Genomic DNA, 72,089 nt, shown 5'->3' with positions numbered 1-72,089 from the left:
AGGAGAGCCATATCAAGCCTTTAGTGAGCTAACAAAGAAAGGACAGATCACATTTCAAATAGAATATTAAGTGGATGTGAGGTCTTCAGGGCAAGTACCTTTCATTTTGTGTGTCTGTAAAGTATCAGAAGCACGGTCCTGTCAAGAATTCAAGGCTCCAGCAGAGCTAGTCTCCAGGCAGCCGCATCAGTACAGCTGCCCTGCAGCAGGCTGCTTTATTGGCCACACCACCTGATTGGCTGGAGTGATCAGCAGGCTGGCTCTTAAGCCAGCAGCAGCAGCAGCAGCTTTCTGGCTGGTCAATGCTTATGCCTATGAAGTCTCCTGTGTTACCTTCCTTCTGCTTCTCCTATTCTGTTTTGCACCCAGCCTTCCCTCTGCCTTGAACGCCTGCTATTCTGCTTGCTCCAGGTCCCGATCTCTGGCTTGACCTGTGGCTCTGGCCTCTGGCTTGATGCCTGGCACTGGAATCCAGTTCCTACCCTCAGGTTTTACCTTTGGCTCTGACTCTGGCTGGACCCTTGGCTTGGGTATCCTCTTACTGACCTCTAGTTTTATCCTTGGCTCCAGCTGACTCTGTCTCTGATCCTAGTTCTTTATTCCTGATGGCTGCTCTGACCACTGGGCCTCACACGTCCTACATATGTGGCTCTGTATAGATCATGAGTAGCAGTTCATTCCCTTTTTAAGAAGTATTTTTGAATTGTTCTAAAAATACTTTGAAAAGGTTAAAAAGCAAAAGATGTTTTACATGTCCTTTCATGACACAAGGCAGAAACAGTGAAGATACTGGGGACTCCTGAGGTCTAATCCTGGTTCTGCCACAGCCTCACTGCATGGCCTTGAGCAAGTCACTTCATTTCTCTATCTCAGTCTTCCTATCTTCCCATATGTGGGGAGAGTACATACTCGCTGAACTGCCTCACTGTGGTGTTCTGAGGCTTAATTAGTTACTATCTTTCTATAAAGAGATACAGATTATAATCATTAAAAGAAGATGGCAATACCCAGTAGTAAGATTTCGGGGGATGAGGGGGTTGGAATTGGTAGTACTTATTTCAGGTCTATCCAGGGACCAAAATAGATGAATATTGCTGAGAAAACAATCAGCACTGAAATAGTTAATGCTATTTTAATTTGTCATAATTAGGTTTGGTAGTTAATATGTCACTGAGGTGAATAGGGTCAGTTGATCTCTCTCAGAACTATTATTTCAAGTAGTTTTTCTGTAGACATAGTGTATTGGCTCTAGTATAGAACTTGATTTGCATAGCCATAAGGACTTTGGTGGAGTTGTACCAGTTTCACACCAGCTCTGGATCAGGCCCTAAGAATCAACATGATATGCAAACACATGCTTATAATGGTAAAAATGTATATATGCTGGTCACAGTAGAGTGCCTTTCTGTTTACCTGTAACCACAATAGGTTAGCACTTTCCTGTGCTCTGACTGCTGCACTTCACTGCAGGGTTGACAAAATGAAGCAGCTCAGACTAAGGATTCATGCCAGAATTTTTACAAGGGATTAGTACTGTTCAAGTGCTAGGGATTGTCAGCCAGTTTGAGGTCACTTGTCTCATTGGGGAAGTTAAGAATTATATGGTATGCTAACATTTGACAGTAATACACGACCAGTTGGTCACTTTAGCCCAGCCATACCAGATCAAATTAATTAAGCAATCCTGTTTGTTCCCTGTTTTGGAGAAGAGCAGCATGTACAAAATCTGATTCAAAGTGCAGAAAACCAAGAGGTGGGAGTTAATGCAGCTGAAGCAGAATATAAATCAGTTCAGTAGTTCAAGACTTTCTTCTCCGGCTACGTTAACACTTGAATCATCAGGGGTTCTCCTATTAAGTAAGTGTACTATTCAATTCTATGGAATTTTCACACAGCTACAAATCCCATCTGACTATTCTAGCTCTTTTAAATTATCTGGGAATATTTAGAGTTCTTTTGGTGTATCATTTAGAGACCCTAATAGTTTTCAGTTGGGTGTAAAATACATAATTTTAAAAGTGTGTGTGTGTGCGCTCGTGGAAAATCTAGTAATAGCAATATTCTAAATACATATTTGCAGTAGATTACCTTCTTCACAATACATATGATATTCTTTCTCTGGCTCAATTGGGGGAAAAAGTTGACTGGCAGATTTATTAGCTGTTAAAAGTCATGTTTATTAGTTTGCTAGATTCTGGGGAGGAGGGAGATTTGTAAAATAAATAAGTACCCTATTTGGTTTCCAGTGCTTTGGAAAAAACCTGTTTCTCTTACATTTGCCCCACATTCAGGTAAATACATTAGCCACACAAATTAGTAGATGAGAACACAGCTGCACATTCTCTTTTCTGCCAAGCAGTATAATGATGTTGGGCCACAATTATCCCTGCTTTAACCTCACTAATGTCAGCACAGTTACAGATGGGGTTAATTTGCCCCCTGTTTCCTATAGAGTCATGGAGTTCTTTGCCAGAAGGGACTACAAACTCATTTAATCTGATCTTCTGTATATTACAGACCACTAACACCACCTTCCCACCTAGCCCAATAACCAGAATTTGACCAAAGTTTTAACAGCCTTCAGGACATTAAACTATTGTGTGCCACAGACAGTGAACAGGAGCAACCAAGGTGCACGAGTACCTGTGGCCACTGCAAAGGCAAGGAACTGATTACATGAAATATAACCAGATGATCCTGAAAAGTGACCCCCTGTCCCAGGCTGCAGAGAAAGGTAAAAAATCCCCAGGGTCACTGCCAATCTGACCTGGGGGAAACCTGCTTCCGGATCCCACATATGGTGTTCTGCCAGACCCTGATCATGTGAACAAGACCCACCTTCCAAGCACCTGAGAGAAAGAATTCTCAGTACCACCTCCGAACAATAACCCACCATATCCAGTGCCCCATATCTGGCCATGGGCATCTGTGATGCTTCAGAGAAAGAAAATAAAAAACCAGAATACATGCAGGGGAGGAATTCCCTTCCTGACCCCGGCAGGTAACTGACTGGATTCCTGAAACATGAGATTTTTAATGTGAACTCAATCACAAAAGTTAGAGGTGGGAAAGGTCTGTTAAGCCCATCATTTAAAGTAGGTTGAAACAGGAAGGGATGCTCTCACCTCAGCAGCCAAGGAAGAGGGGTATATGTGGGGTAGCACTGCTTTGCCGAGCCAAGGAGACAAATGAAGCTTCACCTCTTCTTTCAGCAGAGGACAGGGAGTTGCTCTTCCAATAATCCCCTCTACTTTAACCCCTGGTTAGGTCAGACAGTCCATCTCCCAGTCAGTGAAGTGTTGTCCTCTGTTGTTCTGTTGAAAGGTCAACATCTTGTCATCAGGTTACAGAAAGCACTTCTGGCTACTGCTGTTACCTAACCATTTCATAGCAGCTGGGGATCCAAGACTGTGTGAACTTTATTCATCAAAGGCAAGCCCCTAAGGTTAAGCAGGCTGGTACCAACCTTTCTATTGTCCCTGGATGATTCCTCCTGCCAACCGCCATCACTTCCATCTTATAAGGCTGGAGCGTCAGACAACTAGCCCTTACCCAAGCCCCAATCTTGGCTAGAAACAGAGAAAGGTGAGAGATCATGCCATGCACATCTAACAAAGATACAGAGACCTGAATATCTTGCAAAAATGGTGGCATCATGACCCAGACCACCTCTCCAACTTTCCTTGCAGTCTCCTAGAGAGGTTGATCAGCCCAGCTAAGAAAAATGCTGCAATGTCTCATGTGAAAGAATGTGTGTGAGGTTGCAATTATCCAGCACTAAGCTCTGGATCATTATAGAGAGAACAGAATGAAGCTTCTCTAGTCTTTCCACATATTGCGCCCTCATCAACCATACTTAGTAGTAAACACAAGAAACAACGGGCAAATGGTGGACAAATATATAACTTGGCAGGTTGGTGTGCATAGGTACAGGCTATGAAACCAGGGAGAAAATGGAAAGTTCAGTGCAGTGTTGAAGGTTTTGGTCCCAAGTTTTACTCCTTCTAAAATCTGCAAAAAAATGCTACATGTTACTGGGCTCTAAATTTACAATAACGACTGGGGGAAAGACCCGAGTGTCACAGTGGACAGCTCAATGAAAACATCTACTCAGGTGTTCAAAAGATCAATCACAATGTTCAGATGCATAAGGAACAGGATGGAAAATAACACTGGCAATATGGTAACTCCAGGCTATAAATCGGAGATTAGCACTCACATTGAATGTGGGTTTCAACTTTGGTCACCATATTTCAAGGAGAATGTAGCAGAAGAGAGGATGTATGTGTTTGTGGTGTAGGGAGGTTCAGATAAAGAAAGTGATTAGAGGCAGGGGAAGACTTCCACATGAAGAGACTGAAGGTTTATCAGCATGGGGCAGCTTTCACCAATTATATCAGTATAGTTAAATCCCTATAGTTATATCAGTATAACTCCCTGTGTAGACACTCTTATTCTGGAATGAGTGGCTTTTTTCATTTTAGCTTAAACTGTTTCCAAAGGAACATAACTGAAACTGGAAAAAGGCTACTCTTATTTTGGAATAAGAATGTCCAGATAGGAAGTTATACTGGTATAACTATAGTGGTTTAAATTCACACCGTAGCTTACACTGGAATAACTTTCCTGACACTGTTTAGCTGAGAGAGGAGACAAGTAAAAGCATACATGCAAGGGCTGAAGAATGCTCCAATATTAAAATCTAGGACTGGGGAGACCTGGGTTCAGTTTATTGCCACTGACTGCCTGTGTGACCTTGGACAAGTCACTTAGTCTCTCTAGGCCTGTGTTCTCCATCTGCAAAATGGGGATAATAGCATTTCCTTACCTTACAGGGTGTTGTGAGGAAAAATATGTTAGAGTGTGAGACATTCAGAAACTATAATGATAGGGGCCATATAAGCAGAGCCCATGTTTTTTGGCAAACATGTAATAAAATGAAAAGCACATCGAAAATGAAATAAAACAAAAAACTCACCCTCTCAGTAGCAGCTCCTGCAGCGTCTGTCCCTCAGGGCTGGGCCTGGCTGCCCACTCTGGGTGTTGTGAGCTGGTGCATGGAGTCGCAGTGCCCTGACCTGTCTATAGGGAAAGAGCCAGCTCTGGCCAGCCTCATTCACATGAATTATAAAGTTGCTTACCCATAGTTCCATACACTGTGTTTTGTTGTGTTAGCTGGAATTTGTCTTTGTTTTGATTGTAGAAAGGTAATAGATTGTGAGTGTAAGATGTACTCATGAAAGAACATAGGAATTGTGCTAAGAAGAAACTTCCTCTATGATCAGGTGTTCTCCACTGTGAGGTTTCTTGCACTTCCCTCCAAGCATCTTGTATTTTTCACTGTAGGAAACAGGATACTTGAGTGGAGGAACCACTGGACTGATCCAATAGGGTAATCCCTTGTTTACAGACCTACATCCCACCAATCTGTGACAGGCTGTGCAGAAGGATAGTCCAGGGTGGAGCCTGAGGATCAAAAGGGCGTGGTCTACATATCTGTGCTCATAGGTTGCTGGTCTGGCAGTGGGGACTTTCACTCCTATTGCTTAGGAGAGGGAGTAAAGGTGGAGATTCACCTTCTCGCAAAGTGTGCATGCGTTCTTGTTTGCTCTTCCTTGTTTCTAAACTGTACAGCAAGCTAATCTTATCTCTCTCTCTTCTTTTGCTTCCAGTGGGCATCCAAAAACAATGTTGCCACTGTTGTGATCATTGTTTTATCTCTGATATTTACATGTCAAGGATTTGTGAACCTGTTTTAACTTCCTAAATACCTAAATAGTTTAAAAAATAGTGTTGTCAACTCTGATGGGTTATTTGTGAATTTTGTAATATTTAGGGGTTAGGCATCATGGTTGTGGGAAAAAAATGGAAAATGTGAGCTGAGTCCCACAGGTTCAAAAATCAAAAGGCAAACGCAAAGAACCAAAAAAGAATTTTAAAAAATTATTTGTAAGCCAATCCCATGATATTTTGGGGGCTAACTCATGATTTTTGAACACTTGAGCTTGGTAATACTGGTTAAATGTGGATTCCTCAGTTCTGGTGTTTAGGAGGGGAAAGAAAGGAACAGGTGTTTTCTTCATTTGGGAAGGAGTTTTTGCAAGATGCAGTCCTAAGGAAAGGAACTAGAACACAAGGAAATCCTTACTTGCTATATAAACATTCAGCAATTCTAGTGACAGGCTATCATTTTGGTTATCGTACAATCTTTTAATGAGTATCTGCATGGATACTGTGGCCAGTTAGTGAAAAGACAGCATGTGAAGGTTTGCAATATTGTTTTATACTGCTACTGCAGTTACAACTTGAACCCACCAGGTGGCAGATAGAAATTAATAGCAACGCAATCAAGCTTCAGCCCGCCCACCCCCAGATTTTTTTAATGTATCTGTAATGAATTAAGACACCATTTTCAAATGTTGTCCCAATTCCAGCTAACTCAGGAACCACATTACCACACTGTAGGATTTGACTATGTGTTACCACTGCTCCAAACCACAGTTACAGTACAAAACTCAGTGTAGGATGTGCACACTTTACAAAGCTTGCCACGTGTCAAGGAGTTCAGATAGTGGAAACAGGACACATGTATTGTCTCCTTGGGGGTGGAGAGGATTTATAATTGGGTTGTGTATTATCACAATCAGCATCTGCCATTATGCAAGCACTGGTGTTTTAATGAATGAAGAACTGCTTTCAAATGTTATTCCCATTGTAGGATACAACCCCTCAGCATTCTTATTCTAGGAATTTCATTTTCCTATTTGAAAAATGGTCTTTTTTAGCAACACATCATCTGCTCAGTTCCTGGAGAAGGATTGTTCTGTTCCCCGTTTGGTCTCTAGGAATGGTTCAGAAGCTGGGAGTTATGTGCTGGTAGTTATGCTGTGAAGAGGGAAGATAGGGGTGAAGAGAAGCAGAGAGCATAGTAATTAACATTAACTGCAGGCACATATGATTAATGTTATTTGTATAATAGCATTTAGCCAACAGCAGAACCCATAACAATAGGTGGTTTGGGCGAATGTTGTGGCAAATGTAAGGAGCTGCTGTTAGTAGATAATAGTGTGTTTCTCAAAACAGACACAGTCCATGATTCATACATTAGAGTAGCAAAAAAACAGAGGAGGAAAATATTAGCTGTTGGGTACAAGTACGAGGCTGGAGTGAACACAGCCCATGCCACCATGGATTTCACAGGAACCAGAAATTATAACCAATGTGTTTTATATAAGACAATCTTCAAAATATTTAATAGGGCTAAATCGATCTATGTGCAAGCCTTACACATCTTTTTTCCCTCTGTAATAATGTATACTTGACACAAATCCTCCCAATACTGTGTTTGTAAGAGTTATTCCTCAGAGTTACTTGCTTTAATAAAAATTCTTAAAAGAATGACATTGTCCCTAGGCCTTTTCACAGTACTTAACTATGGCTGGAGAGACAGCCAGCCTCTTTTCATAGAATCATAGAATATCAGGGTTGGAAGGGACCTCAGGAGGTCATCTAGTCCAACCCCCTGCTCAAAAGCAGGACCAATCCCCAATTAAATCATCCCAGCCAGGGCTTTGTCAAGCCTGACCTTAAAAACTTATAAGGAAGGAGATTCCACCACCTCCCTAGGTAATGCATTCCGGTGTTTCACCACCCTCCTAGTGAAAAAGTTTTTCCTAATATCCAACCTAAACCTCCCCCACTGCAACTTGAGACCATTACTCCTTGTCCTGTCCTCTTCTACCACTGAGAATAGTCTAGAACCATCCTCTCTGGAACCACCTCTCAGGAAGTTGAAAGCAGCTACCAAATCCCCCCTCATTCTTCTCTTCTGCAGACTAAACAATCCCAGTTCCCTCAGCCACTCCTCATAAGTCATGTGTTCCAGACCCCTAATCATTTTTGTTGCCCTTCGCTGGACTCTTTCCAGTTTATCCACATCCTTCTTGTAGTGTGGGGCCCAAAACTGGACACAGTACTCCAGATGAGGCCTCACCAATGTCGAATAGAGGGGGACAATCACGTCCCTCGATCTGCTCGCTATGCACCTACTTATACATCCCAAAATGCCATTGGCCTTTTTGGCAACAAGGGCACACTGCTGACTCATATCCAGCTTCTCGTCCACTGTAACCCCTAGGTCCTTTTCCGCAGAACTGCTGCCTAGCCATTCAGTCCCTAGTCTGTAGCTGTGCATTGGGTTCTTCCGTCCTAAGTGCAGGACGCTGCACTTATCCTTATTGAACCTCATCAGATTTCTTTTGGCCCAATCCTCCAATTTGTCTAGATCCCTCTGTATCCTATCCCTGCCCTCCAGCGTATCTACCACTCCTCCTAGTTTAGTATCATCCGCAAATTTGCTGAGAGGGCAATCCACACCATCCTCCAGATCATTTATGAAGATATTGAACAAAACCGGCCCCAGGACCGACCCCTGGGGCACTCCACTTGACACCGGCTGCCAACTAGACATGGAGCCATTGATCACTACCCATTGAGCCTGACAATCTAGCCAACTTTCTACCCACCTTATAGTGCATTCATCCAGCCTATACTTCTTTAACTTGCTGACAAGAATACTGTGGGAGACCGTGTCAAAAGCTTTGCTAAAGTCAAGAAACAATACATCCACTGCTTTCCCTTCATCCACAGAACCAGTAATCTCATCATAGAAGGCGATTAGATTTTCTGAGGAGCTAAACTGCTGCTTTTCTCCAGTACACAAGAAGTCATGTCTATGAAGTCACTCTTGTGTACTTTTCTATGGCATGACTTGCTAAAGCCACTTTTCCCTGCTGGTCTTATGGAATATTAGGAACATTCTGCAGACACTCACCATGTGCTGAATTTGATGCACTCTAAAATGTCTGGTTTCAGAGTAGCAGCTGTGTTAGTCTGTATCCGCAAAAAGAACAGGAGTACTTGTGGCATCTTAGGGACTAACAAATTTATTAGAGCATAAGCTTTTGTGGGCTAAAGCCCACTTCATCGGATGCATAGAATGGAACATATAGTAAGAAGATCTATATATACATACAGAGAAGGTGGAAGTTGCCATACAAACTGTAAGAGGCTAATTATTAAGATGACCTATTATCAGCAGGAGAAAAAAACTTTTGTAAAAAAAAACAACAACAAATGGGCCATCTTCATTATCACTACAAAAGTTTTTTTCTCCTGCTGATAATAGCTCATCTTAATTTATAATGATAGCTATTGAATATAGTATTTATTTATTTATTAAGTATTAGTAGGATACTCTGTGCTATACAAGCCACAAGTAGATTCAAAGTCCCTGCCCCACTGAAGTCAATGGCAAAACTCCCATTGGCTTCAGTGGGGCTAGTATTTCACCCTGAGTCTAAAGGATAGATAAAGATGAGAAAATAAAATAAAATGTACTAGAAAAGAATGGCTTAACTACACATGGTGGAATATTAGAAAATGATTGTGATTAAATGTATTTGTTGGTTGATGGAAACAATCCACAATTAATTGATTTGGGACCAAATTTTAATTACGACACTTATGTTAACAGATTTGTAGATTCCAAAGCCATTTTGATCATGTAGTCTGACTTCCTGTATAACACGGGCCACAGAACTATCCCAAAATTATTCCTAGTGCATCTTTTAGAAAGGCATTCAGTCTTAATTTTAAAATTGTCAGTGATGGAGAATCCACTATGACCTTTGGTAAATTGTTCCAATGGTTAATTACCCTCACCTTTCCAACCGTACACGTTATTTCCTGTCTGAATTTGTCTAGCTTCCACTTCCAGCCATTGGATCATGTTAAACCTTTGCAGTCAAGTCACTATTAACATTCTTTGTGTTAAGCTAAATAGATTGAGCTCTTGGAGTCTCTCATTCTGGAATGTATTAGCAGGAGTGTTATAAGCAAGACACAAGAAGTAATTCTTACATTCTACGCTGCACTGATTATGTCTCCAGTGGAGTATTGTGTCCAGTTCTGAATGTCACATTTCAGGGAAGATGTGGAGAAATTGGAGAAAGTCCAGAGAAGAGCAACCAAAATGATTAAAGGTTTAGAAAACATGACCTATGAGGTAAGATTGAAAAAATGGGGTTTGTTTATTCTGGAAAAGAGAAGACTGAGAGGGGACATGATAACGGTTTTCAAATACATAAAAGACTGTTACAAGGAAGAGGGAGAAAAATTGTTCTCCTTAACCTCTGAGGATAGGACAAGAAGCAATGGGCTTAAATTGCTGCAAGGGAAGTTAGGTTGGATATAAGGAAAAACTTTCTAACTGTCAGAGTTCTTAAGCACTGAAATAAATTGCTAGGGAGGTTGTGGAATCTCCATCATTGGAGATTTTTAAGAACAGGTTAGACAGACACCTGTCAGGAATAGTCTAGATCACTGGTTCTCAAACTTTTTGTATTGGTGACCCCTTTCAGATGACAAGCCTCCGAGTATGACCCCCTTTACACATTAAAAACACAGTTATTATATTTAATACTGTTATAAAGGCTAAATTAATAATACTACTGTTTAAAATGAACATAATTTAAAGGCATTGAGAAAAGGTAAAACAAACACATTTTAATTCAATTATTGTTATAAGCAGAAAAATTATTTTTTAAGTAGTTACTGTTTAATACTGGGGGGACGAAGAAACTTTGTCAATATCACTTTTTACAGCAGACTTGCTAAGGCCCCATTGCCACCCTTACTTCTGCGCTGCTAATCAGGGCAGGCACTACCTTCAGAGCTGGGCGGCTGGACAGTGGTGGCTGCTGGCCAGGAACAGAGCTCTGAAGGCAGTTCCATTGCCAGCAGCGCAGAACTGCAGAAGTGAGGGTGGCAATGCCATACCATGCCACCCTTACTTCTGCATAACATTTGACCTTTGTGCTGGGAGAGCTAAGGCAAATTTTTGGGGTGGCTGTAACCCCCACGAGTCTCCCTTAGCAACTCCCCTGCCTGTGTGTGTGTATGTCAGTTAAATTATAAACTACTTTTTTTGGCGGATCTCAGTGCTCTGGTTGCTCTGCAGTTTAACGCCGCTCTTCAGCTGCTGAACAATCAAGCCCTCTAATTTGTCTCAGTTCCACCCTCTTAGTCTCAAGACAACAAACCTGCATGCATGATACTACAATCCCCAGAGTCCAATTTCCTTAAAGTGGTGATAATAAAAATATATATTTTGTTTAGGAACAATGATTGCTGCATTATACATTTACAATACTTTTTGCAGTAAATACACTACATTGTGACAGAAAAGGGAGTGTAGATTTTCTAAAACACTAGATTTAAATTATATATTTTATAGCAGTTGTTCGCTGTTTTGTGCTGTATTCGCAACCCCACGTAATAACCTTGTGGCCCCCTGTGAGTCACGAACCCCAGTTTGAGAACACCTGAGATAATACTTAGTCCTGCCAAGAGTGTAAAGGACTGGACTAGATGACCTCTCGAGGTCCCTTCCAGTCCTACGAGTCTATCATTCTCATGGCTCCTCTGGGAACCCTCTCTAATTTAGCAACATCCTTCTTGAATTGTGGACACTAGAACAGGACACATTACTCCAGCAGTGGTCAGACCAGTGACAAATACAGAGGTAAAATAACCTCTCTACTCTGACTCCTACTCAAGATTCCCCTGTTTATGCGTCAAGGAGTGCATTAGCCCTTTTGGCACTGGAGGCTCATTTTCAGCTGATTATCCATCACCACCGCCACATTTTTTCAGAGTCACTGCTTCCCAGGATTGTGTCTGCCATCCTGTAAGTATGGCCTACACTCTTTGTTCCTAGATGTATACATTTGCATTTAACTATATTAGAGTACATAGTGTTTGTTTGCCCACAGATTACCAAGCGATGCAGATTGCTATGTATCAGTGATCTCTCCTCTTCATTATTTACCACTCCCCCAATTTTTGTGTCATCTGCAAACTTTGTCAGTGATTTTATTTTGTCTTCGTGATCATTCATAAAAATTTTAAATAGCATAGGGTCAAAAACTGATCCTTATGGGTCTCCACTAGAAACACACCTATTCAATGATGATTCCCTATTTACAATCACATTTGGAGGCCTACCAGTTAGCCAGCTTTTAATCATTTAATGTGTGCCATGTTAATTTTATATCTTTTTGGTTTTGTAATCAAAATGTCATACAGTACCAAGTCAAATGCCTTTCAGAAGTCTAAGGGCTGTTCTACGCTGCCACTTAAGTCAATATAAGTTACGTCGCTCAGGAGGGTGAAAAAATCTTATCTTATATCGACCTAAAGCGATGTCTACACTGCGCTATGTTGGCGGGAGATGCTCTCTGCAACAATAATAATAATATTATAGTGTATCATCTGACCTTAGTTTAATATCATACCTCTGAGTTCATGTACAGTGTAAGATGTTTAATTGTGAGCATACTGAGGTAGAAGCCGGTGCTGTCAATGTTTCCCCTCCCCTTCCAATTCATTGCCCTATGGCTGGCTTCCTCTCACACACCCATTTACAATAAACGGATGAAACTCATTCTCTTCCATCCTGGATCTGTTGCCAGCTTCTGTCAGTCCACTACTCACACTGCACTGAACTTCATAAATAGCGCCTCTGGCATCAGCTAAAAAAATGATGTGAAAGAAAAGAGGGTAGGTGGAAGTAGTGTGAAGTGGGTGGTATTTATATTATGCAGTTCCTCAGGTATGTCCTTGTGTTTAAAGAGGAGCACTTGGTACGTGCAAGTACGCAATCACCTCAACTCATCTCATTACTTGGGTTTACAGCTAATACTTAAATCTGTGGTTCTTGATGTCTGAGGAGAGAATGCTTTTCCCTTCTACTAAAATACCAGGGTGGAGAACTATCTCTTTGTGTAAGGATTTTGAGACTGCTTCATATCTATATTTGCATAGACTAACAAAGTGGTTTTGTGTAGTAAGGTGTGAAATGTATTTGATTCAGATATTTGTGTCAATCTGTGCAGAAAGGTGAAACTCAGGTCATGACAAAAAATTAATACAATATAATGAGGAGCTAGAGCTATTTTTAGTTATCTTTAAACTTTTTATTTTCAGAAAAATATTTTAGTGATAGTGAGTAAAGCTACAGAGTAGCAGCCGTGTTAGTCTGTATTCGCAAAAAGAAAAGGAGTACTTGTGGCATCTTAGAGACTAACACATTTATTTGAGCATAAGCTTTCGTGAGCTTTCATGTAAAATTTGCAAATAGTTTCAGGTTGACCGAAAAAACATTTTTCAGTGAATAACTATTCATCCAAAAAATTCACCCAGCTCTAAAAGTGAGTCTATCAGTAGCAATTCAAAGCCAATGGAGAAAAAGAGCCCTACAGCTGTTTATTATGTACAACCACAATTTTGATGAGGAATCATAAAAGTTACTATTATTTTTATTCAAATGGCCACAGTGCATACAGCAGTGTTCCTATCAGGGACTGTGGGTCTTGAGCCCCAGTCTACAGGGCTTGTGGGAGCTAACAAGTGCCAATCAGATACCTGTTGTAAGAACAGACTCTGCACTGTGATAGAGGACTACAGTCCTGGGATCTGACTGGCAGAACGCTGGCCTTCCTGATCAGTTTCCAGCTTCTATTTAAACCAAGCACAAGAACAGAAAGTTGTCTATGCAAGTGGCTTCTCCCTTTTTAGGATTGCTTCCCCTGTAATCTGCTTCTACTGCTTGCTGCTGATTTCCTGGTATCTTGATCCTACCTCACAGTAGATTTATCCTCTGGCCTCCCTTGGACTCTGACCTCCTGGTAACCTGACCCTTCCTGACTCCTGCTCTGACCACTAGGTTAGCCCACCTATGTCCAGGTCATGACAGTTCCAAATGCACAGGAAGACATAGATTCATAGATCTTAAGGACAGAAGAGACCATTTTGATCATCTATTCTGACCTCCTGTGTAACACAGGCCATATATTTCACTCGGTAATTCCTGCTTCAAGCCCATAACTAGTGGTGGAGCTAGAAGCTATTCTCACAGGAGGGAAGGAGGGAGCAGGAACAGCGCAGCATCCCCAAGCAGTTCCACTCCCTGCAGCACCTGGCCTAGGAAGGAGGGGTGAAGAGCCCCTGGAGTTGCTCCCCCCAAGCCTGGAAGGGGGAGGGGGACCGCACTGCATCTACCCCAGGCCTAGGAGAGAAGGTGAAGAACCCAGGAGGATTAAAGATGAGGTTGTTGTGGGAGGCTGAACAGATGGGGGCAGGGTTGAGTGGGGGCTTAACTTATATGGGTACTGGGCGGACAGGATTGATTTGGAGGCTGGGGTTGTGACAGATAGTGCAACCCCATGCAGTATCTGCCTTGCTGGATCTATCACAGTGTATGGCAGGGGCCTGTGCCACCTTAACACCCGCAGTCAGAAGGGAGTGGAGCCTGTGTCCCTGCCAGGAGCCAGGTGACAGCTGGAGGCCTGAGACCTGACTGGACTCTCCTGAAATGGACCATGGAGTGGGGGATCCAGGTGCAGTTACTATGAAATTATAACAGTGGGAAACAGTAATTGTTTTTCACATACACTGGGAAAGGGTCGGAGGAATTGAAAAATCAAAGAGACCAAAAAAACCCACCCACAATGTAAACTTTTTTTAAAAAAATTTCATGGCTTTTGGAGCCAATCTGATGATTTATTGGGTTCTGGATCAGGATATTTGATCTCTTGAGGCTGGTAATGCAGTACTCAGAGCATATCTTTTGAAAAGACATGTCCAGTCTTGATTAGAAAACTTCAAGTGATGGAAAATGTTTAGATTCCAGAGGCTTAAAGTGCATGGGACCCAGTGAAGTCCCTTCACAGCAGTAGCTTAACTGGATTTGTGACAGTAGGTATTTATAAACTGTGATTGAGTCACCTCTTTGCCTTCTTGTGGATAAACTAAATAGATTGAGCTTCTTTATTTAGTCTCTCGCTATAAAGCAGGTTTTCCAGATCTTGAATCATTCTTGTAGTTCTTTTCTGAACTCTTTCTAAATGATCAATATCATTTTTAAAGTGTGGGCAGTAGAACTGACACAGTGTTCCAGTAGTGGTCTCTCTAATGTTTTACAACAGTACATTATCACTGCATTATGATATTTCAGTTGCTCATCCGCCATTACCTTTCAGAAATATAGTCCCCCATCCTATAAGTATGATCTACATATTTTTACCTAGAGGTATGGTGTTGTATTTAGCTCTGTTAAAACACATGTTGTTCAAGTAACTCCAGCTTAACAAGTCCTATTTCACGTTAAAACCATGATGATTGGCATCAATTATCTATCTTATGTCCTTATCTGGCCCTTAATATTGTAGTATCTCAGTACTTCACAATCTTTAATGCTGTCCTCAAAACAGGCCCTTATTTTACAGATAGGGAACTGAGGCAAAGAGAAGTTAAATGACTTGTCCAAGGTCACACAGGAATTCTGTGGCAGAGCAAGGCCCTGAGCCCAGGTCCCCCATGTCCTAGGCTACTGTTCTACACCCTGGATCATCCGTCTTTTCATGTATTATACTCCTGTCCTTTCATTATTTACTCATAACATCTCATGTTAGCCTATCCATGATTTGTTTGGGATAGATGTCAGGCTAACCAGACTAGTTACCTGTTACATCTTATTCATTTTTTTTAAATATTGTCCCTTGCCCCACAGAGAACAGACCTCTTTCATCACCTGGTCTATCCCACTGCCATTGGTAGATCGATAGATAGATAATTCCCTACAATTCTATCTAAAATACACTCAGTGTCTTGTTCAGGCTAGTTCCAGTATCCTAAATTACAGAGCATATGTACTTTCCTTGGAGACTATTCCTTAGTCTGACAGCTCTCACCATTAGGAAGTTTTTTTCTGACTACTCAACCTAAATTTTCCCTTTTTCATTTCATTCATTACACCTATTTATATTCCCATGTGTAGTCTTAGATAATTCTTCTGTCTTTTTGGGAAGCCATGCAACCCTGCTGTGTGGTGCTACACACAAATGTCAAAGGATAATACTTTCCAATCTCATTCTTATTGAAGTTAATGGAAAATCTCCCACTTTCCTGTCTCTGCAACTGAGTTGGCTGGATGTAGAGAAGGTCTACAGCAGCGGCGGGCAACCTGTGGCCCGCAGGCCGCACACAGCCCGTCAGGATAATCCGTCGGTGGGCTGCCAGACAGTTTGTTTACATTTGCATGGCCACCCACAGCTCCCAGTGGCCGCGATTCGCCGTTTCCGGCCTTAAACCTCTATTAATGTACCCCTGAAATTCTTTTAGGTATCTCTGTGGTTCTTTCCTTGCATTGTCAATCCAGTCACTAGAGCAAAGAAAGTCCTTCCCTGCCAAAGGAAAACATCCCAAAGAAAATGCAGGGAAACTGTCAGTCACCAGGTAGGAAGTGGGAGCCTCCAGTTGGGATTCACGAGGTCAGAGGGAGAGACCAGAACAGCCTTGAAGGGGGAAGTAAACTTTTTCCAAAGAAGGAATGGAGTTACCTCCAGGGAACCTGGAGGAGGTGTGGAGAAGACAGCTAATTATAAGCAACCTTTGAAAGTTACAGAGAAGTAGTAGGGGACATCTCTTGAGGTCACTCCTTTCCCCTTAGTCTTGAAACGGCTCCTGCTGTTTTTTCCCTTTCTGAGGTAGTTTCTGGAGCAGGACCTCTCCTGCCTCCTCCATCCTCCAGTGGTTCCTATTGGTCTTTTCTTTTTTTGTTTATCACTAACAAAGCCATCTGGCCAAACTTTCACAAAGCTGCTCAGTACCTCAATGAATAGGACCCCAGGTTCACTTGTTCATGTCCAAACTTTTAGTTACACAGCATTTATAGTTCTTTCTTGTAAAACCAGGAACTTGGAAACAATAACTGGATTCTTTTGTGCTGTAGTAATAAAAACAGCAGGCCACTACAATAAAACAAGCATGTTACATTAATTAAGCCACACAAAAAAGGTTATACTAATGCTCTGATTTAAACATGCAAAGTAGGGGAAATCAGAGTTAATGTCATCCTTAATACACACTGGCTGAGCCTGTGTATTGCAGAACATATGTATAGAAAATCACACTTTGTTTTGGCATTCCTATGAATTTAAACCATAATCCTCTCTGACTTTTCTAAGGGTGTTGGATTTCAAAGTTGTGCCCAGTATGCTAACCATAGGCTATACATTGACTTCAGTTACATTGGGTTTTACACATATCCAACTGCGGGAGTTAAGGGCATTTAAGTGATATTTTATGCATTGAAATTCTTTTAAGACCAGATCCTCCAGCCTATATTCAGGCAAAACTTGCACTGAGTTCAGTGGGATACTTGCCTGAGTAAGGACTGCAAGATTTGCTGTTATAGCTTTTGTCTTGTTTTGTTTTTAATCATATAGATCAGTGGTTCCCAAACTTGTTACACTGCTTGTGCAGGGAAGGCTCCTGGCGGGCCAGGCCGATTTGTTTACCTACTGTGTCCGTAGGTTTGGCCGATCGCGGCTGCTGCCTGTTGGCCTGGAGCAGCGAACCATGGCCACTGGGAGCTGCGATCGGCCAAACCTGCTGATGCGGCAGGTAAACAAACCGGCCCAGCCCACCAGGGGCTTTCCCTGCACAAGTGGCATAACAAGTTTGGGAACCACTGATATAGATATATAACTAAAATGTACACAAACAAAGCATGTTTAAAATAGAATAAAATTTATATATATATATATATAAACAAGGTGGAAATGGCTGAAAAGGAGAAACTGACCACTGAAAAAGACTTTCCTGAAAAAGTAGGAAATAGACAATAGAGAAACAAGGAGGAATTTACAGCTTTTAAAACCTATTTAATGAATTAAAATAACTATTTTCAGTCACATTAACAATCAATTCTGAACTTGTATATCAGGGTGGATTGATTTAAACCAAAGTGATTTAAATCACCAATTTTAATCGGCAAACAAGAAAACTTGTTTTAAATAATTTATTTTAAACATGTTTTGTTTCTGTACTTCTTAGTTATTTTCCCAAAGAAAGGTTGATTCTAATTAGCTGGTAACCATTAAGACATGTTATTTGCAACTAAATACAACCTTTACATTTATTCAAGCAATTATATATCTTAACTTACATTTATTCAGGTTCTTTAATGTTTACATATTTCTTATGTTAAAAATGGTGAATGATGTACTTCTTATTCACTAAATGATTCATTTTTTACATGTGCTTTGTAGCAAGCTCTAGTTAGATGGAAATTTAAATTCAATTAAAATGCACAAAAATTCCATTTTTAAAATTAAATAAAACTACCTTAAGTGCTGAATACTTAAAAAAAATTATATCAAAAAGTTAATCAAAATGTGTTACATTTAAAACTAACTGATTTATTAAACAAAGGAAGTATTACCTGTAGCTAGTTAACTGAACTAATTGTTTCTAACTACCATATTCTTCATGATTTTAGAACTAGTAGATCTCATCCTGTCACACCCAGATTGGAAAAGGAAAATGAGCTTTCCTGCTTTTTCAGTTTCCAAGTGGTTAAGTTTGAATGAACTAGTCATTGAATTGAATTATCTGAATAAACTGAAGTGAAGAAAATATTCTCCCTGCACCTGCAAAAGAAGCTATTGCTGTCAAAAGCTGGTTTAGCATTTCACCAAACTCTGATTCCCAGTGTTTAGTCAATGATTTCCACCAGTTCAGTGCTTTTACTTACTTGAAAACTTGGCAGAAATCATGAACTGCTTAATATTTTTTGGCATTTAATTTAAATTATTTTAATAGATTCTAATAAATTTAGATCTTAATATGGGATGTGTCTTTCAAATTTAATTTTAATTGTTTGTTTAAAAAACCCTTGTATTTAATTTAAATTTAAAAAACATCATTTTTTCATTTTTTAATAGGTTTCAGTTATCCACCTTGATGTATATTTGTTTACTCACTACCACTTGGCTACTCTGAAACAAATATTTGGAAGTTCTTGACATCTGGGCATGGAAAAGTGTTGAGACTGGACAGGAGTAAAAGTAACATTAACCACTTACTGGTCCGGGGGCCCGGCTCCGGACCCCTGGGAGGGGCGGGACCTCAGGCAGAAGGGGCAGGACTACAGGGTCAGCCTTCCCCAGCCAGCCCATCCATGCTGCCTGGCCCGCACCACCAGGGGCTCCGGCAGCAATTTAAAGGGCCCGGAGCTCCAGCTGCTGCCATGGTACCAGCGGTGGTGGCCAGGAGCCCTGGGCCCTTTTAAATTGCTGGCTCCAGGAAAGCTGCCCCTTCCCCCCCATGTCAGCAGCCCATGGGGGAGGAGAGGGGGGCAAAAGGGGCTTTAATGTCAGCTGTGTACGGGGCACCAGTGGCCACCTTTTACCAGTATGCCATACCAGCCCATACTGGCCTCCTTTCACCCCTGAGACTGGAGCACAGTAACATAGTCATTGACATACTGGATTAGACCTGCAGTCTGTCTCATCCAACATGCTTTCTCAGAATGGTTAGACTAAGATATTTGGGATGAGAATGTAAGATCCGCCACCTTAATATAGAATTATACAATACCATGACTACTCAGTAAGGAACTTTTCTTTCTAGCTCCAGATGGTCAGAGGTCAGTTTATAATATGAAAGATGAGGTTTGATATCCCATGTAAATTATTATTTTAGCTAGTATGATTGCAGATATATTATCTATATAAATGTCCAGTGTTTTGTTTGCAGCCAACCTTGGCCTTGCCATCACTATCTTGCTGTGGAGAGTTCCATATGTTGAAATGTGTTAAAAAATCCTCTTGGGATTTTTAAATTTGTACCGTCTTTGCTATTACACCATAAAGAGCTCCAGTATGTCAACAAGCATCATCTCTTCGCCACTGACACTCTAAAGCAGTAAAAGCTCCATATTTGTAACCATCAGGAACAGCTTTATTCTGACTGGGTGTCTCCTTAGTCCTGTAGATGAAGTGTCCAATAGACCTTCTCTAACCCTGAATCCTTCCCATGACATCAGATGTTCCTTAGACACAAATGAGGCTTCACCATTCTGGTTGTCTTGCTGTTTGCTAGAATGGCTACCATGTTTTATTTCTATCTATAACTTTCCTGTGAGTATTGGTTGTTGGCCGATAGGTCAGACCTCAATCTGTGGACCGCTTTTTGTCTCATCTCCACCTTTTGACCTCTCCAGCTTGGGAAAGGTAAAAAAACCTCCCATTGACATAATTCTTGGTATCAGTGGAACTCACAAGCCTTCCCATTGCATGAAGGTGCAGTCCCCAGGGAAGGTTTCAGAGTGTTAGTCTGTATCAGCAAAACCAACAAGGAGTACTTGTGGCACCTTATAGACTAACAAATTTATTTGGGCATAAGCTTTCGTGGGCTAAAACGCACTTCATCAGATGCATGGAGTGGAAAATACAGTAGGAAGATATATATATATATAGCAGTACATGAAAAAATGGGAGTTGCCTTACCCAGTGCGGGGGGTTGAGACAAATCAATTAAAGTGGGAGATTACCACTACAAAAGTGACTTTTTCAACCTGTTGATAATGAGGGTGGCTTGTTTCAAACAGTTAACTGTCCGGTTTGGCCAATGTACATGGCAGTCTCTACGCAAAAGAATAAATGGTCACAAATCATATATCAAGAATTATAACATTCAAAAACCAGTCAGAGAACACTTCGACCTCCTTGGACACTCAATAACAGACTTAAAAGTGGCAATTCTTCAACAAAAACACTTCGAAAACAGATTCCAACGAGAAACCGCAGAACTGGAATTAATTTGCAAACTGGACACCATCAAGTTAGGCCTGAATAAAGACTGAGAGTGGATGAGTCACTACAAGAATTAAAAAAACCTAATTTCCCCATACTAATTTTTCCTACTGTTACTCACACCTTCTTGTTAACTGTTTGAAATGAGCCACCCTGATTACCACTGCAAAAGTGATTTTTCATCCTGTTGATAATAGCCCACTTTAATTGATTTGTCTTGACCCCACACTGGGTAAGGCAACTCCCATCTTTTCATGTACTGCTATATCTTTCTTCCTATTGTATTTTCCACTGCATGCATCTGATGAAGTGGGTTTTAGCCCACGAAAGCTCATGCCCAAATAAATTTGTTAGTCTATAAGGTGCCACAAGTATTCCTCGTTGTTTCTTCAGGGAAGGTAATTTATACCATTCATTAGTAGCTTGATCATGTCTCCTTTCTAAACTAGTAGTTGTAATTGTTTTAGTCTCTCCTCTAACCATTTGGATTGCTCTTCTCATATCAGGCACTTTTGGGTTTTTGCTGTCTTTTTTTGAGATAGGGTGACCAAAGCAGATCACAGTATTTAATTTAATAATAAAAATATTATGTCATATCCATAGACTGAAACATTCACTGAATCCACACCTGTTCTGCTGACCACATGGATGCATCAAGTTTTGCAAAGATCAGCTCTTAGCTCTTAACATGTGACCCAATTTTCTGAGATGTTTTCAGTCTCAGAATCCATAGCAAGTACATATTGTGTTTCAGCTATTGTCTAGTTTGATGCCATGCTTTCTTTTGTTGCTGTAAGCTAAGGAATGGAAATCATTATACCGCACGCAAGCTTGGGAGCTGAAGTGGTCACTGAATTTAGTGAGTAAATAGGCTACACAAGTGAGCCTGCAAACAGCGTGAGACATAGCTTGTGCTTCTCTTAAAGTAAATTCTACATAATGGTATTATGGTTATAAAGCAACATGGGTGTGACCCTTGATTTTATATCATTGGAACCTCCAGCACCCTTACATGGAACTATGTTATTACTTCGGTACTGAATCAGAGGGAAGACTGCCAGTTACTGAATAATTTGCTCTACTTCCTATAGCACCAAGTTTTCACCTATCCTAGTCTTAGGTTTTAGTCAGGGATCAAGGTCTCAGGTGTTGACTGTACATGCACTTCATGAAAAAAAAAAACAATCCCTTAAGGTAGCAGAGAATATTATCTCAATTTTTACAAATGAGGAACTAAGTCATAGAGATTAAGTGACTTGCCCAAGGTCATGACACAGGAAGTCTGTGGCAGAGCTGGGAATTGAACATAGGTCCCTACTCTTGTGATGTAACCACCATACCATCCTTCCTTTCCTCCTGGCCCTCCTTAGCTTATGGGACCCCAACCTGAGGTCAGATGGGTGCACTTTTTTGTTAATTTCTGTTGCAAGATTCCCTTAAATAAGGACGCAAAATTGTTTTATATTTAGGCAATGAAAAGAGCCAATGATAACCATTAAATAAATGCTGCTTTGAAGGGTGAAAATGCTGCGCACACAAGTGAGAGTTTAAACTGTCACATGAAAATGCAGAGCTAACTGTATGGTTATTAAAACCCAGGCCATATTTTCCATGCATTTTTATTTGTGTGATCTCCTTGAAGCAATTTATAAAACTTGGGAACCTAGGCAGCTTTTCTCTGGGGAATATATAAGCACAGCAGCTGATACTGGTAAAATAGGTTACACGAAGTCTTAGAAATGACTGCTTGATTTGACCAGAATTTATTGCCTGGGAAATGGACAGAAACAGTAAAACAGAAAAGTAAAGCTTTCCATCTGTACTGCATTATGCCATACGGAAGAACTATTTTTTATTTGAAATGGTGGTAGCCCTTTAGGTCTTCATGCTTTGATATCCTATGCTGCCGCACATGATATGATAGAGTATAAACAGACTGACTATAAATCTGAATCTTTACAGTTTTGAAAGCTGAAACATTCCAGCACTCACTTCCCACCAGCCGTGCCTTCTAAAGTGTATGCTAGGTCAGGTGTTTCCATTTTTTAAAATGGAAAGCAAAGGTTGTTACAGCAGAAAGCTGCAGACAGCTAGAGAAAAAAATAGTCCCGATAAGGGACAGGTTCCAACAGCATGGTAAAAATAATGTCTTTTAAAAAATAACAGTTTGCAACTTTAAAGAGTTAACTTGCGGTTGCTATTCTAAAGCTGATCATTAGGCCGCTTGCCTTCTCAAATGCCATTAAAGCCTCAGCACGAGTGGTGCTGAAGGAACAGTATCCTCCTTTGTCTCTAGCCATTTTTAACTAGAGAGAGCAGGTTAAACCAGATGGCCTTCCATTCTTAAAAGGGATTTTAACAGCTTTTTTGTTTTTGAAAGTTTGATCTTTGGCCAAAAACATCAAATTTTTTTAAGACCATAACTTTTAGGAACTAAATGGACTTTGTAACTTAATCAGCTCTCTGCACTTCAAAACTACCCCTCATTTTTTTCATTAAAAAGATGCATTATGGGTCAAATTTAATGCTGACTTGCACCAGGTATAAATCAAGGGGATTCACAAATTGTAACCAGATTCTAATGCATTTACTAATGCTGAGGAGTACCTTGGTATACAAGAGGTCCCAATGACTTCCACAGGGCTATTAGGATGAAAGGTACTATTCATCAGGAGTATGGCTATTGGCATCTGGCCCATAAGCAGCACAAACTAGGTGACATGTATGAAAGGTAAATTAAGGAAGAAAAAAATGTACATATTTATAGATACCACAGTGTTAGTATCCCTCCTGAGTGAAGAAATAAGACAACAGTAATTTGTGTATATATAAAGGGGGAAACCCAGGTACTATTGTAATATTGTAGCATCACCGTAGTGCTGGTACATAGATATGGTTGACGTGACACTTCTTCCATTCTAACCTCCTATTTTCAGTCACTTTTATTTTCTCAAAAGATTACCTATGGGGATACAGCTTCAAATGCTTTGTCTTGTCCAGAAGGGTGTGTGTGTGTGTGTCTCTGTGCGTGTGGAATTAGCCCCAAGTTAATTGCCTCAGCTCCCTATACAATGCCTGGGGAGAGATAGGCACCTAAGAGTGGAATTCACAAAAGCCACCAAACTTAGTGGGGATTCATGTAAGCTAGCCACTAGGAAATGCAGAGGAGAGGCGTAGATCCCACCTCTCAAAGGGACTTAGGTACCACTTCTGGGTCAGAGGGAGGTGCCTATCTCCCCTTGGGATTCTCAGTCATAAACCCTCCCCTGGAGCTCGATTTCTGACCAATGGCAACCCTTTCTCTCAGAAACAAAGAGCAGGATATAGTGCCCTCCATCCCCAGTAACCCAGTGGTCAGAGCACTCCCATGGAATGTGGTAGCCCCAGGTTCAAATTCCGACTCTGTCTGAGTTGGGGCAGGAACTTGGATATCTCACCCCCAAAGTGAGTACCCTAAGGCATTCTGTGGTGGTTCTTTCAATCTCTCCTGTTAAATCTGTTCCACTTTGGACTAATGATAACCTAAGTATTACAAACAGAGCCAGACTGAGAATTACTCTATAGCCTACTGGTTAGGATGTTCTCTTGGGATACTTGGATTCAAGTCCTGCTCCGAATTAGACAGAAGGGGGTTTTGAACCTATATTCTGTGTCAGCACTTTAACCAGTGGACTACTACATATAAGCCGCAGTTGTGTATTGTGTGCCTGATCCAGGAGGTGTGTGCTGGTGTGACTTTTGAGAATGCCTATTGGATTGGGTCCTGCAGGCAACATAGGCAGGGAATGCCTAGTTGGAGAATCTCCCCGGGATTTAAGTGCTGAGCGGATCGCTGGCATCAGGACTTAGGTGGCTTTGTGCATTCCCACCAGCAGAAGTGTGGACTCCTACAGGGCTAGATGGCAGCTCTGTAATGACCTGACAATCAAAAAGAAATCATACAGAAATTGGAAATAAGGACAAATTGCTGAAAAAACTAGTATTAAAAAAATAGCACAAGCATACAAGGACAAAATCAAAAAGGCCAAAGTACACAATGAGTTACATCTAGCAAGGAACATAAAAGGAAATAAAAAGCGATTCATTCTCTTGCATTAGAAGTAAGAGAAGATTAAGGAAAATGTAGGTCCATCACTTAATGGGGACGGAGAGCAAATAATGTATGCCACCAAAGTATTTGCCACCTTTTTTGCTTCAGTCTTCTCTAAAAAAGATTAATTGTTATCAGATACTTAACTTAGTTGCTGTTAACAACAAGGTGGAAAGAACAAAGGCTTAAATATAGAAAGAAAAAGTTAAAGAATATTTAGATAAGATAGATGTATTCAAGTTGGCAGGGCCTGAGAACATTCGCTTTAGGGTACTTAAGGAACTAGCAGAAGCAATCTGAACCATTAGCAATTTTCTGAGAACTCATGGAGGATGGTGAAGTCCCAGAGGACTGAAGAAAGGCAAACCTAGTACTTTTTTTTCAAAATGGGGGAGGGTACTAGGGAAATTATAGTCCAGTCAGCATAACTACAACAGCTGGATAAGTAAGTAATAGGCAGCAGGTTTAAAACAAACATAAGAAAGTACTTCACACAACACACAATCAACCTGTTAAACTCGTTGCCATGGGATGTTGTGCAGGCCAAAAGTATACCTGGGTTCAAAAAAGATTTAGAAAAGTTCATGCATAATAGGTACCTCAATGGCTATTAGCCAAGATAGTCAGGGATACAACCCCCATGCTCTGGGTGTCCCTAAATCTCCAACTGCCAGAAGCTGGAACTGAATGGCAGGGGATGGTTCACTTGAAATTGCCTGTTCTGTTCATTCCCTCTGAAGCATTTGGCACTGGCCACTGTTAGAGACAGGATACTGGGCTGCATGAACCAGTGGTCTGACCTAATATGGTTATTCTTACATTCTTATGTTATTAAAATCCATTTGCTCATGTCTGAACATTGGTTTTATCAGAGCAGAATTTTCAGAAGCCTTCTCGATTCATTGCTAGCTTCCAGCACTCATCAGCTGACCTCCCAGTGATCATTCACACAATCCATCTCCTTACTGATCATCCCCTGCTATGGTGACCTACCACCATCTCTTCCATGCTAATTTTCTTGAGGTTATTTCCATTTCTACACCTGATGTGACCTAAAAGGACACTGCAATAAACTATTAATGAATCAGCTTGTTTAAACATAGAGAATAATAAGGTGACAAGCAATAGCCAGCCAGGATTTGTCAAGAATGAACCCTGCCAAACCAACTTAATTTCCTTTTTTGACAGGGTAACTGGCCTAGTGGACAGGGAGAAACAGAAGACATGATATATCTTGACTTTAGTAAGACTTGTGACACAATCCTACATGACATTCTCATAAGCAAACTAGGGAAATACAGTCTAAATGAACATAGATGCATAACTGATTGAAAAACTGGACTCAAAGAGTAGTTATCAAAGGTTCACTATCAAACTAAGAGCACATATAACAAATGGGGTCCTGCAGGGGTGTCTTCTGGTCTGGTGCTATTCAATATTTTCATTAGGCACTTTGATGGAGTAGAGAGTAACTTACAAAATCTGTGGATGACAGAAAGCTTGGAGAGGTTGCAACAACTTTGCAGGATAGGATTAGAAATGAATTTAAGAGATCTTGATAAATTGGAGAATTGGTCTGAAATCAATAAGATGAAATTCAGTAAAGACAAGTGCAAAGTAGTACTGTTAAGAAGGAAAACTCAAATGCACAAATACAAAATGGGAGAATAACTGGCTAGGTGGTGGTGCTGAAGAAAAGAATCTTGGGATTATAAGGGATCATAAATTGAATGTGAGTCAACAGTGTGATGCTGATGCAAAAAAGGCAAATATTCTAGGATGCAAGTACAGGAGTGTCTGATGTAAGACATGGGAAGTAATTGTTCCACTTTGCTTGGCACAGGTGGGGCCGCTTCTGAAGTACTGGATCCAGTTTGGGGTATCGTATTTTAAGAAAGTTGTGGGCAAAGTGGAGGCAACAAAGATGAGCAACACAAATGATAAAAGGTTTAGAAAAGGCTGGGGGGAAAACCTGGGTAATGTTTAATCTTGAGAAAACAGGATTGCAGGGGAATCTGATCATAGTTTTCAAATATGTTAAGAGCTATTATTGTAAAAAACACCTACAGAACTAGAACCTGGGATCACAGAGACTCTGGATAGCTGATGCTGCCACATTGCCACTAGGAGGTAACATCAGCTTTTTGCTGGGGAGACCCTGTGAAGCTAGACTCTGCAGGAAGTACCACCCACCAGGGCCTCAGTTGAAGCCCCCTGATTGGTCCATGCTGGTATATAAACTAGGAAAACATTACAGAAGCTGTCTGAGCAACAATGCAGATTGCCTGCTCCAGACCTTTCCTGACTGTAAACCCAGACTCTGGCTCTTGACCTTGGTTATTCCCCGACTCCACTATTTGCCTCCTGTCTGTAACTTGGTACTCTGACCCAGTTCCACCATGACCCCACTACACATCTCCTAACTGCAATTTGGAAACTGATCAGTACACACTGGTCACCCATGGCCCAGCCCTGACAGTTTTCTCAGACAGCCTTTGCTTCCCAATAGTTGAGATGTTTCATGAAGTATCAGTAGGATAACTAGTCCAAGCGCCTCTCATATGCAGAGTTTCCATATAAAAATGCTGATCGTGCTTCTACAGGTCAGAGACCATTCTTAGTGAATTACAGGTTCCACCCCTGTTTTCACCTGGCACTACCAGCAGCCTCCCCAAACACAGCTGCCACCGAATGGGTCCAATGCATTCATCTCATCTAGGAGGCGCTCAGGAGCTACCTAGAAGAGGTGAAGAAGGCTTACAACAGGTAAATGGACTACCAACAAATGGAAGTTCTGGCATTCACAGCAGGCAAAAATGTGTGGCTTGATGCAAAGCATTTCCAGACTGTCTGACACTCCTGAAAGCTGGACCACCAGTTCCTGAGACCCTTTCAGATAAGCCAGCAGAAGTCGTATACAGAGAACTCCTTCCCTGACCTGACCAAACTACACCACCATCTCCAACAATCAAAATCCAGGGTCACAAGGAATAAAAGTCACATGGCATTCTCTATTCCTGCTGGATGCATCTGTACTGGAAAGGCTTCAGCCCCAAAGAGCACACCGAGGTACCTGCTTCCTGTGTCCTCACCCTGTACCTCATGAGGGAATTCCATAGGACTCACCCCAACAAGTCTGGACCAGCACCACTCTGAGCAGGGGCAATATAAGCACTTACAGGAGTCGAATCTGGGACTATAGCAGTTCCGGGATGCTGACATTTCTGCATCATCACCAGGACCTCACGTTGGACTTCTGCTGGGGATCTTGTGAAGCTAGACATTGCAGGATGTACTGCCCAGTGAAGCCTGAGTAGTGGCTCCCTGCAGCCCACTGATTGGCCCATGCCAGCATATAAACCAGGAAACCATCACAGGAGCTGTCTGAGCAATGATGCAGATGACCTGCTTGCTCTTGCACTAGATCTTACCTTACCATAAACCTTAGAATCCAGCTCCTGACCCTGGTTCATCGCCACTTCACTGCTCACCTTCTGCCTACAACTTGGTGCCTGATTTTGACATCCTGGTATCCTGACCTGGCTTGACCCTGACTGTGCTCTACATCTCCTGACCACAACTTGGTAATTGACTAGTGCACGCTGGCTGATCACAGCCCAGGCCAGACAGTTATAAAGAGAATGGTAATCAATTGTTCTCAGTGTCCACGGAAGGTAGGACAAGAAGAAATGGGCTTAGTCTGCAGCCAGCAAAACTCAGAAAAAAAATCTGAATGTGTAACCTAACATATTGATAGTTAAGCAGAGGAACAAGTTACATAAGGTTATTTACAGACAGGAAACTAAAATGTCTCCATGTAGCCAATATCACAGTCTTTCTGATGTGGCAGCCCAGCAAAGTGCAGTGGCTCCCTTCTGCTATTCCTTAAACATGGATAGCTGGAACTGCCGCAGTAGAGATGGCATGGCCTATTTACATTTTCCATCCACTCGCTATCCTTCTGTTCCTCACAGTTGCCAGTAACAGAGAAACATTTCTCCATCAAAATATCTCCCTCTGCAATTTCCCTCAGTCAGTGAGAGCACCTTACAGGTCGCAAAGTATCAGCCACACAATGAAGGGGGAAATGGTTGTGCTCTGGCCACCCTCCCTATGAAGGGTCTAGGGAGAAGGGATAGAACTGACCCATATACAAAGAGACAAAGCGGGTGAGGGAATATCTTTTATTGGACCAACTTCTGTTGGTGAGAGAGACAAGCTTTCAAGCCACGCAGAGCTTTTCTTCAGGTCTGGGAAAGGTACCAAGAGTGTCCCAGCTAAATACAAGATTGAACAGCTAGTTTAGCATAAGTAGTTAAACACAAGATTGAACTTTGCCATATGCAAAGGGAATTCTCAGGTAGTCACTTTAGATGATTTTAAATGTCCCTCACTCCACTTGAATAGTGCAAAGCAGACCTAACAGGGCCAAGAATCCAGCCCAGAAAGAATAAGCAAAATGATCAAGGTCACACAAGTTTGTGGCAGAACTGGGAATGGAAGCCTGGAGTCAGGACTCTGAGTCCTGCATCTTTCACCACAAGATGATCCTTTTGGGCCATTACCCATCTTCCATAGCTGGAAGGGTTTCTTTTTTAGTAAGCCAACAGAACTATGAATGGTATGTACAGCTTTTGTGTCACATGAACAACAGGGTAGTTGAGTATCATTACTACTTTCCTTTTTGACCTCAAATTAAACCTGTATTATATCAGCAACAAATAGTAGGATCCTAATTACGCCAAGCTGCCAAAATGCACAGCAAATTATATAAGGGGCTAGTTCTGGAGATTACTAATGAGAGTATAATAAATGCCTTTATGTATATGTGAAAATTTAGTGCCTTACGGCACAAATGGGTGTGCTTTTAATTTTGTTCCTAAACCTAGAATTTAAGAAGCACATTATTCAGGGAATTATAAGTGAGATTAACCAAAATAATTGTGAACCAATGAGTGATTAATGACTTACCATTACAAGCACAAAATAGAGCAACATAATCAGGCTGTACATATTTCGAATTTGCAAAGCATGCATATGCTATACCCATTAAAGCTGACTTAAGTTGCTTAACATTCAATTGTGCATTGTGGAGTCAGTCAATCTATTGTCTTGGTAGCCCAGTGCACTGCCATATGGGGAATTTTCCCTTTCCTAAGCAGATGGAGACTAAGCATGTCACAGACAAAATGCGTTTGGTTTCTGGAGGGAGGATGTTGGCTGCTTTGTTCTTAGACTGTTAGGCTTGCCAGCCCTCCTGCTCAGGTTGGGAGTGTTTGTTTCCCTGTGATATTTAACCATCTATTGAGTAGAGCTGGAGAAGTCAGGAAAAAACAGACTTCCCAGAGACTGTGAACTGGAGCATGACAATTGCCATGCAACCCAGGATGTATCTGGTGGTAAAACAGCAAATTAAATCTTCCCAACTTTGTGGGTGTCCCCTCACAGAGCTCCCCCAGGCAGTTCTGTTGAAAGGAGCAAAATTATTCCCTCTCCCCTTAGAATAGGGCATGATGCTTCTCCACAAATCTTGTGCATGGTCAGGTGTGGCCAGGGTCATCTCCACAGATGACCTGGGCCTCCTAGTCCATTCCTAGGCATTCCCTCTGGTAGAAGCTTTCGGGTATCCTGAGACTGTTCTGTCTTTTCTGGGGAATCACTATGAGGCTGGAGCAGACACAACATGTATCCCTCCTGGCTATCCACTGCTGAAGAGGTGGCAAACCCTTCCTCACTTCTGCACATGGTGGGGTCTCTCCCATGCATGTATCTGCGGGGGAGAATGATCCTGTACCTGGGGATTATTCTGCAACCCCAGGAGCTCTTGTTCTGAACACTAAAGGAACACACAGAGCAACACAGATGTGTTCATAGTGGCTCATACATGCCAGGATAATACATGGTGTGCAATGTACGGGATATGCAGAGACAGAAGGATACAGGGCCAAGAGCACTTTATGTCCGTGGATATAAATTTTGGATCCACACAGGGCTCTAGAGATCAGAATTGCTCCTCACCAGGGCTCCATAGTGAAGTGAAAGGAAATGGATCTTAGTCCAGTGCTCCTTTTCCTAACCTATGTGGGAAGAAGACCCCAGCATGCCCCATCTCTCCAGTCTGCAAGGTATGAGAGCAAATACGTGTTTGTTTTCCCTTCCTCCCTGGGGAAGGAGAGGGAAGATCTCTGGCTGGCCAGCAGAGAAGCTAGGCCTAAAGATGAGAGATAAAATAACAGACACTTTCCCCTGGTGCTTTGCAATACAAGGGTTACACACTGCCTGTAGCGGCCCTAGCCCACATTCTCTCTGCTACTGTTGCTTCTTCTATTCCAGTGGTTCTCAACCTTTCCATACTACTGTAGCCCTCTCAAGGCTGATTTGTCTTGCATACCTCAAATTTTACCTCACTTAAAAACTACTTGCTTACAAAAATCAGACATAAAAATACAAAAGTGTCACAGCACTGAAAAATTGCTTACTTTCTCATTTTAATCATATAATTATAAAATAAATTGCAACCCCCCCTCCAGGTTGAGAAACACTGATATAATATAAAGAACAATATAAAGAAGTTATTGTCTATATGAGATTTTGGTTTGTACTGACTTTGCTAGTGCTTTTCATGTTAGCCTGTTGTAAAACTAGGCAAATATCTAGATGAGTTGACGTACCCCCTGGAAGACCTCTGTGTACCTCCAGCATTATGTGTACCCATCAAAACAAAAAAATACAAAGTGATGCAGTCTGCAGAAACAAATGCTCTTTCAATCTCTGTTTCGTACCTCTGTCTGAGGATTTTCTTTTGATTTGCTCTCCATCCACACAGTCTTCCCATTGTGACATTCCATACAGCAAGCTGACTTGCCCTTGGTCCTGCAGTTTCTCTCTGATCTAGACCCTCCCATGCACGTGCATGCACACACTTACACTCATCCCTCTTCACTGTGACCCTACTCTCTTTCCACAGGAAAAGGGTCTCACCAATATGCTGTGCTGACGGTGAAATGCTTTTTTGCTGACAGTGAAATTCATTAATGCAACTGAAAAAATACAATTTTCATGCGTGTGTCCTGCTGACAGGAAAAAAGTTCCACGTTACCAATTTAATTTCCCACATACACTATTATTTTTTCTTTTGTGCACAGTTCCGCTAAAAAAAATGGCAAAGAAAGGGTCGGATCCAGATAGTCTCAGATTTGGATAGCACCTGACTCTCCAAGTATCCCCATTGAGTTCAGTGCAACAATTTGTAGAGGAAGGTACAATTCAACATGAGTCGAGGTGGAGTATCTGGCCCTCAGTCAGCTGTGCCTCCTGTTCACTAATTACTTTACTTTTATAATACAGTAGTATTCTGAAATGGACTTTATTAGCGCCCTGTCCTGCAACTAGTTCTGAACAAACAGACAATCATGCCTGTGTGGAGCTCCATTGACATCACTCAAGCTCTACATGGGCTCAAGTATGCATGTACATCCTATTGCAGCACTGGGGCCTCAGGTTGTGAACTTAAGGTCAGGGACTAGGGGCTCAGTGCAGAGCTGGTATAAATTGGTGTATTCCATTGAAGTAAGTGGAACTACACCAATTTTCACCAGCTCAAGAGTTTCTCTGGCACAAAGTCGAGCACATTGATGTGGTTCCTTCACTAATGAACTGTGCATCTGAATGACAGAGTCAGTGATAAAAGAGTAACAAATTCAGCCATCAGATGCATGCAAAGACTTTACTCACTTCAATGGGAGCCATACATACTCTCCAAGGAGAGACAATTGGCTCTTGCTGATCCAAAACATTTTTTGGCAAAAGCGGCTTTTTTAGCACAAAATGCTATTAGTTACATCACACAGAATGAAATATGTGCTTTGCTTTGAACGCTTGTAAATCTGTTAATGAAGGATCCAATTTATATTTAAATGACTTGTATAGTTGCTGGGGGGGGGCTGTTTTTTTTATCTATACGTTTGTTGGTGCTCTATGAGCAAACGGAATCATCTGAACCTAACTAATTTGTAAATTTTTATTGCTAGCCTTTTTGGTTGCAGTTTTAATGAAGTATTGAATGTACAGCACCGTGTAACACACTGAGGTGTTTAAAATGTGCTAGCACATACTTACATATACACATGTACATTATAAAGAGCTGTTGGAAAACTATGGAACAAAAGGTTGTAAGAGAAACAGAGAGATGGAAAGAGAGGCTTTGACCTGGAGCTGGGTTGGATTTGAAATGTATTTTACCCACAGATTCCCTAAGGCACTAACATATCCTCTGCTTTTGGTGTGGTTACCCAACCACCTATTTATGCACAAATGAGAGGTGAAGATCCCCTACCTCTGCTAAATTTCCAATTAAATAGGTCTCATGCTAGGGCTGAAAGTAGAAAGGGAGTTGTAAAGCCTTTGTAAAAAATTATAAAACCACAGCCTCATGAGCCTCTGAAATAGGATGAAGGACAAAAGAGAAACATGTTATAAAGATGAAACAAAGAAAACTCGTAAAATGTGAGGCATGAATTCTCCCCTTAAGTATACATTTTTAAAAAATTTCTTTTCATTTTAAGTGAATATTGATCTCACGAAAGATGCCAATTTGACAGCTTGGAGAACGGGAATGTATTTACACCATAAGTATAACATGGGCAATTATAGTAGCTTTTCCCCCTAGATAACACATTCACTTTGCTCCAGTCATCACCTAAAGGAATCATGATCCTAGTTCAGCAACATACTGAAACATGAGCTCAAATGCTTTGCTGAAGAGGGAATTGATTTAAGCAGGTTCCTAAAGTTAAGCATTTGCTTAAGCACTTTGCTGACTTGGGACCCAAATAACAGGGAGAGAAGGTAATCTGGTGTCCTATCCATCAGTCTTTGACCTCTTAACTGATACTACTAGCAAATGGAATTTCAGATGTTTAATTGACAGCAGTTCTTTATTTGTCATAGCACCAGGAAAGGTCTCATCCCCTGTAGAATCTTCTGTTTTAGAATAGCTGTGAAATCTGAATTACAAACTATACAGTGCTAACAGTTTCTATCATATATTGTACAGAATTGATCTCAAAATTATATGTTAATTACTTACAGAAGATGTTAAATTGGTTGTGTATCAATAACCAACAATGAAATTTCTTAATTTGGTTCAGCATTGATTTCCTTGGACTTACTACGGTCTAACAAGATGACAGTAAGCAATATGTGGTGGCAGGGTTCCCACTGACACTTAGTGAAATTCTCAGACTTTCATGGGAAACAGAAATCTGAACTCAATACTTGGAACACCCTGTAAATGAAAGTGAAACTGGTTTTAAAATACCATTTTAAAATATTATCACTTACATTTATTGAGTCTACACATCATGTGGGGACCAGAAAGAGCTTTGTAATTTTTATAAATTTCAGTTCAGCTTCAGATTAGCAGTTGTCTCTCTAATATGCCAGTCACCAGGGTATGTGTTTGTATAGTGCCTAAACACTGGGGCCTCATTTCCATTGGGATATGTGGGTGGTGGTATTGCATTATAAATCTATCTAATAAGCATTCTAGTATCCTGCAGGCCATCTTTCTATTTGCACCTGTTAGTTTTATATATTAAATGTAATTGTTTCATAATATGATGCATGGCACTTTTTTGCCTTGAGTTTTTGTTTGAATGTCCCAAGCCATGTGAGTACTGTTCTCAGTGATGTGCAAAGAGTCAGTGTTCCCCTATTGTTATTCATCTCTCTGAAATAATGCTTAGTCTTTCTATTCCCCTTATTGGAAGTTATCACTTCAAAGAGTGAACATTTCAGTTCATTCCAAGTTTTAATAGCCAGTAAAAAGGTTGCAGACCCGTAATTTAGCCGTATCTAATTAATCAAAAGTACATGCTAATTGTATGCTGAACACCTACATGTCAGCTCTGCCAGAAAGAGACCTCTGACTCTGTATCTTGTTGGCTCACAGTTCATTTAACAATGAGAGAGATTGTACGGAATGTAATATAAGACACAGAGAGCTCACTTAACTTCTTTAAAAATGTAGATTACCACAATCAGTTAAAATAAGCATCCAAATGTTTTAACCACAGTGAATCAGTTCTGGACCACTGGTTTCTCACACTTTTCATAAGCTTATCCAAACCACTTTGATCTAGAATTCAGATGTCTGTTTAAAAAAAGATTTGGATTTAATGGAGGAAAAAACCTTCATGTGTTGTTGGGGCATAGTGCTGCCTGGGAAGTGCTGGGCATATGAGCTGCACTAGCCAACATTTATCTAAGTCAATTCTATAACAGTAATATTTGATCACCTCACAATCTTTTAAAGTATTTATCCGCGCAGAACCCCTATGAGATAGGGCAGTGCTTATTATCCGCATCTTACAGATGGGAACTGAAGCACAGAGGCCCAGATCAACACAGATATTTAGGCGCTTAAGTCCCCGATGTAGGCACCACTGCAAGCCACAAATCTCCAACTCAGTTACCACTGACACCTGTACTCTGTGCCTACGTTTTTGCTGTAAAAGTTCCCTAGGTGCTTACCTTTCTGCCTCTGGCCATGTAAACTGCTGCCTCCCTCCAGGTGTCTGGATGCCTATCTTCCACCTAAGCTACCATGGTTATCCATGAACTGTGGGGGAGATGGATAGTCCTCGATCTCACCCTGGGATGCTCAGAGGCCATCTGACAGATCTGGTCCCATTCAAAATCTGGCCAGAAGAGGTTGTGGGGGGGTTCCCACCTGGGGGGTTCCCACCCACCTTCCCACCCACCTTCCCACCCCAGCAGGTAGAGCACACACCTGGGATGTGTGAGATGCAGGTTCAATTCCCCTATATATTTGATAGGCAGAAAGGATTTGAACAGGGGTCTTCCCACCTATCAGGAAAGAGCTCTTACCACCGAACTATGGGATATTCCAATGTGAGGCTTCCCCAGTTTCTCCTGCTGAAACTGTTCCACATTAAATAAATACTTAGTCATTGGTCCAGAGAGAGAGAGAGAGAGAATGACTCTATAGCTCTGGTGGTTAGGGCACCCACCTAGCAGGTGGGAGACCCAGGGCCCAGTCCCCCATCTCCAATGATTATTTCTACACAGTGAAATAGCTTCAACTGCAGAGACTGAGGGAGCCCCACGTCAGATTATCCCATAGATCAGTGGTTAGAGTGCTCTACAGCGAGGTGAGAGAAAAGTTATAAGGTGAACTGCACCACCTGTTTCTCCTCCAGCTGTTTCGTGTGGAATGAGGAAGGCACCTAAGAAACAATATAAGCATTAAAGCCACCTGACTCCAGCGGAGGGGTTCCTGACTGTGGGTTCCTAGCAGCTTCCACGCTGCAGCCCAGACTCTTGCGCCTGTCTATGGAGGGGGATGGGGCTCAGGACACACCCCTTTCATCGGCATCTCCTGTAGGTGGCTCACTGACTACTGTGCTGGGTTTTGTGGATCATATTCTTAGGTGCCTATCGTTCCATGTACATTGTGTAGGGAGTCTTGGTGCCTAACTCAGGCTTTGTGGATAGTGTGTTGTCCCTGTGATTGTCTAGTTGCCTATAAGGTAGGCGTTGTGATGCCCAAGTCCCGCTGTGGCTCCAGGCCAGAGACACTAAATTACTTGCCCAAGGATGTTTGTGTTGGAATAGAAATTTAACCAGGTCTCCCATAGCTCATTATAACGACTGCATTACAACCACTGAACTATCCTTCTCCTGGGCAGCCTTTGCAGCTTTCTGCTGCCCCAGGAGAGGTTGCATTTCTATGATCCAGATATTTCCTTTGTGTCAACCACTAAAACTGCTATCATTGACTTCAGGTATCATAGACTGGGGGAGGCTGTGCCTCCCCAAATAACCTGGAGTTGCCCCGCCCATGATCCGCCCCTACGTCCCTCCTGCAGTTCCTTCCCAGTTACCGCTCTTCCACAGCCCAGGCTGGGTAGGGCAGGAGCAGGCTGGCATACTGCCAGGACTCAGGGCAGCTGGCACTGAGGATGGGGCCACTCCGCCTGCCCAGCACTTGGAGCGCTGGGACCATGCCATCCAGCCAGCCAGTGCTCTGGGGCTGGGGTTAGGGGACTCCCCAGAATTCCGGGGCTGGGGGTGAGCTCTGGGCCTGGGAGGGGGGTCAGGCAACCTGGGGCAGGGGTTGGGGGCTGGGGCCGCGGAGGTGTGTGTATGTGTGTGTGTGCGCTCTGGCCTCCTGCGGGGAGGTGGGGGGGGGAGAAGGGGAGGGTGAAGGGTTGTGCCTCAGGCAGAATGGGAGGAACCAGGGGCTAGCCTCCCCCAACGCCCGGTTCACTGGCTTCCCATGACTGCTATCCAGGCCCTTGCTATCCAAGCCAAATTAAAACTCCCAGTCTGGCCCTCATTAAGTTAACAGGTACCAGAAGGAAGAGAATCTTTAACCTTTGTAACTAGGTATTGTAGACTGTACAGTGAAACTTTTCTTAGCAAGGAACTAGAGATTATATTAAAATACTTTTGGTATTACTTTCTCCCATCTAGTTCTTAAATTATCTGCATTTTCTTGTTAAGAGCAACTATAAATGTTTTTGACTGAATATTGGGGTATAGGCTGTAACTGAGCACCTTGGAGAAGAGAACCTCTGTCTACAGGAGAAGAAAGGACCAAGTGATGTTCAAAGGTTCCTAGGGTCATAAAAGCAGCTTGGAGGATCTCAGGTCTCTGTTTAAGGGGTTTGTGCTGGCACCTTATGGATGCTGAGATTCAGTAAAAGTGACATCCAATCTCAAGTCTTAATCAGTTTCTCTTACGTTCTTTTCTCCTATTTAAGGAGATGTGTCTCTCTAGAATATAAAATCCAAAGTGAAGTCATTAGGCACAGATACAGCTTCAGAGTGGCAAAATCTACAAATGCACCCTAGCCTCCTATTCCCCACCCACCATGGTGAGTGTATACAAAGACTTGCAGAGTTCCTGGAATGCTGAAATCCTTTGCTCAAAGATGGCCAACTTGTCCGCTCTTGTTCATTATGGGCCCCTTTTCTTGACCACCTTGGTGCTTTGCCCATTTCCTTCCCTTTCTGCCTACAAGCTTACTCTGCATTTGCTCCCAGACAGTCAGAATAGATCCCTCAACATCCCACCTCAGTCTTCCAAAACAAAACCCAAACCATCATACCCCAGCTAACTTTCCATCCCACCTGCACCTCTGCAGATCCGCACAGAGGGTCCCCTCCGTACAGGTAACTGCTGGGGGAATAACCAAAACTAAGCCATGAAAACTGGGGTTAGAGACACCATGGCAGGCAGAAGAGAGCCCCAAATATAAATTAACAAAATTTGAACAAAATTGAGTATGGGTGTTGCATTCTTTTACAGGAGCACAGAGAAACCAGGGACAAAGCTCGGTCACAATCACTCCCTAGATAAAAAAAAAAAAAAGAGTTCAAAAGTCCATGGGCATACTCTAGGTGCTTTAGTTGACACAGAATTTACAGATAAACTGGCAGTCATTTTAGTGCTGCTGCTGTGTAGTTGCACAGCATAGCTAACAAGCCAAGAGACCTCCGAGGACATGTACACAAGTCAGAATTTGACAGCTTCTCAAGGTGAGGGTCTGAGAACAAGCATAGTTGCCAGAAACATACAATTAAAAAAAAAAAAAAGTTTATGGGAAAGAAAATGTGTTTCCGTGATATATATAAAAAGAAAAGGAGGACTTGTGGCACCTTAGAGACTAACAAAAGTATTAGAGCATAAGCTTTCGTGAGCTACAGTAGCTTATGCTCTAATAAATTGGTTAGTCTCTAAGGTGCCACAAGTACTCCTTTTCTTTTTACGGATACAGACTATCACGGCTGCTACTCTGAAACCTGTCATGATATATATGAGCATCTCTAACCATTTTTATCTCTACTGTTTTTACAAAGGGGGGGGGGAAGTCCAAGTGGCAACATCTTTATGTGCACAGAATATGCAGTGTTATTCACCTTTAATAAAAAACACTGCAGACTGATTATTATAATTGCTGTTCTACATTAGAGTTTCTGTTAATTGATTTGCATAAAAGATATCACTGCTCTGAGCAAAGTACCATTTTACAATGTGGGTGATGCTATCGGGAGGAAAAAGGCAACTTTATATTCGGTGTGTGTATGCTCATACGCGCACCTCTCTATATATTATAAGCAGCGAGAGTAGCAATGCCTAGAGTTAAGGCTACCCAACACTTTCCATTATAAATAGAGCCCTACACGGTTACAAAAATTTGGATCCACATCCAAGCCGCATCCATTATAATTAGCTTGTATATGACCCACGATCTGCACTCCACCTTCTATATGTATCCGTATCCATACCAACACTCTATCTCACTGTTAGAGCCCTGCATGGATACAAAAATGTGGATCTGCATCCGATCCATGATCTACAAAGATGGTAAGCAATACAACTGCATCCGCATCTGCGGATGCTGATATCGCAGGGCTTTAATTTAAGACTCCGTTTTCAGGTGCTTATAATTTTGCTACATTTTAACCATCCGGGCTGAAATATCCTATGCTGGATATTTGCCCCAGGCTGCTACAGAATATTTTCGTAAAATTTTGGCCAAAATAGTTTAGCCATTTCTCAGAACAACCTTAAGGAAAAATACATTGTTTTAACCATGTTACCAAAAAAATTAAATACATCTTATAACCGTTTTGTTGAGAAACTCTAGTAAACCCATGCTTTGGAGCAGGGATTTGAAATTTGACAGGGATGTGTCTTCTGCTGTCCCTAAAATTTTTCCAAATTTCGCCAAGTTATAAGCCTCTGAAAAATTGCGGAGGACAGCCCAGGGAGTCCCTGGCCATGGAGCAGGGAGCCTAGAAGACCTGAGAGCTCAGTCTCCAGTATGAACAAACTTCTCAATGATCTCAACTAGTTTTAACAGCGTGAAAATAAGTTCAGACTGGAACCTAAACCACAAATCGAATCAGAACCAGGCCTCTCCTCTTTTGAAATATATTATATTTTGGATAACTTTTCATTTTATCTGGTACTTGCTGACTGAACACCACAAGAGAAGCTCTTCATCCAATACCATATTTCCAGCCCAGCTGAAAAAGTAATTGCAGGCTATTTCATGAGATCATGTCCTCATGAGGCTTACAAACTTGATGTTTAAACTTCAGATAGGCATCTGAACTTCTGGATGCTTATCTAATCTGAATCTCTGAACATTTTCAGGACTGACCACTGTTAGATTAAATTGGGGATTGGTCCTGCTTTGAGCAGGGGGTTGGACTAGATGACCTCCTGAGGTCCCTTCCAACCCTGATATTCTATGATTCTATGATTTGTAATCCAATATAACCTAGGTTTTAGTCTATACTTTTGTATGCATTGGGTGTTGTCCCAGGTTAGTAATGCTTTGTACATTTTTTTCTTCATGGTTTCCATTTTGAGATCGCTAACTCTCTCAACACCCAGGATGAGGTAGGGAAGAATTATAACAGCCTGACAGAGTGGGTAAACTGAAGAACAGATGAGTTATGTGATTTGTCTATGGTTACACACAGAGTATGTGGTGGTGATGGAATTTAGATGGAGTAAATAGGTTATTAATTTAGATGAAATAAATAGGCTAAAGCTGTTAACAAAACCCAATCACCGTTCAACATTAAACAATTTGAAACAAGGTTTGGGATTTGGTGTACAGAGACCTCAGCCAGCTTAATACCATGGCAAACACACCATTAAAACTCTTTTTAACCGTTTATTAAAGATACAGAAAAAGAAAAACAGCAAAACCATTTGAAATGTGAAGAACTATGTCAGGCTTTCATTTTAACAACATTTCTTGTTCCCTTTCCATTTAGCTGGAGAGAGTTTTAAAAAGGAAATGCCTCTTCCCCCCTTGTTTGACAGTCTCTTAGATGGTATCAAAGCTGCTAATAACCGTCCTTTTGGTAAAAGAGAAGTGAGTTGAGATGAGCTGGAGTTGTTGCTGCTGCTACTGTTACTGTTAAAGTCCAATCCCATTTCATCCCAGGTGGTGGCTGGGATTCAGTTGGAGCTGATAGGGGTGATGATGTTATCTGGATCCCTCACTCTGGCCCAGTTTGGTTAGGACATCTATCAGGGTCAGAAGGACAATGTCCCAGAATCCCAGAAAATGGTGGGAGTGGCAGTCACACAGTTTTATGAAATTCCTCAGTAACTCAAGCTTTAAGGCCAGAAGGGACCATCATGACAATCTAGTCTGACTTCCTGCATGTTGCAGGCCACAGAGTCTCACCCAGATGGGAAAAAATTCTCTAGTAACTCGGAACCCTCCCCATCACCGACCATTGCGGATATTTGCTACTTGCAATCGCAGATCGGCTGCATGCCATTGTAGGCAATTTCATCATAATATCCCCCCCACAAACTTATCAAGTACTCTTCACTATTAGCTTTGGACTCAACTGTCTTCAATAATTTTGTGTCATCTGCAAACTTTGCCACTTCAGTGTTCACTCCCTTTTCCAGATCATTAATGTGTATGTTAAACAGCACAAGTCCCAGTACAGATCCTTGGGAGGTTCTGCTATCTTTTAACCAATTACTGATCCAGAAGTGGACCTTGCCTGTTATCCCATGACTGCTTAGTTTCCTTGAGAGTCTTTGGTGAAGGATCTTGACAAGGCTGAAAGTCCAAGTACATTATATCGAATGGATAAACCTTATTTACATACTTGTTGACACTCGCAGATCCTTCATCAAAGACTCTCAAGGAAACTAAGCAGTCATGGGATAACAAGCAAGGTACTTTTTCACACAAGGCACAATTAACCTGTGGAACTCATTGCCATGGGATGTTGTGATGGCCAGAAGTATAACTGGGTTCCACAAAGAGCTATATAAGTTCATGGGGGATAGGCCCATTGATGCCTATCAGCCAAGATGATCAGGGATGCAGTCCCATACATGGGATGACCCTAAAGCTCTAACTGCCAGAAACCAGGAGGGGATGAGGGGTGCATCTCTCCAAAATTTTCCCATTCTGTACACTCCCCTTGAAGTTCTGGTACTGGCCACTGTTGGAGACAATATACTGGGCTAGACAGACCATTGATCTGACCCAGTATGGCAGTTCTTATGTTCTTAATCTCATTTGCAAACCCAAATTAAACTGCCACTTCCATAGTGGCAACTCTCAGACCTACCTGTCTTCTATTTCTGTCCAAATTAAAGTCTCAGCCTGTCCTCATGTGAATGTCTAGCCATCAAGTCAAACGCAACATGGCTAAAATAGTGCCCTTAATCCCCCGCACTGCCAACTCCTCCCAGCTACCTCCATTTTTCGTCACTGTGGACAACACCACCATCATGCCTGTCACTCTGGCCTGTTACCTGGGCATGATCAACTCAGAACTCCCTCTAGTTTCTCACATCCAGGCTAAATCTTGTTGATTATTTCTGCATAATATCTTGAGATATGTCCTTTCCTATCCATCCACACAGCTAAAACTCTTATCCAGGCTCTTGTCATACCACAGACTGATTACTGCAATATCCTTCTCTCAGGCCTTGACAAATACAGTCTTTCCCCACTCATCTCTATTCAGAATGCCCCTGCAAACATCATTTTCCTAGCCGATCACTTTCACCATCTCACCCCTAATGTGGCTCCACCTTCTCTATCACACCTAACATTAATGGCTTGTCTCCACTTTCAAGGCTCTTTGTGGTCAATCCCAACCCTATCATCTCGCATTCACTGTTGAATTGTCAACACTTTTGTTAGCCCAGGGTGCCAGCCTTTGCCACCCACTTGTTACATTTTCAGACAGGCACCTTCTTCATGCTTTCTCCTATGCTGCCCCTCATACTTGGGAAGAACAACCCATATACATCTACAAAGCCTCTTTGTTGTTCTTTAAATTCCTCCTTAAAACTCTTTTTCCGGGATGCCTACAAAAACTTGATAATGGTGTGATACAGGAGGACCAAGGAGCAGTAGGAGGGTGCTAGAGGGGAAATATATAAGCTCAAGGTTAATTAAGGTGTGGTTCCCTGTAGTCTAGGGAAGGTGGCTGCAGGTTAATTGGAGCACCTGCAGTCAATTAGGGCCCTGTTAGGAACCTAATAAAACCCCCTGCTCCAGGCAGACAGAGGAGGAAAGAGAGAGGACTGGATCTTGGAGAGATGCTGTGAGACTTGGAAAATCAGAGAACTGAAGTAAGGGGGACTCCCTTCCCCAGCATCTAAGGACTGCAGGTACCCCACCCAAAGGGGAAGAGGGTAAGAACTCACAGGCGTGGAGAGGGGCTGGGGCTTACAGTGAGGCGCAAACTCAGACCTCTTCCCTCCTTTACCACCTTCCTGGGCCACTAGCAGGGCTATTGATGCCCCAAGAACAGGGGCAAGGAGTGGCATCTTAACTCCCCACCAAGAAAAGCATAGGACCCACCAGACTAACATCAGCCAACTTGTCACAATGGTTGGGTTGCTGGTGCATAAACCCAAACAGGTGAATGGGAGTTAAGGAGCAGCTCTGAAGACAGGGGGAGCCATGCAGCTGCACTTGCTGGGTGTCCTCTCAATGGAGGTGGAGCTTCAAAAGGGGCAGCATAGCTCAGCAAGCAGTCAGTGCAAGGGAGACAATGGGCACTGGTAGTTCCTGCAGGAATCCAGAAGATTCCCACACTGCTGGGAAGCTGACCTCAACTTAGAGCTGCAAGCCACTGCAGAAGAGAGAGCACAGTAGCTGCTCATGAGTGGGGAAGGGAATCACCTGTTCCCCTTCTGGGGGAGGGGACAAGAATGCTTTGTGAGATGGCCTTTGCCATGCCTCTGGAGAGACTGGGATGTGGTAGGAAGTAGCCCATGGAGTCAGCTGGATGATACCCTAGCTCAGGTTGCACACCTAAACTGCCTGCACCTGGGCCCTGGGTTGGAACCTGGAGGCGTGAGAAGGCTCAGTTTCCCCTACTGCCAGCCCCCAGACTTGAACCACCAGTTGCTACTGCAAACCCTTCAAACTTAAGCCACAAAGTGCTGCAACAAATGCTGATTTGGTATGGCTAGCCAGTGCTCTGACCACTCAATGATGTGGTCTAAGGAGATGGTTCCCTATCACAACAGGTGGAGAATGTGAGCATTGCCCCAGTCCTCCTACAAGGACAAGAGGGGGAAAAAACCCAATCTGCAGGGAGAGAATATGGGCATAGGGAAGCTGCTCAAATGGATGATCAAAAGCCAACAGGACACCCAGCAGTAACAATAGAGTACGCTACTGCAACAAATAGTCGCTACTGCATCTGAAGAAGTGAGCTGTAGCTCACGAAAGCTTATGCTCTAATAAATTGGTTAGTCTCTAAGGTGCCACAAGTCCTCCTTTTCTTTTTGCGAATACAGACTAACACGGCTGTTACTCTGAAACCTGTCAACAGCATCAGGCATTACAACAGCAGCAGAAGCTCCTATGGCAGCATAATGCCAGGAACAGCAACAATGCCTGGCCCAGCACATAGTGACACTCTGAGTGCCCTAGAGGACATCTAGCAACCTGGTGCCAAGACCCCCAGGTGACTACTTGAGCCCCGAGGTTCCAGTCACTCAGAAAAATGAGCCCAGAGAATGACCCAGTCTTTTTAGTTGCATTTGAGTGGGTGGCTACTGAGCCTCAATGGGTGCCAGAACACCGGGCCATCCTCTTAGACTCCTATTTGACTGGCACTGCCCAAGCAACTTACAGGGGCTTTTACCCCATAAAGACACTGGACTACACTGAAGTGAAAACTGTCATTTTAGCTCAGTGGTTTGAGCATTGGCCTGCTAAACCCAGGGTGGTGAGTTCAATCCTTGAGGGGGCCGTTTAGGGATCAGGGGATGGGTCCTGCTTTGAGCAGGGGGTTGGACTAGATGACCTCCTGAGGTCCCTTCCAACCCTGAGATTCTGTGATTTTGGACTACACTAACACTAACCGAGAGATGTTCTGCCAGTGTTTCCAGAAGGAGAAATATCCTCCACGTGAATCCTGGCTGGTGGTGCAGCGCCTGAAAGAGCGGTGATGGTGCTGATTGAACTCTGAGCAGTGGACCAGGGCTCAGGTGACTGAAGACATGGTGCTGAGGAAGTTTACCCAGTCCCAGCCACTTGGAAGAATCTGGATAATATGCCACCAGCTGGTGATGGTAGGGCAGGCGGTGACTCTGATGGAGAATTACATGGTGGCTGAGTACCCATACTCTCCAACACTAAGGAACAAGATGGCTCGACCCAGAATACCAGTCCCTACTAAAGGTTGGGTTAGAGGAGGACGGTCTCTGGTGACCTGACAGCCCCTTCTGAGGCTGTCCTCAGCCAGGGGCTGAAACAAGACCCCCCAAGATTGAGCCTTGGGGAGAACAAAGTCCTGCAGAGAAGGGGAAGAATAATTCTGGGAGCCCCACCCTTCCAGGAGAAGGGGCAGCCAACAGCACTCCTAAATAGAGGGGATATTTTTGGTGTGAATGTCCCTTCATGGATAGCAGTTACAGGTATCATTTAGGCCAGGCCCCATTTGTGAGCTCTGACATTGGCTGTCTAAACATAATACCCAGTGAGGATCAATGGGGCTGAGGTAACAGGCCTAATGGACTCAGGATGTTGTCAGACATTACTGTGGAAGAGCTTAGTGGAGGCCCAAGACCCACTAGGCACCCCATCTACCTGCAGTGCATCCATGGGGACATGTGTCTATACCCCAGGGAGGCAGTACAGCTGATGGTCGGGAACCGCATGGAGATTTGTTATGTGGGATTAACAGCCACTTTGGCATATTCTATAATCTTAAAGAGGCAGTGAAAGTATTTTGGCAAGATCATGAGGATGTGGGATGGAGACCAGGTGGAGGAAGACAGCCCTGACCTGGGGATGACAAAAACAAGGGAGCGATAGCCACCAGCAATACAGAAGACCCAGAAGAAGGTACCCAGAAAGCTTAGCTCCTTGCCCCACCTACTAAGGGGCACCTGAGGTTATAAGTATTTAGTGGATAATAGAAGATGTGGATTTTTTTTAAGCAAACACCAAGAGGACCAGACCCTAAGTCAGGCATGAGGGCAACCATCAATGACTAAGACAATGCCCCCTTTGAACTCAGAAAAGAGTATCTATACCAGGTAACATGGAACCCTCAAACCAAAGAAGTAGGGGTTCAGCTTCTGATCCCCAAGAGATTCTGCAAAAGAGCCATACACCTATCTCACTTGATGACATGTGCCAGGCACTTGGGGAGGGAGATGACCCTGGAGATGACCCTCAGATTTTACTGGCCAGTGTACCTCTTGAGGGGTGAGATTTTTGCACTTCATGCCCCAATTGTCAACTGGTGGGGCCCAAAAGAACTCCAAAGGCTCCACTGGTCCCCCTTCTGATAGTGGGATACCCCTCATATGAATAGGTGTGGACTTAATAGGGCCACTTGAGAAAAATATGTGAGGATACCAACACCTATTTATAATAGGGGATTACTTGACCCAGAACTCCAAGGCTATTCTGATAAACATGGTGAATGCACCCACCATTGCAAATGAACTCATGAAGATCTTTGTGAGGGTTGAGATACCAAGAGAAATCCTGATGGACTAGGGGTCCAATTTCACATCAAGATTGATGCAGGAGTTGTGTGAGCTGTTAAAGATTAAATCCCTCAATATGTTAGCCTACCCCCTGCAGATTGACAGGTTGGTTAGAGTGGTACAAAGGACCCTGCAGGTAATGCTGAAGAAATTTGTGGCCTTGGACCCCCACCACTGGAACTGACTTACCAGCTCCAGCGTTTGTCCCTCAAGCCACCGCAAGGTTTTTGCCATTTGAACTACTGTGATGGAGACATCCCTCAGGGAATTAGGACCTCCTTTGGGAAGCCTGAGAGGAACAGGACCCCCAGGACTGCAGGCACAGTGCAATCCATGCTCCAGCTATGGGAGAGGCTAAAAGTGCTTGGGGTTTTTTCAGAGAGCCTCACTAATGCTCAACATTGACAGTAATGTGCCTACAATAAGAGGAGCCTGGTTATGCAAGTTCATGCCCAGTAATGGGGTGGTATTGTTACTCCTGAGCTCCAAATCAAAACTGTTGGCCAGAAGGCAAGGACCATTTGAGGTAATAAGATGGATAGAGGCAGTTGACTATGATATTTGTCAACCTGGGATGCAAAAGGAGATGCAGATACCATGTTAATCTTCTAAAGTCCTAGAGAGATCAGGAGGCCTGCTCATAACACCATATCCACCCGAGCTGGAGTTGGAATGCCAAGCCTTGCAATCTCCAGGTTCTGGACCAGTTTAAATGGAGGAAGAGCTCAAACCTGAACAATGGTAAAAATTACGATGACTGGTCCAAATATTATCCTTGCTGTTCTCAACCTGGGACAGATACATCTGATCTTGCACCACATTGCAACCAAGCTGGGGCAGAAAGGTTGTGAGAGCCTCCAGCTTCTGCCAAGAAAGATGTGGAAAGTGGCTCTCAAAGAGCTGCAGGCTATGCTAGGCCTGGGATTTGTCAAGGAGTCCCACAGCAGGTGGAGGAGGCAGATCATACTGGTACCAAACACAGATCTGTTGAATCAATTTTTTGCATAGATTTTGGGAAAGTCACTGCAATACCAGGAGGAATTGCTGGAAAGGCTGGGGACCACTGAATACATCTTCACCTTAGACCTGATGAAGGGGTACTGGCAGATCCTACTCAGCACAGTCATGTGAAAAAAGGGCCTTCCCAACCCCATTCAGTCTGTACCAAGTTATAACCATGTAATTTGGCCTACATGGGTCCGCAGCTATCTTCCAGCAACTAATAAACCAAGCATCGCAACTATATGATTTGTATGCAGCTGCCTATGTCGATAATATACTCATGAATAGTTGCAGCTCGGAGAACCACATTTGGGCCCTTGAGAAGGCAGGGCTCAAAGTAAATCTGGCCAAATGTCAACTGGGGAAAAGGTGAGATGATGTACCTCAAGCACACTGTGGGGGAAAGGTCTGTTACACCTGCTGATTGACACGTTCAAACACTAGCAAACTACCTGGGGTACTGACCAAGAAATAGTATGATGGTTTCAAGGATTGGCTTGCTATTACAGGTGTTTTGTACCAGACTTTGCCACAATAGTGGCCCCCATTACCAACCTGCGAAAGGACACTAGCCTCCCCCCCCCCCAATTCAAATGGATGGAAGCTTGTGATAAAGTATTTAAAGCTCTGTCAGAGTGGGCGGACCTGGATTCCCCTGCTGCTAGCCCTCTGAACTTGGATTAGGAGCTGCAACCAACCCTGGGCTTGATCAGTAGGTTGTCTGGCTAGCTAGTGCTCTGACCACTAGGGGACGTGGTCTGAGGCTACAGTCCCCCATCACAGTGGTCTAGTGAATAGGCTACAACACTAGAAGTAAGAATACCAGGGTTCCACTCCCAGCTCTGCCACTGACCAGTTATGTGATCTCTCACAAGTCGGTTCCCTTTTCTGTGCTGCTGTTTTCCCTTTCTTGTCTAGTTAGACTGTAAGCTCTTTGTCCATGGCAAGAACCTTAATAGGCAGCAGGTTTAAAACAAATAAAAGGAAGTATTTCTTCACAGAACATACAGTCAACCTGTGCAACTCCTTGCCAGAGGATGTTGTGAAGGTCAAGACCATAACAGAGTTAAAGAACTAGATAAATTCATGGAGGATAAGTCCATCAATGGCTATTAGCCAGGATGGGCAGGAATGGTGTCCCTAGCCTCCATTTGCCAGAAGTCGGGAATGAGGGACAGGGGATGGATCACTTGATGATTATCTGTTCTGTTCATTCCCTCTGGGGCACCTGGCACTGGCCACTGTCAGAAGACAGGATCCTGGGCTAGATGGACCCTTGGTCTGATCCAGTAGGGCCATTCTTATGTTTGTGTCAGGGAGTGTCTTTTACTATGTCTGTACAGTGCCTAGCAATATGGTGCCTCTAGGTGCTATCTTAATGCAAATAATAGTAGTAATAATGTGAGCTGAGTTTCCATAGTTTGAAAAAAGCCCCTGTCTCTCATACTAAATGAACTTTGTCTTCCCCTTCCCATCCAATATATCCTTCCCACTTCTAGTTCTGAACTAACTCTCCTCTCTGCAAAGTTTCACACACCTCTAATCTTTCTCGCAACTTGGCTGTTTCTCCATTTTCTCTCCTGACTTGTTCCAATTCCACATCAGAACCTATACTTCTTGGCCTCCTTTTCCTTTCTCTCTACTTCACTTACTCTCCTTCTTCACTGCTGTTAAAATGTTTTTGGGTCAGCACTGGTCAGCCATGCTTCCTCCAGGGTGACTGAACACTTCAGACTCAGCTTGAGGGATAGACTTTCCCAAAGCTCCAAGTTACTTTTAGGTTGGGGGAAGGAAGTAGCCTGGCACTGGACCAGATAAATATTTAAATTATACATCAGTTCAAAAATTATGAAGACTGCAATTTTTAGTCAGCTCCAGTTTTCTTTCTTGATTATCATCCAGGGGTCACTGTTTTACAGGAACAGAAAGAGGTTACATTGAGAGTAAGTTTTAAATGACCCTTAAACTATTATATTGAAAGAATTTAATTCATAACAAGATTAACTATTTAAGTGACAATTCTGTCCACTTGAACATCCAGTAGCCAATAAAAAAGACCTTCTTTTACAACAGATTAAATTTTAAAGATTAAACATTAAATATGTCTGCTTACAGGGTCATTATTAAGGTTTGTCCATAGCAGTTTACTGAAGAAGCTGTATATTTCCTTTCACAAATTTTCCTCCAGATTCTATAAATATTGATTACTTTAAAAAAAAAGTACTAAAACATTGGACCTCTCCTCACAGTGTGGTTAATATATATATTATCCTGTCAGGGATCCTGGTTTTACTGTGCATTTGATTTTTTTTCCACAACATTGGATTTAGCAGAGTTGACCATCGTTTTCTGACATGTCTACACCATGGTTAGATCCTGTCCACACTACACAGTGGAACCATATTGTAATCAGGTCCCGTAGCCTGGTTGATCTTTGCAGCATAGAAGGGATCACAGTGTACACATTCAAAGTACTGGGCCAGATCTTCAGCTGGTATAGTAAAGCACAGCTGATTTTATTGGAGCTACAAGAATTTACTCTGTCTGAGGATCTGACCCATCATTATCAATTATTGTTTTACAGCACCCAAGTGTGCTAGGTGCCTCCCAGTACAAATAAAAAGACACAATCCCTACCCTGAAGTGCTCACAACTAGAGCTGGCTAAAAGTTTTCCAACTTTTGAAACTTGCTGAATATTTTTGGCATAACAAAATGGGAGTAAAAGGATAATTATGGAGGGAACTGGGGAGGAAGAGCTGGGGTTACCACAATAAAATGATGTGGATGCTCTAACGAAGGCTTGCACGCATTCTATTTGAGGTTTTTATTTGCATGTATGAATATCTATGTTGACTCACCTCTTGTGGGCATTTTGGTAGTAGTAGATCATCAAGAGGGATTTAAATGAGAGGGTACGTAAGAACAGTCTTACTGGGTAAGACCAATGGTATATCTAGCCCAGTGTCCTGTCTTCTGACATTGGCCAATGCCAGATGATGATTACCTGTTCTGTTCATTCCCTCTGAATCAAGTGATCCATCCCCTGTCACCCAGGTCTTATTGCCTATGTACAGAATGGCATTCTTTCCATAGGGAAATAGTAGAGCTGGTCAAAATTACTTGTCAAAATGGTATTTGACAAAAATGCTCTTTTTGTATACATTAAAACATTTCAAAATTTTGTTTTAAAAAGGAGTGTTTTGACATTTCCAAACATCTTGATTTTTTTGTTTTGAAATGATTTTTCAAAACAAAATTCATTGTTTCTTATCTAAATATAGTTTAAAAGTGAAAGGTTAGAATTTCAACAAAATGTTTCAATTGTAGTGAAACTAAACATTTTGACTGACCCAAAATGAAACGTTCAGAATTTAAATTTAGAATGTTTTTGTTTGCAATGTTTCAAAGTGGAAAACTTTTAGAAATCGCAGAATTTGCCATTCAATGGAAAATTTGGCTCCTTCTCAGCTATAAGAAATAGATACTGCGATAACTGTTACTCTCTTCTCTCTCTAATATTCATATGAATTCACCCAGTTCACACACCTGATTCACAGCTCACTGAAGTCCTTGATTTGACTTAAATGAGCTTCAACTGGGCCCAGATCTCTGCTAACTTACAACAATACAACCCTGTTGACTTCAGTGAAAATGTGCTGGTGTAATCGAGAGAAGAACTTGGCCAATGTTAAGTATCAGAGGGGTAGCCATGTTAGTCTGAATCCGCAAAAACGGCAAAGTGTCCTGTGGCACCTTATAGACTAGCAGACATATGGAAGCATAAGCTTTCGTGGGTGAAAGCTTACGCTCCAATACGTATGTTAGTCTATAAGGTGCCCCAGGACTCTTTGCCACTTGGCCAATGTTGTGCATTTGTTCACTTACCTGTTCAATTCTTTTCAGCAGACTGTACTAAATGTTGAAATTTACATGAATGGTCTTTTCTGAAATGCAGGGCTAGGACAGAATATCGATCTGTATTAAATATGTGTGAATTTGATTTATTACAAACAGTAAAGAGGAGATTGTAGATGATATTTAAGCTTCTCTATGTATTATAACACCTTCCTAACTTATAACACCCCTGCAACACTTTCGACCTCGCTTTAGGACAGACTGTTAAAGGTGACAAACTGTATGACAGTTTACGAAATGGATAATACACAGGAAAGCAACACTTAGGAGCAGTTATGAGCTGCCAAAATCTTAACTGGTCCCCTCCTCACCCCACGAGGGGGTTGTGGCCCAACCCCCTGCATTCCTTGATGCCCCCCCGGACCCTTGCCCCGTTCATCCCATCCCCTGACTGCCCCCAGAACTGGGCAGGAGGGTCTCATGGGCCACCATAGTGGGTGCCCACCCCGCCCCCTAAGAGCCAGAGGGACCTGCCAGGGGCGAGGTGGGGAGACCCAGTGGTGCTTACCTGGGGCAGCTTCCAGGAAGCATCCAGCAGGTCCCTCTGGCTCCTAGGTGCGGGGGAGTGTAACTAGGGGGGCAACAGGGGGAGCGGCCACTCCCCTTACTGATAACATCAAAAGTGGTGCCTTAGGTGCCGATTCTGTGGGTGCTCCAGGGTTGGAGCACCACAGGGAAAATTTGTTTGGGTGCAGAGCACCCACAGGCAGCTCACCTCCGCTCCACCTTCTCTCCTGGCTTCCTGTGAATCAACTGTTCACATAGGAAGCCAGGGTGGGCTGAGAAGCTCAAGCCCAGGGAGGTGGAGGTGAGCTGGGGCAGGGGAGCGCAAGGAGGGCCGCCTGCACCACAGCAGGTAACCGGTGGGGGGCGCAGGGGAACCGCTCCCCGCCCCAGCTCACCTCCACCACCCTTGGCCTGAACACAAAGGCGCCGCCTGCTTCTCAGCCCTCCCAGGCTTCCTGCACGAACAGCTGATTCGCGGGAAGCCAGGGAGAGGGGGCAGAGAAGCGGGGCGGTGCATTCAGGGGAGGAGGCGGAGGCGAGCTGGGGCCAGGCGCAGGGTGGGGAGCTGCCGGTGGGTGCTCTGGACCCACCAAATTTTCCCCATAGGTGCTCCAGCCCTGGAGCACCCACGGAGTCAGCACCTAAGGCACCACCTTTTGCCGGTTGTTAAATTTAGAAGCCCTTTGAGAACCAGTTGTCCCTCAACTAGTTCTCAGAGGGCTTCTAAATTTCACAACTGGTTCTAGCGAACTGGTGTGACCTGGCTCCAGCTCACCACTTAGGAGTCTTAAGGACTAGATAACAGGACTACAGCAGTGTACTTAGTTTCACTTGGGACCTTTTAGGTAGTATTTACATCTAGGTCTCCTGAGGTGAACAATAAGCACATATCCCACTATGCTTTGAATTCCACTTGGATTCATTAAATTTCAATCTGTTGCATGCTTGCAAGAGCAGCGTAGTTTTGGCCCAGAGGGGAATGGGCGTTGTATATACATGCACACTTGTGTCATGGGCATGTGCATGAACTGCATCTGGTGAATCATATTTATGGCCTATCCAATTTGAGAATATCTGAATAACATAATAGCTTGCTAATTTGTAGCAAATTCATTTAGATCAAATGATTGTTACTTGCAGCATGCTGGGCGTTCTTTAGATGATATGTTTTTCAGCTGATGCACAGGAACAGCCTCAGAAGCATGGGTTTATCAGCTGTTATCTTTTTCTTATACTTTGTAATCATGCATCAAATTTCATTGTGCTCCTTGACACCAGAGAAAATCACGATGACTGTTGGGTTGTTTTTACACCTGTGTAAAAAAAGCCTAATAAAATTAAGCAATAATCTAGAAGCATGAGAAAGTTACAGTTTGAAATAATGTCCCCTGCTGTGAACTGAACAGTGAGGCAAAGTAAAGGCTTTAGCATTTATAAATGTCAAGGCAACAGAGGAGTACATCTTAACAGCATGAGATACTTATCACTTGAAAACTTCTTGTACTTATACATTTTGCATTATGCTATACAGATGACTTCAGAATCCAACCTGAAAGTTTGTGGTCCTGAATTTTAAAGCTGAATGATATCAGACACTTTGTGAAACAACTGACAATACCATTAAACTTCCTATTAACATAGCTATAAGTAATTTTAGTGCTAAAATAAGAGGTATATTATTCCATTATTACATTTTATAATAAAAAACCTAATTTGTCTGCCAGCTCAAACTAACTGTCTTGAACAGCCTTCTGATTCAAAAACACTCTGGCTAGAAATATCATTTAGCACAAGCTGTGTTTTCTGTGTACTTGCTGTCAAGTGACATGGGAAATGTTATGATTAAATCATAACGAGTCCCACTGTCATCAAGACATTACGCTTTCAAAACAGTGGCGAAATATTTTTACTTAGCCAGAAAGAAATAAGTTTGAAAAAGTGGGAGATGTCATGTCAGCGCCTCCCAGGATTAAATCAGTTGTGGTCTGTATGCCATTTCATTGCTCTGATTAAAGCCTTGACACTTTCCTTCCTCTCCCCCTCCCCCATCCACTCTTCTGAAAGGAATGATGAAAACACTCTATGGTGGCTTCTTCCAGGATGTCACTGCCATTTGGTGATCTAATTGGCCCCACAGGGGTATTTTACCATTTCCATCAAAGACAGAAAAGATTTTATTCCTTCTGCTGCAGACTGATGGGAGGCATTAATTATGCAAGCATCATGCAAGTGAGAGACAGTAATTTTCAGCTAAATCAACATGCAAAACAGCCCTGGAAATTTTCATACAATGACTGCAAATGGAAATGGCAGAAATAAGAAAACAGCTTAAAAAAAAAAAACTCACAGATTTATTGCAAATTCTACAAGCTTGTAAAGGCCTGCACTTGATATGAATTCTTTCATTCGTACTAGGGAGATGACATGAGAAGGCATGATTTAAAATGTAATTGCTTTATCACATCTCAAGAGAAAAAAATAATAAAAGCAAGCCAAAGTTTTTTAAAGTCTGTTTTACTACTTAAAACAATATGAAGCAAAGATTCTGGAAGATGCACTTCAGATAGACATAATTTCAGTTTTTGTTTTTTTCCCCCATAGGAACACTTTCTTTTTCAACGTAAAAGACCACAAGTTAATACAACATCAGGAAAATTAAAACAAATAGTGGTTTTTGTCTCAGGAGACAGGACATCAACAGTTAGCTTTCTGTTGGAGAAGAATCTTTTAGATGTAAGTGTTCAAAATCTCAGCAGTAGAACAAAAAACGCATTTTGAACAAAGATGTGTGTTCCACATGACAAAGTTTATTTATTCCTTTAAAAAGTAAATTTGATTTTAAAGGGAAAAACAGCATTGCTGCTGCAGGAATGTTCATAAGAGAAAATATGGGAGAGGTACAGTACAAAGCCCATAGCCTCTAAGGGGAAACTACAGCTGCTGGAGGGGAGCCCACAGAAAGTGCGCCATCCGGTGGAATCGGTATAGTCTCCATGCACAGGGAGAGAGGTAACATGAATGCAAGTAGATACCCTGGAACGGACTCTGTGCTTGATCCAAATGGGCTGACCATCATTTTGGCCAACTCCAAAGGTTGAACAGGGGATCACCAGAACTAGGAGTATAAGTCTCTACAGCTTGAATTTAAGAGCCACAGGCAGTAGCTCAGGCTTTTAGAAAGTCACATTCTAGATGTGGCACAGAGCAGGATGCATAGAACACATTCCAAACACTGGATTGGAATAGCCTCCATGAAGGGCTGGGCCAGTAAACATAAACCATCCCTGACAGGAAGGGCCAGATTTAGGGGCAGGCGACCCACGCAACCATCTGGGATGCCGGACTTGGAAGGCATCGGGTTGGGGGGGGGGGGTGTCTGTTTTTGTTGTTAGTGACAAAAGGGAAAATAGAATGTTTGAAGTAAAATGTTTCAGGTGTTTTGTATGTGGATTCATTTTTCACTAACTTCCTAGAATGTTCTAGACCTTTGTAGACTCTCATGGAACCTTCCAGAATTTCTGAGAACTACATTTTCCTTGAACCTCCTAGAATGTTGCCAGCCATGCCCTCGTGGAGTATATACAGGCAGGGCTCTGCCAGTCAGTCAGTGAGATATAAGAATGAAGTGAAAGCCCAACTGATATCGTGAACCTTGTTTTAGTGTGTAATTGAAGGTGTACTTGTGTTTTGACACTCGAAGCATGTAAGTAGCAACTAATAAAAGATATATTTAATGAGATGCCAGAGATATCAATTGAACCCTTATCTACGCAACAATATAAAAGAAATACTATTGCTATCTGTTTTTCTCCATAGAAAAGATGCCCCCAAAGAAGCTCAGTATAAGAAGCAAAAAGCTCACTTACAATCTGATTTGCAGCAAGGGGCAAATTTGATTGTTTCTGTTTCAGATATTTTTCATAGACCGGGATTTAGGCAGTAGTGATAGTCCCAGTGCAGAAAAAATTGAAGAGCAAAGCATAAATGATGGAAGTCCTATTACTAAGGAATTAGCAGATTTACCTGAAGATAAGAAATGGGAAAGAGATGGAAAACTGGACAATTTTCTTGGTGGGATAAAGGAGACTGATAAAGAAGAATGAAAAGGAGAGTAATAACAAAGAAAAATCTGATTTACATGAAAAGGAGAAAAATGATAAAGAAGAATCAGCCTATCATGATAGAAACAGCAGTGAGAAATTGCACAACACAAATCGATACATCAGATATTGCTTAATAGCCAGCAACCCCAAACTCTGCTAATATTGATCATACAATTTTGAACGAGCCAGGCAAATGAGCAGTAAATGAGCAGAGGCGACACTTCTCAAAGTCACACTGCAAAAGAGTGCTTGAGAATATGAGAAACTGAATCTGCATTGGCTAGTTGACTTGAAATCAACTGACAAAGTGTCCTGATTTTGTTGCAAAATATTTTACAAGAATGCTAAATCGTTGCTTGCGCTTTCTGGGTAAAATTGCTGTCATAACTTAGCTGATGCTCTGAAACAACATAAAAGGTCATCCGGCCATTTTATGGCCTACTCCAAATGGATGGAGGTCGAGCGCAGGGTCAAGCTGAATAAATGCACAGATGCAGAAAACCAGCGCATTATTAGTATAGAAACCCAGCATTTGGAGGAACATACTTGAGCATCTGATATCAATTACCCTCTTCCTTGCAAAGAATAATTTGGCTTTCAAGGGCTCGTCAGATAAGTTGTTCACTGAACATATTGGTAATTTCCTTGGTTTTGTAGAGCTTCTTGGGAAAAACAATGATGTTATGTGTGAACACCTACGTAGAGTAGTCCATAAAGTAGCTATGGCCATTAGGGCAGCAAAACAAATTGCTTTACCTTATGGTAAGGAAGGTGCTTGATAACATATTGATGCGGCTTGGCAAAGCGAAGTACTACGCCATAATAATGGACTGCACTCCTGACATTAGTCACAGTGGAAAAGATGTCATTTACAGTGAGATTTGTTAATGACAAGGATGGCTGTATCCAAGTAAAGGAACATTTTATCTGTTTCCAGTCTCTGGACAACTCTACTGGAAAAGGCCTAACAGAACTATTTATGAACGTTTTGAATGAGAATAAAATAAAGCTTCAGGACTGCCATGGCCAAGATTGTGACAACGGTGAGAACATGAAGGGAAGAAACAGTGGTGTCCAGGCAAGGATCCTTGCACTGAATTGTTTTTACATGCCTTGTCGCTGCCATTCCATTGACCTGGTTGTGTCAGATGCAGCGTCATCTTCTTTAGATTCAGTATCTCTCTCCAGCGTACTGCAAAGGATATACATCCTGTTTCCAGCACCAACTATCAGGTGGAAGATCCTCACGGACAATGAGGTACCAATTGACTGAGGTTTAGGATGCCCTGATGGAACTGGTGTAGTTGAGTGAAGTCACGCCCAGAATCTGACATGAGGCGCAAAGCCTGGCAACCCAGATCAGTGATGTCAAATTTCTGGTCTCAGTTGTGGTTTGGCAGGATCTCCTGTTCCAAGTAAATGTTGTAAGCAAGGCATTTCAAAGTCAGCCTATGGACATTGTGACCACTATTATTTTGATGAGAAACTGGCTTGACTTCCTTGTGGCCTACAGAGACAGCGGATTTGAAGATGCCATCATACCCAAAGAAATAGTGGAAAACTTAGTTGAGCCTGTCTTTAAGGAAATTAGCTCTTCGATGCTGCTTGGGTGTCCATCAAAGGTTTGGACAAACGAAGCACCACCCATGACATGGGGTTTCTTATGACTTTAGTAAGCTGCCAGGGGACAGAAACACTCTTGAACAATTGTACAGACCTTCACCAGACACTGACACATGGGGAATGTTTGGTTGTCAGTGATAAAGACCTGCATCAAAGTCATGAAATGGGCTACAAATGCAATAACAAATAAGGAATTCAAAAGTTTAACAAATGGTGGGGAGGGGGAGGAATTGCTTCTTGCCTGTGGCACCATTTGATCTAGGGCCAGTCCTGCTGACAAGTGTTTGATAACCTGTTCTTAAAAACCTTCAGTGATAGGGATTCCACAACCTCCCTCGGTAACCTGTAACATTTTAACTGTAGTATTGTTTTTTCTTCTTTTTATACCTACCTGTGGGCTTTTGTCACCTGCCTGCTCTGAACATAGTTTAAAGCTCTCCTCACTGGGTTAGTGAGTCAGTGTTCCAAAATGATCTTCCCCTTTTTAGTCCAGAACACCATATCTTTCCCACCACCCTCCTTCCCAGAATAGTATCCCATAGTCAAGGAAGTTAAAGCCCTCTCATAGACACCATCTGTGGTGCAATGCATTGATCTCCAAGATGTACATGGCCCTTGCCCTCAACCAGGATGATGGACAAGAACACAACCTGTGCCCTTGACTTCTTCACCTTTGCTCTCAGAGTTCTATGCTCCCTAGTGATCTGTCCAGGGTCATATTTGGTAGTATCATTAGTACCCACATGAATAAGCAGCATGCGGTAGTGGTCAGAGGGATGGATGAGTCTCAGCAACCGTTCCGTAATGTCTCAGATGCGGGTTCCATGCAGGCACCACACCTCCCAGGATGTCAGGTGAGATGGCTGATAGATGCTAACATCCCCCTCAAAGGGAGTGAGTGACCACTACCACACTGTGTGTCTCCTTTTTTTTTGAAGCAGCTCTGCAGCTACTCCAGGGACTAGGTGAGAGGAATACTGCCGCACACCCCACTCATCTGATCAGCTCCCTATGTGGCTACTTAGGTCAAATGTTGGGCAAAGGATTTGCCCCTTAGTCCTCAACTACCCAGTGATCTCAATATGAGTGTTGGCTGAGTAAGGACTACAAGATTTTGGCCCATATGATTAAATTCTTGAATCCTGCCTAAAGCTGAAGTATTCAGCCTTTTTGCAGCTGCTCTGGATAGAAGAGAGACAAAATCCACTCAAATTTGCTGGCTTCTCTGGAATATAGGCTCTTTGGGCCTGTATTCCATCCCTTACCCAAGAGAGGGGAGTTCAGGAGTATCCGCCCAGCAGTAAATTCCTCCGCACACCCCCATGTCTCCTTGTCTGTCTGCCAGATGGAAGGCTGCAGTTTGCAGCTGAGCTCTGCACTTCACAGGATTACACAACTCCTGCACTACTCTCCTGCACTCCTTCACCCCCCCCCCCCCATAATCCAGTTGTCCCCATTACACAGCAGAACACATCAGTTCTGCAGAAAAGTGAACCTTCAAAACAGAGGAGTCAAGGACATGATTTGCCCCAGGGGCCTTTCATGAAACTGATTGCAGTTTTGCCATTGACTTTGATATGAACAGGATCAGGTCATGAGAGTAAGGGCTGCAGGATGGGGCCCAGTGTGCTACTTTCATTGTTCTTAATATGCTTCTAAGGGACAACTCTCACTTTTTTTTTACATTTGCTGTCAAGCAAAGCTAACTGAAATTGGCATAAGTAACAGCAGGTTAAATCATATAATTTCACAAGTCACAGGATTTTATGATAACATATTTTCATGATGCCAACTAATCTGTCTGCATTGCTATAAGAAACAGATTTAAAAAAATTAATAAAAGCTGATAAATGTAGTTAACATGGCAATATATAGCCAATTGAGCTAAAACATAATAAAGTTAGCATCGTACAGTATATACATTGTGCTTTCTGTGGCACGGAACATCTTGTATTGTCTAATGTTCAGTAAAATAGCATTCCTAGGTTTCAAAATCCATTTCCTTTAGAAGATAAAGCTTCTTCGTGTAAAAAAAAAAAAAAAAAAAGGGAGGGGGGAGGAGTAAATGTTTATGTGCCACTTTAGACCCAAATCAGCTCCATGTTATCAAAACATTTAAGAATGTTCTTAACTTTAAGCATGAGTCCCATCCACTTTATTCAATGGGACTGGTTACATATTTTAAAGCAAAATATGGGGTTAAGTGCTCTGATGGATTAGGATCTAAAAGATTTCTAAGAACACAGCAAGAATATGATTTGAACTCTTAAGTTTTGTAGTAATGGTGTGTAGGAACCTAGGCTATTTCCATTTTAAACAGCAGTTTTCAGGATCAGAGGGAAGTAGTTTGCAGTTGAGATTGGGACAGAATCTTGGCTCCAGAGTGAATATTGATTAAATTTTCAGAATGTGGAAAAAATCATTTAAAAGGTCTTTTGGTTTTGAAAGAGGCAGAAAAAAGGTTGCATTGTTTTCAGATTACTTTGGCTGTTACTTCCATATAAACTTTCTAAACCTGAGCTGCAAATCAAATGAAACTTCTTGGTAATACTAGGCAAAAAAAATGTGGACTGAACTTTTTTTTTTTTTTTTTTTTGCCAAAAAATAGATTCAAGTTGACTGAATTTCAGGTTGAATTCACCAAATTGTTTTGGTTGAACCCACTATGCCCCCCCTTCAAAATATGGAAAAAACAATGTTTTGTTTCAACATTTTCAAAATGATTTGATTTTTTTTATTTCAAATTTTGTTTCAAATTTTACTTCAGTTTTGTTTTCTGAAGAAGATAAAAGAAACCTCAAACAAAACAAAATAATGTTTTGTTTCTGGTTGAACTGAACATTTTGTTTGACCAGAAACAATGTTTTCATGTTTTTCAGTACATCAAAACATTTGAAATATTTTCATTTCAGGTTGATCTGAAACATTTCTTTTGATTGGTCACCAAACTGAAAAATTGGTTATCCGTAATGCTCTACTTGCCAGGCACTTGGGCAGTGATGGTGGAATGATGGCATGTGATATCATTGCCTAGGGCACAGATGCCAAGCGGAGTTTTGGATTGGGTTGGATATAAATCAGTGGGACACTGTGCAGGTTCAGGAGCCACCCATGCAGCTTGCTGGTCGGGGCCTAAAATTATCCTCCTCTTGCCCCATAGGGTGAAACTCCAGCAAGAAGCAACATTGCCTCCCCTAGATCACAGTGAATGTCCCCAGGGAGTAATTTACACCTTCTTTTGCCAGGAGTAGTAAACATGGCTCCACATGTCTATGATAGCAGGACACCATCATGCTTTGGAGTTGACTATTTTTCTCCTGTATCTCAAGTCTCTGAAGAGTCTACTGACATGAATGGAAATATTTTTCCAAAGTGCCATATACATAGCACACCACTGCAAAAACCAAAGGAAATTAATTTAAAATAAAATCAGTAACAAATCTCTCTGCAGCATGAGCTCATCCACTAGCATATGATTCACTGTTTTATTCCATACTGTGATGCTATTTTAAAAAATATTTTTCCTTTATGTACAGTATATCACTGAATCAACTAAGATGCCACTGAGGCCAATGTGTTATGCTTGCCTTAGTTCTACATTTTCAGGGTCTTTTGGCTTTTAGCCACACCATTAAGTATTTTAATGTAAAGGTTTTTTTTTTTTTTTTAAACGACATGGTGAAAACCAGTATGACCATGGGTGATCAAGGGTAATGGAATATATTTGTAGTAAATCATTCTCCCCAAACTATGTATCAGATTTCATATATTAAGCCACACCATAATCATAAATTCAAATGGTAATAAAATGTCCTTAGCTTTCGAGATATCAGCTAAAAATTACCATTGTTCTCAGTGTCCTTTTTTTAATTAAATCATTCTCCCAATATTGTTATGTAATTTGTCTAACATTTCAAAGGAGTGATTATTATAATCTGGATCTTGTAAGGCATGTTTTCCTAGAAGATTAGGTAAACTAAATACAATGCGTAGTACTAATGGATACAATGGATTTCAGAAGCTGATGTCCTCACTTTGCTTAGTCTATGAAAGATATGTATTTTACATACCATGTGCCAAGCTGTCTGAAAACAGCACGGATAGTCAAGAAACAGTAGAATCTGCCAGAGAGTAAATGTGGAGAGTTACATGTTCATTCTCCTAGATGTCCACTGAAATATACTCTATGCATTTGTTTCTTCTTCATTTCTCTTTTCTCAACCTCAATTATTTTGCTAGAGTTGAGACCTAACCGACCTTAGCAAGCAACTGCACCACTCCTAAAGATCCTGAAACTGCAATAAAATGTGAACATGAGTAACTTTTTTGCACTTGGAGCTGATCCTAAGCTCCCTGAAGCCAACAGGAAGACTCCCATTGACTTCAGTGAGCTTTGACGCAGGCTCTTAAGGAGGACTATTTGCATACAGTTAGGTCAGGTCCTAAGCTTGACTTTAACAGGAGTCAGATCAGGCTCTGGAAAAAGGAGCTTTCTCAGATATATGAAAGATCTACCATTTTTCACTCAGGCAAATTATATGTAATGGCCCTTTGCTCTGAAAATGTATATTGACATACATTACAATGTCGCTTTTCTAAATGGTCCTCAGAAATTTTGGAGGAAATGGTGTTTTAGATACATGGGAAACACTTGCACTGCCAGAGAATACAGTTGACCTTCAGTAAATGGGAGGGTAGGCGAACAGGTCTATACTTGATTATGAAAATGGAATGATGAATAACATTAAAACTATGAGGGGCTTAACTGGGCCTTTAAGGCACTGGCCTGCTTTGGGGGAGATGAGCAACTACACTCTCTAGGTGGAGCTAAAACTACCATTGTGTTTCAGGAAGACACAAGGGCTCCTGCAGCTCTTTGATATTCAAGGGGAGCACTGCCACCATTATACTTAATAAAGCATGGCATGCCCATGCTCGCTACACTGGTAAGGGTTGGAGTTATGGTTCTGCTTCCTCCTTGCTCCTTTTCTGTTAGCAAGCCAGGAGCAATCCTCAATCTCGGAGAAATGCAAGGAGTGTAGAAGTGTTGCTAACTCTAGCATGTGGGGATAAATAGAGGGAGGTTTCCCTCCCTCCTGCTCCTTGTATTGCGGCCAGAATCTGGTCCTGTGCTTTTAAGGAAATCAAGTATCAAACAACAATACAGGTCATTTTTCATATCAGAGAACTTGTAATGACAACAATAGAGTGAATTTCTATAGGAACACAGGAATAGCCACACTACATTAGACTCTAGGTCCATCTTGTCCAATATCTTGTCTCCAACAGTGTCCAGTACCAGGTGAAAAAGCAATGCAGTAGCCAGGTGTGGGACAATCTGTCCACCACATAAGGCCTTATCCTGATCTCTAATAATTAGAGACTGGCTTAAACCCCGAAGCATGAGATTTAATATCCCATCTGAAATTTGTGTTATAATTCGTTATCATAACTCTGCGTATTTATGATATTTGCTAAGTTCTTGGCCTGAACAAATTCCTGTGGCAACATGTTCCATGTTCTAATTACAAATTGTGTGGGAATATTTCCTTTTATAATTTTTGAATTTCTACCTTTTAATTGAATTGAATGTTGAGATGAGGCAGGGAGAACAGAAGTTCCTGATGTATCTATACTAGACCATTCTTTATTTTATACACTTATGTCCCCTCTCATTCATCTCCTTTCTAAAGCAAAACAATCATGATCTTTTCAATTAGAGTTGTTCCAGGCTCTGGACCTTTCTCGTCTCTTTTTGGAACCCTCTATTTCAACGAAATCCCTTTAGAGATGGGATGACCAGTACTTCACACAGTCCTCAAGATTATTTATATAAAGTCATTATAATGTTTTCTATATTAACTAGCACCTTCCATCTGAGGATCACAAATCACTTTACAAACATCAATAAACTTAGCTTTTTATCACCCTCATGAGATAGGCAATTATCTCCATATTACAGTCTGAATCATAATACAGGTTTCAGAGTAACAGCCGTGTTAGTCTGTATTCGCAAAAAGAAAAGGAGTACTTGTGGCACCTTAGAGACTAACCAATTTATTAGAGCATAAGCTTTCGTGAGCTACAGCTCACTTCATCAGATGCATATCGTGGAAACTGCAGCAGACTTTATATATACACAGAGAATATGAACCAATACCTCCTCCCACCCCACTGTCCTGCTGGTAATAGCTTATCTAAAGTGATCATCAGGTGGGCCATTTCCAGCACAAATCCAGGTTTTCTCACCCTCCACCCCCCACACAAATTCACTCTCCTGCTGGTGATAGCCCATCCAAAGTGACAACTCTTTACACAATGTGCATGACAATCAAGTTGGGCTATTTCCTGCACAAATCCAGGTTTTCTCACATCCCCCCCACCCCCATACACACACAAACTCACTCTCCTGCTGGTAATAGCTCATCCAAACTGACCACTCTTCAAGTTTAAATCCAAGTTAAACCAGAACATCTGGGGGGGGGGTAGGAAAAAACAAGAGGAAACAGGCTACCTTGCATAATGACTTAGCCACTCCAAGTCTCTATTTAAGCCTAAATTAATAGTATCCAATTTGCAAATGAATTCCAATTCAGCAGTTTCTCGCTGGAGTCTGGATTTGAAGTTTTTTTGTTTTAAGATAGCGACCTTCATGTCTGTGATTGCGTGACCAGAGAGATTGAAGTGTTCTCCGACTGGTTTATGAATGTTATAATTCTTGACATCTGATTTGTGTCCATTTATTCTTTTACGTAGAGACTGTCCAGTTTGACCAATGTACATGGCAGAGGGGCATTGCTGGCACATGATGGCATATATCACATTGGTGGATGTGCAGGTGAACGAGCCTCTGATAGTGTGGCTGATGTTATTAGGCCCTGTGATGGTGTCCCCTGAATAGATATGTGGGCACAATTGGCAACGGGCTTTGTTGCAAGGATAAGTTCCTGGGTTAGTGGTTCTGTTGTGTGGTTGAGTATTTGCTTCAGGTTGCGGGGCTGTCTGTAGGCAAGGACTGGCCTGTCTCCCAAGATTTGTGAGAGTGTTGGGTCATCCTTTAGGATAGGTTGTAGATCCTTAATAATGCGTTGCGTTGGAGGGGTTTTAGTTGGGGGCTGAAGGTGATGGCTAGTGGCGTTCTGTTATTTTCTTTGTTAGGCCTGTCCTGTAGTAGGTAACTTCTGGGAACTCTTCTGGCTCTATCAATCTGTTTCTTTACTTCTGCAGGTGGGTATTGTAGTTGTAAGAAAGCTTGACAGAGATCTTGTAGGTGTTTGTCTCTGTCTGAGGGGTTGGAGCAAATGCGGTTGTATCGCAGAGCTTGGCTGTAGACGATGGATCGTGTGGTGTGGTCAGGGTGAAAGCTGGAGGCATGCAGGTAGGAATAGCGGTCAGTAGGTTTTCGGTATAGGGTGGTGTTTATGTGACCATTGTTTATTAGCACTGTAGTGTCCAGGAAGTGGATCTCTTGTGTGGACTGGACCAGGCTGAGGTTGGTGGTGGGATGGAAATTGTTGAAATCATGGTGGAATTCCTCAAGGGCGTCTTTTCCATGGGTCCAGATGATGAAGATGTCATCAATATAGCGCAAGTAGAGTAGGGGCTTTAGGGGACGAGAGCTGAGGAAGCATTGTTCTAAATCAGCCATAAAAATGTTGGCATACTGTGGGGCCATGCGGGTACCCATAGCAGTGCCGCTGATCTGAAGGTATACATTGTCCCCAAATGTGAAGTAGTTATGGGTAAGGACAAAGTCACATAGTTCAGCCACCAGGTTAGCTGTGACATTATCGGGGATAGTGTTCTTGACGGCTTGTAGTCCATCTTTGTGTGGAATGTTGGTGTAGAGGGCTTCTACATCCATAGTGGCCAGGATGGTGTTATCAGGAAGATCACCGATGGATTGAAGTTTCCTCAGGAAGTCAGTGGTGTCTCGAAGGTAGCTGGGAGTGCTGGTAGCATATGGATAAAATTCCCAGATATGTAATAGATCAGGCATCACGGGTTACATTTTTTTATTGATGACCAAGTATTTGACTCTTCACACCCATCCTCATTCTGAAACTTAGTTGGTTCTCAGTGCCCTGAGATCACTGGGATTCAGTATTCCCTCTTATATGGATTTTTGCCAGGACTAGGAAAAACCTGTGACAGGTTTCTTTAAGAATGATCCCATCTTGGCCCACCTGAAAGTAATTAATTGCCAAGAAAGCTGGTTCACAGCTAATTGGCTGGATCTGATAAAAGGCTACCGGAGCTCAGCTGGAGAAAGGTGCTCTAAGAGAGAGGAGGCTCCTCCTAGGGAAAAGCACTGCAAATAGCTGCAGGAAATCCAGCCTGTGAGAAGTTATATGCTGTCAGGGAGCCTTGGCATCAGCCACAAACTGGTAGGACGTGATATAAGAAGCCAAAATCCCTAGGAGAAAGCATTAGAAGCAGTGGCTTTGTGAAAGAGTTCTGAAGGCAGATGAAAGTAGGATGAGGCCCAGGCAAATAGCAACAAGTCTGAAGAAGCATATCTGAACTGCTTGATAGAGGGTCCCTGAACCTGGACTAGAGGAAAGGCCTGGTTTCCCACTGTTGACCTTCAGGGAAGGAGACGTAAAAGTCCCCAGATGCCAAGGGAGACAAGAGTGCAATTCAAGATCTGAGATGAGGTCATCAGAATTCTGTTTTGTTGAACTCTTTATTCCCCTGGAAAAGTTGGGATTATAAGTGACCTGGCTACAGGACTGAGTTGTGAGATGGGGCAAGCCAGCCCAGACTCAGAGCGGCTATCAACAGTGGGTGCTAAAGTTGAAGAGGCTGGTATACTATGCCCAGCCATGATGGAGCAGACTGGCTGGTGAGTGACCCTCTCTATACAGGGATTTTATATATTCTTGAGTACGCTTAGAATTACAAGGATATTACTGAAATATCTACTACAGCCATCGTCACACAAACCTTTTGCCCCCACACTCTACACATACTCTAATAAGCCTTTGCATAGCTTTTAGAGTACCATGGTACTGCAGTTCCTTCTCCTCATATGCTAAAGCACTGTTTATGTTTGATAGAATTCTTAGTGTTCTATCATAGCTCTAGTCAACAAGGGTTGACTGAAACTGTACTGCTATTCACAGAAATAATTCCTTGCGGTGTGTGGATTTCAAGATGATCATTTGAATTGATAGTCAAAACAGAGATATAGTGATTCTTAGCGCTGATTACAATGATCACTCATCTCTGTAAGGATATTTTTTAAACCATGAAGGCTCTAATTCAGCAATGCATTAAGTATGTACATAACTTTAAACATGTGCTGAAGACTCATTGTTGAATCGGGATAGGATAACTAAGATGCTTAAAGCTAAGCTTATGCTTATGTACTTCAAACTGGGGTTGAAATGCTGAAACTTGACCTGCACTTCACAATTAGAAACTGATTACAGCCCATTTGGCAATACTTCTTTACTCACACTACAGTTCCATTAAACCCTGTGTAGGAATCTATGGGTTCTGCAGAATCCTAAGATCAGAAGGGACCACTAAATCATATAGTCTGACCTCATGTCTAAAGATATGCCATGGAATTACACCCAGTTGCTCCTGTATTAAGCACTTTAACTAAAGGTATCTTCCCGAAAGATATCCAGTCCGTAGACAATCAGGCTCTTAACACCCCTCCCTCCAAAACTTTCTCCTGCAAAGTAGGGTGTGTAAATAAAGAAATGTAATTTGCACACACAGAAAACCTCAACCCTCAAGCACAGTATTTCATATAAAGTAACATCAGCTTCCCATTGAATTGTATCCTATTTGAAGTTGTGAAACATGGCAACATCTAATCTGTGCTCCATTAAACTGTAGCTTAGTTATCCTCATTTTATAGCACGTCATCTTCTTCTGGGTTCATACGTGAATTTTGTTACTTTTCAATCGTGTCTTCTTCCAATCTGTCATGGCCTAATCATTTCAGTACCTTTCGTCACCTACTGCCAAACTTCTGTCGTCATCCCGCAGCAGCTAAATCTCCACTGCTATACAAGCTGCTGTCTGGAATTTAATACCTTACGACTGACTTCAACACCTTTCTTTCATGTTTTATGTCTTTTCCAGTTTTATAGTCATTACACAGCTGCAATAAATGACTACAAATCAGGGCAATGACTTAAAGCACTGCAGGGGGAAAAAATCCCTTGTCTATCCATGCTGTTCTTTCAAAAAGCATGAAGTGCTTATTAAAGTAATAAGTAATAGTGTGACCTGCACAACAACACCTTTCTCAGTCTTCCTTGTTGACTGTTTAATATAAATGACTCTCTTATTTTTATAAGCTTTTTTTGATGAGAAAATGCTAATAAGCACCACCGGATTTCAGGCTTCAGCCATTCCTGGGGCAGCTCCAACATGGCTCCATATTGTCCAGGGATCCTCACTGGGTTCAATTGCTAGCCCATTTTCCTACTACAAGGAAAGGATTTAACCCCTAGCTCCAGCTTTCCAGGTTGGGTCTTCTAGCATTATCTTGAAGTTTGTGATGCCTGGCTCCTGCAGCTTCGGCACCTTTGCATTGACTTCAATGGGCATTAGATCAGGCTTTACCTTCTATGGTATACACCATTTTGTAATCAAAGTTAGGCAGACACTTGACTCAGTTTTCTGTGCCTGCTCAATCTTTGGTTTCCCTTAACTGATAGTCAATAAGGGAGCCAATTAGTGTCAGTTGCTGTAGTGCTTCTGTTTCTTTTGCTCTGGTTCTTGGGGTTGTTTGCATGATACTGCCACTTGTCTACCAGGAACTGGTCTGAGACTGGCAAATTCCATTCAAAAAGACCACCTAAGAGCTATCAGGTGGTAGCAACTTCTAGCTGCTACTGATTTGGGCTGGATTTAAGCCAGTTACCTAGCCAACTTTCCCTTGCATTACATTTTATCAATGTTGTACCTCATTTCTCCTTCCCGCTAAATGGGGGGGGGAGTTATCTGCAACTTTTTAAAAAAAGGATTATAAACAAAGAAACAGTCTTTGTAAAAATAAAGGTTTCCACTGTACTGTATATGTGGATTCCCACCTTCCCAACCAATAGCACATCAAATAAAATGAATCATGAACACAGAATATTGTACAGTACTGGAAGAGAATTTTGCCATGGCGGATAAGGGTAGATAGCTGGTGGGAAACAGATCTGATTCAGCACCAGAGCGGAAAATTCTTCACATATGCTTGCCCTGGAATATGAAATCTTCTGAAAAGAGTCCACTTACATTCTTCCCTCTAGACCTAGAGACTTCATTTCTATATTTGTTCGCAAGTCATTGGTTTTCAGATTTACCAGGAAAACACAACAGCCAGCACTGATACCATGTGGGCCTGCTGGATTGTTCCTAACTTCAGTGCATTCCTGTAACATGCAGTTGGGGCCCATGAGAGAGGATAACTCTAGTGTTCCATTTAACTTTGGCTAGACCACCTTCTGTACAGGGCAGGCAATAGGCTGAGACTTCTGTATCAGGAAAAATAATACTGCTTCAGTTGGGAGTAAGCATGTATGAGTGTCAGAGAGACTTGAAATAACAAGCTGGATAGCCAGAGACAGCCTTCTTCATTCTCATTTTACCTCTAAGCCTTTTTCTGACTCGGAAAAGGTCTTGATTTTTGTATTTCCCACAAGTAAAAATCAAAGCATTCCACTTTTATCTGTCTCAAGTTTTTTGCCAGGACTTTCAAGATGTTTACTGTTTGAGGTGGAAAAATATACTAGAGGGTAAGGCAAAGTAGGAAGAAAAGAGAGGGGAGGGAAAAGCATACCTACAGACATTTAAAAGGAATAGTTCAATATAGTCTCTTACTTTATCTAAATTTATTATTCCAGGAATAATAAATTCCTAGATTTTCAAAGTGGTGTCCAGGGTTTCAGTCTTACATCTCCTATGGACTTTAACAAGATCAGCACAGGTACAACCTCTCTTGTTTGTGGGGTTATTTATTTTTTTAAAGATTTAGAAGTTACTGTTTGTTGTAGCACTAGAAATACCGATAATGTAGCTCTCTGAGTAAATTTTTAAAAGTCAGACCTATCACTTCCTTAGCAGACATGAGTTTGTTGTCCTTCCCTGTTAAACTGCCAATAACATACGTTTCCTCAATTGCACTTAGTGCATACTATTTTTCCCCACCAACTTTTCTCTTTCCTTTTACTTACTGTGCATGTGTGTGTGAACACAAACACATACACTCAGACATACACACAGCAAGAGAGCCATCATCACAGACCAGAAGCAAAGGAGGAGTCAAGCCATACAAAATAAATGCAGGAGGAATAAATGCACCCACAAATGTGTCAAGAAAGAAAAAAAAAAAAAGAGGTTCATGGAAGCATCTGCTTAAAAAAGCATGTGTACTTCAGAGTGTGCAATGGGCATGAACCTGAGTCAAATGGAGTACAACAGAGCCACAAAGGAGGAGGAAGGTAAAGATGAGGTTATAATAGTAGCCCACCCCTGGTGATTGATAGCAAGCCAAGGTAAAAACAAAACAGCAAGAACCTACTTAACAATGCTGCTATTGTTATAGAGTCAGACCAGGGTTACAAGGCAGAGGTCAGCATCAGCTGGCTCCAGTCACTATTACTATTACTCCCTCCTATGGGAGGTCTGGTCTGCTAGCCTAAACTCTTAGGGCCTGTCAACACAAAGTGGGTTAATGCTCAGTACAGGGGTGTGCCTATGTGTTGCACATTAATTGGTCTGGGTAGACGCTGCTGGTGCATGCTAAAGGTTCCCTAATGCATTGTGACATAGTTCTTTTTCGAACAGCGCTACGTTAAAGTGCACCAGCAGGGACTATGTGGACCAATTAATGTGCAACATGTTAGTGTGCTTTAGAAATCACACCACTGTAATAATGGGCATTAACTCACCATGTAGACAAGCCCTTAATTTGACTGACTTCACCATGAAAGGTGAGGTTTCGGCTCAGGCCAAGCCATAGACTATATGAGGAGAACCTGACATCACAGCATGAGCTGCAGGCGCTATAAGCAGCATTCACCTTCAAAAAATGAAAGGAGTAGGCCTGAGGAAGGGAATGAACAACATGTGAGGACCACTGGCTTTTTAGTATTAAAACTGGGACTAATGGATATGATAAGAAAGTAGTCTTTGCTTCTTTGAAGGCTACTCTAACTGATGCTGACTAAGGCAGTCCCACAGGGAGCTCTCTACCAGCTAAGGCTTGCAGTGCACTCCCGCTCTCACACACATGCTAGTCCCGTCCGGCCTGCCTAGGAGGAATGGATGCCATACCCCCTATCCCAGGTTTATGCCATCCATTCATTTCCCCCATGTTAAGGGACTCTACAACTTGCCCTTTCAGGGCAGCTATCTGTCCCCTTTGCCCTGCAGGACTAGTACAAAGGAGATGGACCCAGGATCTGGCCCCTAACATCAGAACATTCCAGTGCCATGGGAGATGGACTCTGCTCACCAAGAATTGTCTAGCATGTTTTCACATCATACCAATGTGTAAGTTCTAACATTCTGTCATGCACCATAACTTCAAATGCACATTCACTAGAGCCTGGGGAGGAAAAGAAATATTTAACAAAATGGGGTCCTGTATCAGTGCCTCACCTTTATATTTCAGGCAAGTCCTTCCACATTTCTTCATTAAACATATGGGTGTGCGATATGTAGTCACGTGTAACACAATACTTTTAAAACACCAGGAAAACCTTTATCTGTCCACCTTATATAAAAAGATAGAGATATGTAGGGGGCTCTGATTAGTCATTGCTTTTCACCTTGTGTAGCCAAACCAAAATGTCCTTTTGAACAGGTTTTGACATTGTCACAAGGTACAAGATCATTAGAAATCAATTCTATGGGCCCTGATTCAGGACATCATCTCTATTTATCACACTACTTCAGCATAGACTTAAATCCCATTGAGTCAATGGATTTTAGCACCTTCTGAAACCTAAGGATATATTTTAGTGCTCTCTTGAGTGTGTTGGATTCAAGTATTTTCCTGAATTGGGGCCACAGAACTGAGTGGGTTATTGTCAAACTCACAGTATTCATGTATTATGGACATATTATCAGGGCTATTAGTAAGATGGCTCATGATCAGGCGCTCATGTAAATCCTTCTGCCAGTTAACTTGTTTACAGTGCATGTTTTCAATGCTGTGTTATGAATGATGAAAGGGACGGTTTTGATACTGATGGACCTGGATTCAGTCCTTGCTGCTGACAAAGGTGTCTGTATAGGTGTAGGCCGTAATATTTACAATGGCATCAAATGCCAATATTTAGATGATATTATAACACAGCTTTATTGCTTGCTGCCCCTTATACTGAAAATTCACCAAGAATACTCCCTACCTGACCTGAACACATAACTTTCTCAGGCAGCAGGGTGCTACTTCTTGCAAGTATTTCTTGCCAGTTACCAGTTCATTGATAACCTTCTTAAGAAGTGAAAAGATTAAATAAATATGAAAACAAAGACAAACTCTCAAAAGTGCCCTGACTGTTTTGCCTCGGGCTGGACTTAAAATTCCACTAGTGATGTTATCAGTTAATCTTA

Source organism: Lepidochelys kempii, chromosome 3 (assembly GCF_965140265.1).
Source record: "Lepidochelys kempii isolate rLepKem1 chromosome 3, rLepKem1.hap2, whole genome shotgun sequence".
NCBI lineage: Eukaryota > Metazoa > Chordata > Testudines > Cheloniidae > Lepidochelys > Lepidochelys kempii.
This window is presented reverse-complemented; position numbering follows the sequence as displayed.